We start from the raw sequence: 70,974 nt of genomic DNA, 5'->3' as shown, positions 1-70,974 counted from the left end.
AAATCTCATGAAATTGATCAAAACCCAATAAACACTCGGAGAAGATGAAAAATATTCAATTTCTCTCGTTTCGAACCTCACAACTTGCATAAAGAAAGTTCCAAAGTTGTGCAGTGACCTTCGACCCAATCATCCCGTGGAATAAAGTTTTGATATCGTTTCCCGCGTTTTTAACCCGTAGACGCTCCCTTTGAGGTCACACACTCGCCACACTAGTGCAAATTTCCTTCAAATTGCTTCAGTTTGCTTGCAAATTAATTAACGATTCCTTAGTAACCGATTACGATGATTGAAAATATAGAAAAATCAAGTTTTATTATTGAAAAATGGCGAAATTGAAGAAAGGAATTTCGAAGTTCTAGACAACTGAAAAGAATATGAAAAGAGTGAAATACGAGTTCTGACACCCTGTATGAGGTATAAATATATAAAACAAAAGAAAGAGCGGTTAGGGGTAGGGGGGGGGGGGGGGAGGAGAACGTAGTAAAGCAGTTCGTATTAAATTCGCGGCGACATTCCGGTCTCGAACCAAATGTGGTCGCGAGCACTCATCTCCCGATCGGTCTCTATATTTCTTTATACCCGCGATCGATCGAGTTCCCTGCTCCCCCCTTCTCCGTTTCTCTCTCGCAGGCAGAATTCTGCAGGGTTCGGCTTCACAAAATCAATTATCGAGTGCGTTTATCCCTTATTGGGAAGCGACGAATGTTTCTACGGATGAGTTTTTCGTGCGGGTCAATCGGTGGTCGATGAAAGATGCGGATTTTCACGAATTTCCGCAATCGCCTTTGAATTATCATGAACTATTCGTATTCCCATAAGTTTAATTTTATTTTTAAATGCGCGAGCAAAATCATTTCTCGCATTGAAACATTTCTCGTGAGAGAAAACTTTTCTTCGGACACTAAAGTTTAAAGTGTGGCGAGTAAGGAAGAATGGGAAATGCACAAAGAGCGTGAAAGGACGCGAGGAGAGAAAAGCCCGTCCATTTTGCCTGATTCATTGCTCAGTAAAATGTCCCTTTATTTTCTCAAGTCTCCTCGGCGGTCCGGGAAAACTGCGGGGGTGAGTCCTTGTGTTTCCAGGGTGCGATCGCATCCACTCTTAGACCCCGAAGCACAATGAATAATGCGCTCTCGAGTTCAAAGGTTAACCTACATGTTCGTTATGCTCGTCGGCACAATGAGGAGAAGAAAACTTGAAGAAGATCCGAAGAACTTCCGGCCGGGGTTTTTGCTCATCTGGCAGTGAGGATTTTCCAAACATTTGAGAATTTGCGTCGGCCTCTTGAAAAAAATCCTCTCCCGAGGGACCGTATTTTTCGGATACCAAAAAGCGGTTTTACAACCAGCGATTTGTCACGATGCGGACGCGTGCGTCGAAGAGGTCCTCGAATATACCGAACTTTCGATTCAAATTCAACCGCCTTTTTTTCCCCGCAATTCCTGAGTAACCAAAAATTTCGCACTAAAAATGTAAACGCGTTGACGCGGAATGACAGACGAATTAATGGCGGAGAAGCGAGTGAAAATTCCTCGAGAAAGCGGGCGCGCGTTGAAGCATTGACTCCGAAAAATCGGCGCGAATCACCGGGAAAAGAGGGAGCAGGACGGCGAGAAAAAATGCGATCGGATTGTCTGGCGCGTGCGAGACCGCGCAAAACTCGAAGATCGCGATTCCGACGGAGGGAAGGAAGAGGAAGGAGAGAAACTTGTGTCCGCAGTTCACGAGACAGTTCCCACCCTTGAGACGTTAAGACCCGCGCGAGCTCTCGTCTTCTCTCATGACCAAATACAGCGTCTGGACCCTCCGCGAAAAAGAGACGAACGATCGCTCATCTTTATCCGCAGCAAAAGCCAAAAACACTTTTTCCCTCTCTTTCTATATTCCGTTTCAATTCTCGTTGCTCTCCTTTCACACTTTTTCTTTCCCTTTTCGACCCTCCGATTCCTCATTTTCTTATACTTATCCATTTGTCTATTTTATACTTTTTCAACCTCTTCTTGTTCCCTCTTAACGCACTTTTGTTACGTAAAGCTTATGGGAGTAAATAAACGTCAGGAATAATACGGGAGCGGAGAAGAAAATTGCAAAATACCCGAACGATATTTTCGAGGCACAAAAGTTATTAAGTACAATTATGTGCGATTTTCTACATCCACATAATACGAGGAAAAGTAAATCGTTCGTGAAAGTCTTCGATTTATCGACTTCTCCTGCTTTCTCACTATTACTTTACGAATTCGAAATGATCGCTAATACTTTTTTCGTCCGGTCGTTCCTCGAGTTTTACGACGCTCCGAGTGTTTCGAAATACTCTTTTTTTTTATTTTTTATTCTTTTATCTGCTTTCCAAGTTTATACGCAACATTGATAGGAGGTAATGAAGCAAATTATTTCTGTGAAGAGATAACGATTCGATCGATTCAATTTTTTAGTCAAACTTTCGATTTTTTTACCATCGTTTTATCGGATTATATTTGGATTCGATGAAATGAAGAATTTTTTACGAAAAAATTTTGAAAATCGAAGCGAAGTTCGGGAGAGAGGCTCTTTTCTTCTGTGGAACCAACTTCGCTGTAACACCTCCGAAATAATTTTTCTAGCTCTGCAAATGCAGTAGACGCTTTTCCTTTCTATTCACGAACTCCACGACTCGAGCAATTCTCTGTGCCGTCATTTTTACCTCAAACTTCGAAGAAACTTTACACAACTTTACACTTTCTGTTGCACCGATGCATTAAGCATTTTTTCACTCCAGTCAAAGTTACTGAGTTTCTTTGAAAAAGTTTGCTTACGAGGAATTCCTTTTCTCTACGGCCAGCGACCTCTGGACTGAGACTTCGGTCTGACCAGTTTTACAATTTACCAGATCATTAAGGCGAGCAATCCTTTTAGAATTTTCGAAAAATCGATTTTTTTTTTTACATTTTTCGAAAGTACGGTAGCCAAAGAATATACTGACCGAAGAAAAACTCAAAATATTGGATTTTCGCGGAGCAATCGCATATATAATGAGAAGTCACTACTATTAATAGTTTTCACACGTTGAAACTTTAAACACGGGATTTAAAAAAAAAAAAAAACAAAAAATCGTAGCTCAAAAAGTTATCGACCGATCTGGATGAAATTTTGGGAAACATCTACCTAAATTGCAAAAGACAGCAGATAAATAAATCACTTTTTTGGGGCCAAATCTGTCGAAAAAATGGTCGAAAATTTGATCTTTTACGTGAAAAGGCTGCCAAATATTCAATTTTGCACTTTCTCGTAGTTTTTGAGGTACATTCTTCCCCTTAACATGTCAGTAAACGAATGACACTTGTTAAATAATTTTCAGATAAACAGGAAAAGTGTGACAACTGGAGCAGTTTTCGATGTCGCGGAAAACAGGCGTCCGAAGACCCTTAATAACGCTGCTATTTTGATCGTTATAACAAACTCGTGTCCAACTTTGAGAATGATCAGATTGTTCTATCCCATGACGCTGAAGTTTCCAACGTTGAAGTCCAACGAAATGATCGAAAAAACTCTCCAATAATTCCAGTAATTCTCCTATTTTGTTCCCTGCCAAATTTGCGATTCGTAGTTTTTCAAGCTGCACCAACGATTCGTGAAATAAAAAATTGGTGAATTACAAACGTTTTTTTCGTTCATTTCGTTGGACTCCAACGTTGGAAACTTCAGCGTCGTTTCTATCCCTTGTAAAAAAAAATCCTCAAAAAATAGCTATTTTTTACAAAGGGATTCGTCGGCTCAAGAGCCTTTGAAAATCGATGGAAATTTAATAAAATCCAATTCGAAAATCTCCGCTGCGAATCGGAGAAAAGGTTCTTTCAATATTCAAAATCGCATTGTGCGCCATCAGTTTTTTATATTGAGTTTTGTTTTGCGAGGCAGGAGCGAGTCCTCCGTTCCCGGAATGTCTGCAGCAGATTCTCCATACAATGTAAGAGGTCGGGAGCGACGTAGAGGATAAAAAAGCGAGTTTAAGTGATTCCTTAAGCGGCGAGGGTTCGTAGATTTTAAATGTGACTCGGGGCCGCTTCGAATTTGGGGAGAAAATCGTAAAATTTATCTTATCGAAGATAGAACAGGAGGTGGCTAATTTTGTATTTTTCATTCATCTTTTTTTCAATTAATTCCATCGAGCGAGGCCTTGAGGGGCCGCCACAGCGAGGATTATAAAAGCGTAACGAGTATTCTCCTCGCTCATACAGCGAATCCAGGATAAAAATTCCTTTCTGGCACTGCCAACGTATAAGAGAAATAATAAAAAAAAAAAAAAAAAAAAAAAAAAACGTCCGTAATATAATCATGATAATAATAATAATAAAAATATACGCGTGCACGAGACTTCGTGATAATGTGAGCACATTTTTATACGTAGCATAATTTCTGCCATCCTTTTTCCCCCTCCCTCTCGTTGGCTCTTTCGCTTTCGTGCATACGCACCGAGACCGTGCTTAATTCGAAGCAATCTTTAAGAGCTTTCGTACACAATCGGCCTGACCATTCTGCATCCTCTTCTATATACGTATATTTAATATACACGCACATATATATAGCCTCGTTCCAATTAATGAGAGAGCTGTCTACCTGTCTCGTTTAAAAATGCCTCGAGCCACGAACAAAATTCGCGTATAAATATATTTTTTTATTCTTTTTTTCGAGAGAAAGTTAAGCTCGAGAAACAAAACGGAGCCTAGATTTTTTCATTCGAAAGCTTTTCTTTGGTTGCAGCTCTGATCGTTGAGGCGCGATGATTCACCGTTCGGCTAACGCGCATCGGTCATATTAGAAATGCGATTATTTTTCGAAAGTATTCGCAAAAGTAAATCGCTCGTTTCGAGGAGACTGCGTTGGGTAGAAAGGAAATTCGAGATATTCCCGAGAACGAAGTACGTTACATCCTCGAAAATTGGTCGCGCCATCGTAAAAATAAAAAATGTACGAAATCTCGGGCCGCCCGAATACGGTCCCGCTCCTCGGCTTTTTCTCGCTTCGATCCCAATTGTCATCGCCTTCGTACGCGCAGCCGAACGCATAACGATCGGATAATTGGGGGAAAAAATTGGTGATTCGACCATCGCCGGCCCTCACCAGCAGCAGCCCCCTTCGATCCTTCATTTGTTTATTTATTTTCAAAATTATTCGCGAAGAAAGCAACAGTTCTTTTTGTTTCGTGCGCCAGATTTTACGAGTACGTCGTGAAACGAAACGTCGCCGCCCGCCTGAAACACTGACGCGTTGCATCATTCGATGCACTCGCTCAGCCTTCTTTGTTTTCGCATTATTTTCATCAATGGTCACGAAACTTTGAGAAATCGAGTTGAAAATTCAAATTTTCTTTTACTATAATGTTATTTCTAAAAGTTCACAACGAATCTCTTGTATTAAAGAGATTTCGTGAAATAAATATATATTTCGCGGATATTGCCGAGTGCAGAAGATTGCGGTGATTGTTGAAGAAAGTAATCGAATGAAAATAAGTTCGAAGCGGTCGAGGGCGCAAAAACCAAGCGAAATCGTACCGCGTGACCTTTTTCTCAGGGAGCCGAAAAATTGGCCCAACTTTAGTATTGTACCGGAGATATTTACGCGCGCGAGATAATAAAAATCTTACAAATTTATTGCCTCGTACAAATGTGCCACGCTTGAGTCGGGAAAAAAACGAATAAAACTCGCCTCGTCTTTCTACGATTACGGTGCGCGTTATTGCCCGAGCGTACACATGTTTACTCGCCTTTTCTCCCGGTCCATTCATCTCGACCGACTTACACGAGCCTCCGGAGACATTACCAACAAGGGGCGTCGATTGGCAAAAAAAGTACGAAAAATTTCGACTGACGGTCGACCTGCTGCATCAATTTTGCAACCACTTGCGTTTTTACCAAAAATATAAAATAATCAAAGAAGTATTTTTGCAAGAGAGTCTTCCCAAATTCGAATGTCAACGCTTTTCGTTGTATTTATCGTTTCACGATCATTTCGGATCCTCTTACTTCGAGGTGTACGTACTAAAATTATAATTTTCTCAATAATCTTCCAACGAGTTTGATCGACCTTCGACGTCAATTAATCCTCCAAACTATCAAGATCGACTTTGACTTTTGTTATCGTACACGGAGAAACTTTTATACGAATATTTCGGATGAATTTGCTAGAAAAATTTACTATCTTTTGTAGCAGCGCTGTTGGATGTCATCATTCTATTACATTTCACCAAAGTCCATAGTAATTTTGATGCTCTCAAATTTTACTATGTACGACAGGCAAAATTTAGGTTTGCGACATTCTTACATCGAACCTTGTATCGATATCCGAATGTCGCTCGTGTCTTTGACGAAATGTTTAAAAAATGGTGAATTGGACTGGACAAATTGCTTGAAATTTTACTATGTGCCACCGGTTAATTCTCATGTTTATACTCGCAACGCCTCATATAATTGATGGGCGCATGAATTTTTGCTATGTGGTTGAGCAAAATTCAGTGCGGTAAAAGGGAAAAAACGTAACTATGCAATTTTTCGTATAGCACAGAGAAACGACTGCTATGTTATCTCCTAAATTTTCATCAAATCATTTCATTATTTACTATGAACTGTGGTAATGGTTCCCCAAACTTTTGCACTATTTGACACACTCTGTAGCGATTATTATTATAAGTAATATCGATGTGGTCCGACGTTACTATAAAAACATAGTAATTTTTGCTATAAAAGTCTCTCCGTGTAGAATCGTCGGTGGTTTAAGAGCAGAGGTCATGGGTCACAGGCTGATAGTGACGCAACGAATGGCATTTCTGCGTGAGGATTTGTGAAATGTCATCGAGGAAATATTGGTTCCAAAAGTATCTGAAAATTCGGACAGCTCCGGTTCTCGTTGATCCGAAGGCGATTGAAAACTCGACTCCACTTTCAGTTGGATTAACGAAAACGTTTTTGAGTCCTGGTCGTCGAAGCATCGAGCAAATTCGAGCGAGATACATCGCCGAGGACGTAATTCAATGATTTTTTATTGAACCGAGTCCAATCGAGGTCGGTGCGAGACGATCGAGTAATTCGTTAAAAAAAGGGCATCGTAGTGGGAAAAGTTGCTCGCTCGCAGAGAGCACAGCGAAAGAAAACTTCCTCGGAGACCTCGCGAAGCGTGTCCTCGTCATGAGACACGCACCATTCCGACTGAGGTGAATTTAACCGCGATAGAAACCGGGAGAAAGAAGCTTGTGCTTTTTCACTGTAAATAACCAACGGCCAGAACCGTTGAACGCTCGAGTGGACTTAAATACGAGAGAACGTAAAGTTCCTCAGCCGAAACCTTCTCCCCTGCATGACCGTTGCCCTTGTGCCTCCGTCTCGTAAGAGACACTCGAGCACTGATTCTTATCCGCTACTACTGAGCGCAACGTTTATTCCCCCGAGGAACTCGTTCGAACGGAGGGAAACCGCTATTCGGAACATCTTCGAAATCCAGTTCGATCGTCCTTTCGCGATTCATGAATTCTCATTTCTGTGTGTTCAACTGCGCGAGGTGGAGTCAGGGGTGGGAAGAAAATGTTGAAATAACTCAAAATTCGAACAGCTAAAATCTCGAGTTTATTAACTTCGATTGATAATATGGAGACAGATGAATTCGAGCGGAGCTTTGAATGCCGAAAATAAAGTAGAAACTTCAAAGTTCAGAGCAGGTTTACATGGAAAATAGAATGTAACAATCGCCCATAGAACGACGACTGAAATATCGATTTTTCGAAAATTCGACTACCACTCTTTCGATTCATAAATTACTACAATCGGCAATACTGTGAATATTTGACATTTCGCAAATATAATAACGAAAGACCAATTATTACTGAGGTTGAAATACTGAAACACAATAAAAAGTCGAACTGTCAAAATGACGAAACGCTGGAAAGGAGCTCAAAATCTCACTCACTCGGACCAGTGATCCCCAATTTCGACCATCGTCGTATTTTGATTTTCGCCTTCCGAGCCATCGCTATTCCGCATATCCAAGTTTTATAGACTCGAAAAATTTACTTTAGATTTTTTGCTACTCTATATTCTGGTCTGTCTATATAAAACGACTAGTCTCCACATTCGAAAATTCGAAAATATGAACTTTTGACATATTCGTGTGGTCTGTAAAAATAGCATTCCGAACGCAAACTATGGAAATATATATTTTCGAGTAAATACGAATTCAAAGAAGGAACATTCGATTAAGGAGGGCGGTTACATTCGCCAAAATGATGAGAAATTTATCAAATTTGGTGATAATGTTCTTCAACATCAAGTGCGAAGTCACAATTTTTTTCAAAATTTTCTTCTGCTTAGTTATCGAGTTATTACGCATTAAAGCAGATTTCTTATACACGTGAACTTGAGTGATCAACTACTCGATAACTCTACAGAAGAAAAATCTTAAAAAATTTGTATTCTCAAATTTGGCACTAAACAATATGTTCACCAAATTTTATAAAATTCTTATCATTTTGAAATTTTTAACGTATTCAACATGGTTTAGCATGGCAACGTAGTATCGTCGCTGTCCACCCCCCTTAACACGCTGCTAAAGAGTCGATCAGGCGTGAGAATTTCTGATCGACTGTTTAGTTTCTTTGAGCTCCTGTCTCGAGCTCCTCGAGGACCGAAGATCGGCAAAATCTGGTGCCCCGGAGGTCGGTACGCGTTTTGCGTTGGTTCGAGCGAATCTCGTCGCTTGTGCTCGTACGCTTGGTTATGACTACGAAGGGAAGTAGGCTACGAAGATCGCACGCGACGTTTACCTTAACCAGAGTTGATGCACATCCGGTCAGGGGTCTTTTCCCGAGTTCCGTGCGTGTTTATACACGCGCTCTGTATGACGGAAGGGACGGAGGGGGCGGGGGAATAAAAACGAGACTGAATCCTCCGTGCATCGCCACGCTGTCGTTCGTACTACGTGCCACGCAGCAATACTACGAGTAGTAATACTCGCGTAGTACGAGACACACGCCATTGGTGCACTCTTCTCGCCCCTCCCCCATCCTCTCTCTTTTTCTCGCGCAATAAATATCGCAGGCAATTTCTCATGCAACAACTCAGTCTGGCGTAAAGTCTGCGGTGACTGATTTGAGTTCAAATTTCCCTGAGGCCACCAACAACGCTCGTCGGAGGCTAACGGAAAGGGGAACGGCAAGAAAAAGCTCGCACGAGAACCTGCGACGCCAGTAAAACGTGTCTTTTCATAAAATAATATGGAACGGGAAAAAAGTCGATTTTGGATTTAAAACTGGGCCAAAAGGACTCGCGACGAATTTTTTCAATAGTTTCAGTCATTTTCTGTCGGAATTTGGTAACGGTGTTATTGGGCTATGAAAAAACGGTGCTGCCTCTACTGTCCCGATGCAGGATGCATTTTTTCGGCTAGATTTCTTTCGAATAGATTTTGGTGGGAGAGGATGACTCGCCGACGATCCTTGGCCCGTGACGAGCTCGATCGGCAGTTCATTTTTCTTTCTTTTTGGATTCTAAATGGAATTGAGCGAGAATGATACGCGAGATTAGGAACGATAAATCAGATTAAGATTCGGCGATTCCGAGAGCCCCGAGAGATACGACGACCTCGATTTCTCGTACGAACGATCGAAAGCTCGTGAGCAAAGTGATTTTTTGTAATTCATCGTTCCTGAATAAAGACGGAGAGTTTATCGAGCACGGAGACTCGCTTGACCGGATCGCTCGATGAAATATCATTTTGAAAAATGCTGAGAAAGCTTTGATCGCGGAAATTAGAGGTTAGGATCGCCGCCGATTATTTCGTTGATGTTGGCATCACGATCCGTCAGCGAATATTAATATTTAATATTCTACGACGTAAATAATGCGCCGCAGTTGGATTTGCCCTTCTGCGTACCCTTGTCTATTGTCTGAAAGTTGTGAAACTTGGACGGATCCTCACTGCGTTTCTCAATCATTCGCGCGCTGTATACCGAGAACGGTGCCGCCCTCTACAACTATTTTTTCCGTCCCGTCCTTTTCCTCGTCTCTTTGTATAAAAAAAGAGAAAAAACCCGAGAGATGCTTCGACCACCGAGGTACAACGATTTTTCATTCCAACCGAGTAAACTTTTTTTCTTCGCCTCTTCGCAACAACACCGTGTTTCCTCGAAATTTCAAATTATTCACTGGTTCGCCATCTTTGTAATGATATACTTTTGGAAAGAAGGACGCTCGCGGTTGTGGCAGCCGGTTGACGAATACATTCGTTTGTCGAAGCTTCTGCAGTGTCGTAGAAACAATTGGGGCACGATTTCACGTAATCATCGAAAGTCTGGTTTGAAAATGAACGGTTTATTGTTTCAGACGCGTCGCCTCGGGTGTGCGGTCTCCCCGCGAGAAAAAATGCCGTTAAAGCACAGATTTCCAAGCGAAAAAGGTACGTCAATATATTTTTACGGATTTTTCGTATTTCCATGGAAATTATCACGAGATTTAAAAAGGGGGAGTGTGCAACATAAAAGCTCGAAACGAGGTGTAAAAAGTATGAAAAATAAAAGAAGCACTTTCGTAATATCCAGAGCGAAAGAGAAACGAGAACGAGCCTAAGGTCAAAATCCGGTAAGTCGTTCGATATGAGTTTGAGTATAAAATGTGTGCGGCGGCGAAAAGGTTGGATGGTTACGTCGAGTGTCGAAAACGAGAGACAGAGGGAGAGAGAAAGCGTTTGTAACGTAACGTCGAATAAAGAACGCGAGGAACAGAGAGAGCGATGCGTAGACCGGCCGACTCACAATTCCGAGTGGAACAGAGCTCTGGGAGCTCCGCGTGCGACAGAAAAAGACTTTTGATCTGCGAGAGGGGTTCTTCTCGAACGAAGAGATATCCGAGTCACACGAGGCAAGAGTCGTTTCTTTTGGCCCCCTCCCTCGATCGAGGAGAAGTTGTTGGGTGGGGAACCGGCGCCCCGAAGCTGGGGTGGCACGAGAGACGGGACAAACTATAGCATAATTTGCCGGCATTCTCACACACAGCGAGAGCGAGCGGCGTGTAGAACAGCCGGCGAGGGGTATCACGTGGCAACATTTGCCCTGGCGCCGATCGGAGCTGGTGGGAGACGGGACCTTTTGGTGGGAAAAGCGGTAATCGTGGTGGGGAAACCGGCGGCGAAGAAGAACGGAACGTCACGGGGCAAGTCTTTCGTTCTTCGTTCCATGCTTGCTCGACCGCTCGACACTTGGTGAATCGTGAACGACGAGTGAACGACGGCATTCTGACCTGGTAAGCCGCCAGTGTCGGATCGTGAGAAAGTGAAAAGGTTCTCCCTGCTTCCCACAGCGAGAATCTCGGAAACGGACTTTAAATCTCACACTACACACACACACACACACACACTTACACTTACACACACACACGCACACTTACACTCGTTCACTCGTTCCACACACGTACAGGCAGAAGCACGGTTTTTAAAAATATCCCTCGAAACACGAACTCGCTGTGTATTTGAATTTTGAAAAAAAAATAACAACAGTAACAAGACAAACATTAATACGTTGATAACTTATACGAGGAACAGTTTAAAATTCGATTAATTTTTTTGTACTACGTAATCGAATTGATTAGCCGGGCAACCTGTTATTGTACGAGAACGTTCAATAATCGTAAATAATAAGAAGATATATATATCTCTGATCATCGCAACGCTCCAAAGGATCCAAAATTAATTACGCTTATTTATTACTATTATAAATAAATCGGATGATGAATCCAAGATACGTGAAACAAAGAATAAACAAGGGAAATATATTTAATACGCTCGAAAAAATCTGTAATTTATTTTAGTGTCTAGTAACTCTTTTTTTTTCTGCAATTCTTTTAAATCTCGATCTAAACGGGCTCGAAGATTCTCGTCGAAACGAAAAGAAAAAAAAAAGAGAAATAATAAGAAACTGAGACAAGGGAGCTGCGGACACGAGCGTGAAGGAAAAAAAGTGTTTGTGAACAACGTGAGTCAAAAATTGTCTCGCTCTCGCTCTGGCTTGCTCGCTCGTTCGAAAATATTTATCATCTGTACACTATCCGATGCAAAGCGAGAGTACAAATACCGAGAAATATATAGGCAAAAAAGTCTACGGGAGGTCGACGACCACATTGTTCTCTCTCCCCAGTGTTGTTTTTGTTTCCATCTACGAATTTCGTTCGAATTGGTGAGAGAAAAAGGAAGAAAAACAAGTGCCTGGGTGCGCGATCTCGTGATTTCGACCTTGAAAGTGTTTCAATATGTACGTTTCCGGTCAGTGAACTGGACTGGATAACAATTGTTATTTCAATCGATTCGGAAACCCGGTGAGTGCTACATTTGTGAATTCTTCGCTTCGTTTTCTCTTCTTTGCGTTCGTACTCGCAGCCACGTGCTGCGGACGAGACAGACGGAAGACGACGCCTCAAGCGCTCCACCAAACTGCCACTTCCGGCGTTTGAACCTTATCACGTTCCTTTTAAACGTTTTCCAACAAACAAGTAACACACATCCGATTCAATTTCTTCGTAAGTTCGACTATTCAAAATAATCAATAAAAATGGATCTTTTGTGCTGCGAAACTACGCAAAACAACGAGTGTCGAGCTTACTCTGATCCTGCTTTACTCAACGACGAAAGGGTCTTACAAAATTTACTTAAAACCGAGGAAAGATACGCACCGAGCAGCTCGTACTTTGAGTGCGTTCAAAGAGATATTTCGCCGCTCATGCGCAAAATCGTCGCCGAATGGATGTTGGAGGTGAGTTTCGTTCGCTCGGTTTTTTACCTTCTCTCTCTCTCTGTGCCCGGCCGGCCACGATTTCCGGTCCACGTGTCCGTTGACTGTCTTTTATTCTTTCTTTCATTCGACAAACTTTTTCTCTCTCTCTCTCTCTCTCTCTTGTCCTCTTTCTCTATACACACACCAACGAGACATCGCGATTTAAATTTGCTCCTTCTTCCCTCTTCACCGCCGCTGCTCTTCTCCCAATTTAGTTCTCGCCCATCTAAAATTAGAAAAATTGCTTTCTCGCCATTTAAACTGTGAAAATCACCAATCTAAATTTCGTCTCGAGACGTATCTAAAAAAAACTTTGGAAAACAACGATGCGCCTCATGCTTCTTTTGTACATTCATTTCAAAAATTCAACCGAGAGAAAAAAACCTTGATCAAATTCTTTTTTTAAAAACAAAAATCCAAATTCCTCAAGCATCGTTCGTTTGATGAACGTTTCACCCATATATCGGGGCTTGGCACCATTAACTTTCCTCAAATCCAAGTATTTTATCGGATAGAAAATATTTTTTAAACATTTATATTTCCAAGTAAATATCCTTCGGTCGCGACAATGTAGCGACGAGCTGTCGCTATTGAAAATACTCGGAAAGGGTGGTAAAGCGACCTGTTGCTTCGAGTATTCGTCGAATTCCGCAGAATCACAAGAATCGTACTCAACAAAACTACGCTTCAAAATAATTTATCAAACCTTATCTACTTCTTGGGTTGACAAAACATTCGGCGTATTTATTCTTCGATAAAAAAATATTAATATTTCAAGGCTGACATTATTAATGGACTAATAAAGAAAAAATTATTGATAAACGAAAAGTGCTGGAAAAAACAAATTGACTCGAGGCTCTGAAAAAAAAAGAAAAACAAAAACTAAACATGAAAGTAGTAAACATAACTAAAATGCTGAGAATTTCGTAACGTATTTTAATGGGCCCGTCAAAGATTGAGAGATAAGCCATTTTATTGTTCTTTTTTTCGGGAGTAGCCGTTGCTCGGTGAATTGTTGATAAACATGCGACGCCGTCGTTCGTCGTCCACAAAATTTCTGGAAGCAGCGAACTTTAAAAGGATAAAGGACAAAATACGAAGAAAACGATTGTAGCATCAATCCTTTTGTGTGTGTGTGTGTGTGTGTTTTTTTGCATCGTTTTTTTTTCGTGGACGATTCCCCAGAATATACACACGAGCCAAGCGTTGTACGGAAAGTGTGAGTGTCTTTTGACGCGCACCATATAAATCGAGGAAGTTTGCGCCGAGTCAGCAAAGTCCCCGAGGCTTCGTAATCGCGAGTCAAAAATTCTTTATACTCTCGCTTGAGGTCGCAACGTGACTCGTGCAATGTAGTAACCACTTTTTTTTTTCTTTTATTTCATCCTGCCTCGAGAATATTCGTGTAATCGAGTACTACATTGTCCGAAGTATTTGGAAACTTTCTCACCGTATGTGAATGTATACTTACGATGGGGAGAGAAAAAAACGAGTGTACCGGGTGTCCTGGAAAGGCGCCGAACAATAACCGGCCGGCGAGCCGGGTCTGGAGCGACGAGAGCCTTTCTCGAGTCGAGTTTCGCGCAGCGCACGACTTTCATTCCTTTCAATTATTTAACCTCCCAAAAATATCGCGCCTCTCGCCTCTCAATCGTCAAATAATCATTAGAAAATTACTCGAATCACGATAATTTATTTCCTCCATGACCCTGAACTTCGCAACATCGAAATCCAACCAAACGACTTGAAAAAAACGTTGCAAACTTCAGCGTCGTCTTCTCTCGACGTAAAATGTGACAAATGTGAAAAAAAAATCGAGTCGAAAGAGGCCATCGAAATTCGTCGATATGAATTATTCAATCGATCATATTTATGAATAATAACTCGCGATTAAAACACAAAAGTGAAGATAGAATGAGAGAGAGAGAGAGGGAGCGAGCCTGCCAAGTCTAAGTGGCGGCACAAAACACTCAGGCATTGCTAATTGGCGACTGGCGTATGTATTTTTCGAAGAGATAATTGCCAGGGGTGTGAGAGATGATGCGAATGGACAAGAGGAAAATATATACGTGTATATGCTTTCGTATATGCATATGAAGTGCAGAAGTGAAGCAAGATGGGTCTGTTGGTCACGCTCATTAACCACCCCTTCATTATTTCGAGATGCCCTAGACACGGTGCCTCGTAATTTTACAAATATATAGCTCCGCACGAACGTTGCTTTTTTTACAACGCTTTTAAAACCACAAATATTTGTTTTTCACTTTTTCGATACTTGGAATAATTATTGGTCAGTTTTAATTCGATGACTCGTGCACGGGACGAGCGCAGGCCCCGCATCTGTCCTTAAAAACCTTCACTCGAGTATAGCCACCCCCGCGACTTCGCTCTCGTTGTATCGCCTCGTCATTCCCTCAATATTCGTTCCATCTTCTAACTATTTTAATGACGATCCTCAAATTGCGTTATCGTTGTTTCGATTTTTGGGAGTTGAGGAAATAACGGGGGTGCGCGCGCCCCGAGTGAAGCGTGCTTGACTTACGACGCTGAAGTTTCCAACGTTGGAGTCCAACGAAATGAGCGAAAAAAACTTTTGCAATTGACCGATTTTTTATTTCACGAATCGTTGGCGCACTTGAAAAACTGCGAATCGCAAATTTGGCAGGGAACAAAATAGGAGAATTACTGGAATTATTGGAGAGTTTTTTTCGATCATTTCGTTGGACTCCAACGTTGGAAACTTCAGCGTCATGCTTGACCAGATGTGAGAACAAAAGAGGAGCGTGAATTGTGCAACGATTCGTGGTTTCGGTGGATAAAAAATTGTCTAATTCTCGTTCAACGTTCAACACGTGAAAAATCTTGCGAGAGTTTTGATATTTCCTATGGAGACTGTACTTGAAAGGGATCTTGGGGAAAATGAGGGTCGCATGGTCGAACGTCGTTTCGGCAAGCCCGTCAGACCCAAGGTCACAAGCCCTCTCGCGGTCCTTTACGACGAAGCCTTAAAATATGTATGCCCGGTATATTGTCCGGTTAAAGCTCAAATTAGCCTGGTCAACAATCCTTGTGACGAGGAGCGGTTTATTAGCCGGAAAAAAAAAGATAAAAAACGGTGTACCACGGGGGGGAAAAAATGCGTTGGAAAGAGGCAGAAACGGTTAAGCGAGGAGCTCGCTTCGCATCGGCCACGTGTTTCGCTTCTCGGCATTCGAAATTACATATTTTCGCACGTACTCTTATTTTCTGGACACCAGCACCAGCAGGGGCAGCGAAAAAGCGACTTTTTCCTTCGCTCTTATTCAAATTGTGGCAATAAATGGCAGCTGTTGAAAATTTTAACGACGCTGCCAATCTTGGAGAAAATTTTCTTGAGACTCGAACGTGCGAAGGTGCTTTCGAAGAATTTTTAATTTATTGGCTTATTCTCCTTATTTATGAAGCCAGTTGATTCCAGTTTCATGTTTTTGCTCTCCAATTTATTCAGCCTTTTTAAAGTTCATTGAATTCTTTCCTTATCCGTTAAGTGAATAAACCGTTTTGATGCTTTTTCAGGTCTGCGAGGAACAAAAATGCCAGGACGAAGTGTTCCCGCTGTCGATGAACTATCTCGACCGATTTTTATCCATCTGCCCCATAAGGAAGTCTCAGCTGCAACTGCTCGGTACGGCCTGTCTCCTTCTCGCGTCGAAACTCCGCGAGCCCGGTCCGCTCACAGCCGAAATGCTAGTTTTCTACACCGACAATTCAATCACCCTCGACGATCTTTGGGTAAGTTTGGCGGCACACACTTTTTCCCCCCGTTTTCGTGTCAAAATCATGCCGGACCCGAGCACTCATTGTTGTTCTCATTAATGGAAACTTTCGCATCGAATTTATGCAGGATTGTCAACGAAAAGCAAACAAATTATTCCTTCTGACGTTTCGTTTTCGGGGCTCGAAGAAAAAAAAGTCATTCGTATTGTTCTTTATTTTCAGTCGCACGATCGCGACGCCCGCGAGTCGAACGATACGTTGACCCCGCGAAATACCATCGGCCCCAGGCTCCTCGTGAAATTCTAATAGCGATACAACGACGCAGTTGTTTCTTTCCTCCGCTCGTTCCGAGTTTGAGTGTTACGTCATGAAATTTGCCGGGAAAAAATGTGTCTCGCATTCCCGTGGATCGTTCGCGTCGAATAATGAACGCCTGCGAGGAGTTTCATAGAGAAAAAAAACACCGAGGATAAACAATCGTAACAAAACAGCCGCCCGCGGTAGAAATTAAATATTGAAAGAATTGAAAAAAGCTGTGGAAGCTGCACATAAAAAGAGAGAGTCTCGTGACAAACAAACGGTTGACGATAGCGACCAGAGCGTCGGAGTTTGAGCAGATAACGCTGCTGATATCGGGGCTGTATATCTTCGTGTGCGTTTTATTATTTAATACGATCGTACGTGCGTAAAAAAACGCTCGAGCTAAATAGCCGACGGTGAAAGGAAGAGAAATATTTTCTCGATTGTTCAACTCCGCGGCGATTGAGAACGGAGCTGAACGAGCGAAAAAACCGGGCTGAAAAATGGCGAGGAATGACGAGGACGTCGAGGGTAATGAAAATCCGCGGAGCGGCGTGCCGCAGGGCGCAAAAAATCCCGCAACACCTGCCAAATTTGTCGATTTACTTATCGGAAAACGGAAGTGAGAATAAATTAAGGGAAACGCGCGCCGCTGCACCGTTTTTTGCAACGTTCTCCAACACCTTCCGGTGGCACTTGTCAACGTTCGTGCAAAGTGCAAGGTGTGCTTGCGCCGAGTCTCGCACTTCTCGCTGGATACATGCGCCCTCGATGCGTGCGCGTCTGTCCGGCGCGTTCAAACTCACCCCCTGCGCGAAGGCTCGAAGGGAGAAGAGAGGAAATAACGCGGAGGTGAAATCCCTCGACGAGATGAGAGAGGCGATAGGGCTTGTCGGGTTTTATGGCGCCCTCGTTCCAGGGCGCGCAACAAGAATGGGGAGTTGGCTCGCTCGAGCCAACTTTCCAAACATCCCTTCCAACACCCTTGAAACGCCTGCTGTGCCAAAATTCCGACGGTACCTTTCGACGAATACCTTTCGAGCGCAATTACCGTTGTCAGAATAAAAACAACGCTGAAGTTTCCAACGTTAGAGTCCAACGAAATGAACGAAAAAAACGTTTCTAATTCACCAATTTTTTATTTCACGAATCGTTGGTGCAGCTTGAAAAACTACGAATCGCAAATTTGGCAGGGAACAAAATAGGAGAATTACCGGAATTATTGGAGAGTTTTTTTCGATCATTTCGTTGGACTCCAACGTTGGAAACTTCAGCGTCATGAATAAAACTCGGCCAGGTGCACGCGAAAATTTGCTGTCTCCAAGCAGTCTTACGAATTTTCGTCGAAACCAATCTGAAATCGTGGCGTATTCGAACGTTCTCATTTTCTTCATCGCGCCGCAGAAACAATTCGAAATAAAACAATAATTGGTCAATTAATAAAATCTCTGACTGCTGTGACGATCGGTCTCCTCGGACTGCCAGTCCCCACGAATAAAATACCACTCCCGAGACTTCTATTTCTCCATTAATTTGCTTTGGGTAAATAAAGCCAGCATCGACAGTAATGATGATAGGATAATGAAGAAAAGAGTGATCCTCCGGCCCGCAGTGATCGACTCACAGGAGCGGCGACGAGCGAGGAATCGAGAGAGCAGGTGATAGCCAGGTGGTGTCCACGAAACGAAAGGTGTTTCTTCCTCTCTCCCTCTCCAGTCCTTTCTGCGTCTATGTCGAGCACCGGGCCCGTGCTCAACTCGGCCAGCTGCTCCTGCATCTCTTCTCCTTAATAGCGAGCGATGTTCCTCGTTCTCTTTCCTACATAATGCAACAACCCTCCCGTTTTTTCTCTCTAAAGCGAAGAAAACATCGAGGAGAAATAACATAATCTCGGTCCAAAAGCGAAGAAGGGGGTCGCGAGTTGAACGAAGAAAGGGAATTGAGGTGTGCGCGCATTTTACTTTAGGCTCACCAAAAAGATTCTCGTAACACCCACCCTCCAGTCGCATTTCCGTCATTGTTGTTGACTTTTTTTGTTTATTTACACACGGGAGGATCACTTTTATCGCAACAGCTGGTGGAAGCCTTTCATTTCGTTTCGTCGTTTTCACCTCCACTTGGCAGCCCACTTTTAAGGGAAAAAAAACTTTTCAAATTATACCTTCCTCGGGCGCGACATTATTTCAATCGATCAATTTTAACGAATCGGTTATTCATCCGATAGTGTCGTTTTATCACTCTCACATTATCCGCGTATCGCGACGTTAATTTGCCGTTTGAATCTTCGTGCATCTGCAATCCGGCGCGCGCCGTACTCATTTACAGAAAAATAAATGAGGCAGAGGGAAGAGGGTGAAAAGAGAAGAGAAACGGCAAAAAGCCACATCTCGTGTCGCGCTCCTCTCATTCTCGCTTTCCACCTGCTCCCTGCTCCTTCCTTCTTCTCCACACCAGCACCTTTAGCCTCTCCATTCGCTGACTTTTTGCCCAACTTATTCTTGCTCCTTCGAGTGTTTTACTCCTCTCGTTATTTCTTTCATTCAAGGTGTTAAGGAGTTGAAACCTTTGGCATTATTAAAACATGACAGAAACGTTTAAAAAACAAGTTTTTCACAATTCCATCAATATTTTCTCACCCCTCCTTCATATTTTATTGCAAGTCCCTACTGTCAGTTGCGTGCATCGGAAAATGTAGTCTGCGGTTTCGAAAAGCGCGCGGTTGCAACGTTGCCATCGTGAAAGTAACCCAACAATCACCATTTTTCGATAAAAAAATCTTTCATTGCGAACTTTATAAGTATTGAATGGATTTTACGAAGCTGTAAACATATTCTTGAGATATTTTTCGTCCTTGGTTGCAAATTTCGTACACAAAGACGGGAAAAGCACTGAAACTCGTACGAGACCGGTGTTCATTTGAACAAAGCGAGCCTTAAAATTTTGACGCGACATTTTTTCATTATTCCCGTATTGAAATTTTTAAATCGATCTTTGTTAATTCGATTACCAGATGAACTTATCGGAGTGACAACGAGAAATTTATTATTTACGAAAAGAAATGTAAAAATAAGGTGAGCACTGAATTCCTGAGAGGAAAAATCTCTCATTGCCTCCCGAAATCGTCTTCAGTCTCGTGGCCCACATCGAGTGAAGCACGAGCCACCTGTTCGTGCTTTTGAAAGCATTTAAAAAAATGTTGAAGCTCGATGATACAGGTGCATTAAACTTGCTCATCGGACTTTTTGTTGCGAGTCATCGAGTCCCATAATTACGCGCGTACACCTACGTGCATGCACGCTTCGTTGTTGTATCGTATCCGCCGAACTCGTTCACCAGGAACATATGGTGACCGGAATACGCCACTTTTCGAGGAATATCAAATCGAAAATTGAAGAAAAGGCAACAGACGTCAGGAGAATCGACATCCGAATGAAACTCGATGCAATTTCGGGACTCGTTGCTCCAGCATTTTCGGATCAACAAAAAATGGCGAAAAAACACTCGAAAGTTGTTTTTTAAACGGTGCTTCTGTCCTCCGGGACCGTTGTACATTAAATTTGTAAAACTGGATATTAGATTGGAGACGTCAAGAGCCGACTCAGCCGCAGGCGAGCAGAGCCTTGGCCGATGTATTTCGCATAGAAACTTTTTCGTCGAGGCCACGAGGAAATGAATTCATGTAGGCACACACGGGGGGTGCCCCAGATGTGCCGCGAATGCCGCGAATCGGCTGCTGAAACAACGAGTGCGTACAGATCGAGGATAAAAAAACATGTAAAATTGGGATTTTTTTGGCAGGAGGCAGAAACGAGAAGCATCTGCGAGCATTTTTTTTCATCGGCTCGAGGATTTTCAGGCAGATTCCCGTAGACATGAGCCCGATTGTCGGGACACTCGGTATATTTGCTCGGAGGAATAGGTTTCGCAAAAAAAAAATCGAAAAAAGTGAGACCACGGTCGCACGCATACTTGTGAAATGCGGGACCTGCGACGTGGCATTCATGCCACGTCGCAGCCTTAATTAAATACACTTTGATTCGACAAAAAACGACATAAAAATGCAAATCGAACAGGCTCGAGCGTTTGACGAACATCCGAATTTCTTCTTTTGGCCGAACACGAGTAAAGAGAAAAATGGAAAATGTGCACAGAAATGAAACGAGTCATTTCTTCATCGATCCAGAAGGCAACGAGATTCTTCGTACTGGCCAAATAATCCGTTGCTATCTATCAAGATTAACCGAGAGTACCGAATCTTCGTATGAGAGTTAGATTTTTCGTGTTGGGCTCCACGAATATATCGATTATCTCAACTCTTGCAGACTTAAACTTTTTTTTTCACATTTGTACGTATACATCTATAAGTATGTACAAACGATATGTTTATAAAGCGAGTTTACCACAGCAGCTGGTTATCCCCAGGGTCGATCGCTGATATCGTAAAGTGCGCTGCCTGAGACCGCCGCCTTAAATTTGGAGCTCACATATGGTCTCGGCGAAATACAAAGTTGCTCGTAGCCCCCATGGAGGATCTACGTGTGCTTTCTGTACAAATACATAAATTTTATAAAAATGGCTGAAGTTATTAAACGTCTGTCGAAATAATCGATTCAATAATTATTGATATTTTTTTAAATCGTTAAACGGAATACTCGGCGCTCTAGTCTACGAATCGTTATTTCCAGACTTTGATGACTCTTGCCGAAACTGCGGAGTAATATATATAACAGAGCTGAAAAAATTCACTTGTGCACGTATGCGTGTGCGTGAGTATTAGATTCGGTGACGCTAGTGGGGGCGGTGACCGAGCGAAGGCCATCGACGAGTACTCTTCTAGCTCCAATACGAACTCTAGATTTTAATACATCACTATGAAAAGTTATTCAACGTATCATCTCAAAAATACTGAATTCAGGCGCTACGTTTTCGCTGCTTTTTTTTTTTTTTTTCTAGTACGCTCTTCTCCACAATCATATTTCATTTGACGTTTACACAGATTCGAAACGTGGCGAGCCTCCTAATTTCTAACTGAGGATTACCGGTTTTATGGGCGAGTTTTTGTGACGAATTTACGAGAGTACTTTCGTCCGAATGACCGAACGCGGATGTGACGTCAAAACTCGCCGAATTCGTGACTCCAGAAACTTCTGTCCCCAGTTTCTCATTCGATTCTTCTTCTTGATTCTCCTTCATTGGTTTTATCTCGATATTTTCGAGGGTGTTTGCTACCACCCATTTCCTGCTGCAGGACTGGAAAGTTCGGACGAACTTTAGGTTAAATTTTCTGACCTCGCACGTTTTCTCGTCACATCTCAATGACAGATGGTCTCGCTTTTTTTCCTCGCTGCTTCCTTCGCCCCGCTCGCTCTCTCATTTTTTTCGAAGAAGGAATAAGAACATGGGCATACAAACTCGGAGCGGAATTCTTGGAAGGATCCCCGGGCTCAGGGGTGACGAATCGCCAGGACTTTTCGGCCGTTTCGTACAATGTTGCTGGAATTTTTCTGAATCCGCATATTCTCAAAATCCTTAGATCAAATATTGCACATTTTACTCTCCTCGATTACTTTATTTGTCAGACCGCGATGAAAAGCAAACAGAATTTACTCAAGCACTCAAGTTTTTTCTCCCGGAAGTTGCTGCCTCCTTGTGCACTTTTCGATTCTACTTTTTTCTGGAGATTATCTTCCGAAAAAAGGCAGCTTCGGTCTCAAGAGACGAGAGCCCCGTCTCCCTTTCCTTCTCCGTCTCTTTTGCTGACGAAAGCGCCGAAGCGCGATCCCCGATGTTTCCAGAAAGGTGAATTCTTCGAGGAACATTCTCTCGCTAAGAAATTTAGCGTTAGTCGCTCGGCGGGTGTACACTCGGCCAGCAAAAGAGCAAACAAGAATTCTACATCGAAATATGTGTGTAATAGTCGAAGAGAGGCTTTCGCAGATCAAAAACACGGGGGCGTCGGATTTTTGCACAGCTTCTCATCTCCGCTTACCTTCTTCTTTTTTCATCCTTTCTTTTATCCTTTTTCGTCCGATGCATCGTCTTTCATCCTCGTATTTTTATATTCGGCCATTCATGCGGAGTGAGCCTTAATTTGTGACAATTCGAATCCCTTTTTTCCCCCATTTTTTCATACTCGAACATTTTTTCCTGAAAATTCATTTTCCTCGGAGGCTTGACAAGGTAATAAATTTTGAAAAATTTTTATTACGAAAACTTCTGTACCTACGGGGACTGCGCCAAAGCTCGAGGAACTCGCACTGGCTGGACCGAGAAACCATGATTTTCGTTTTTGTTGCCAACTATGCAGCTCGCTCTCAGAATCCCCGAATATACAGCCACTCATTTTTTTTCTCTTTCTCCGTCCTTTTTCATCGCGTGGTACCTCGCTTCGGGTCGGAATGGTAAACACCTTGCTCCCAGGCGCCGTCCTACAGACCTTTTTCTACCTTCCCCCCGAACATTCTTCTTTCGTCGCTGCGCTAGCAAAAATCTCTATTTTCTAGCGAGGAAACTTTGCATTCGATTATTTAAAATTTCTTCGTAATTATTCTCAAGTTGCCTCGCTCATCCGATGAAAATGAAATAAGAAAATGGTTTTTCCCATGTGCCAAGATACCCTGCCAAAACAATTTTCTCTTATTTTTAACTTCAAGATACACATTCGAGCTCAATTAGCTCGTGGACACTTTGGCACGTCCGTAGGTACAACTTTGTAGTAATTTGTGTACGGCATAGTGCGTAGAGGAGGAAAAGGAGTAAGGGGAGGAGGAAGGAAAATGGAGGGAAAAAATGAAAAATGAACGACGGCCTGTTGAATGAAACAAAGAACGTGCTGCGGAGTGGAACATTTGGGCTTCGTCATGCTCTCTCGGTACTCTACGATCACTCTCGTATTGCATATCGCACCCTCGAACGCCACGCTACGTTGGCTACGCACGCGAGTTTCTTATTGCTATTTTTTCTTCGTACGTGGAAGAAAAAAATTGGATTAAAATCGCGATCGGTTTTGCGATCCAATTTGAGCTGAATTTCCAATTTAAGGATTAAATAATTTTCGAAATATTCGTACGAAAATTCGGCAGCGGCGAAATAAATGCGATCGGAATGTGAATAAATGAAGAGGATGTTCGCAGTTCGATCATTCATAAGAAAAGCCATTAATTTTTCTCAGTACCCGGACTCAATCTTTGTTCTCCGTATTTAATATTTTTCTCGCTGTTTTTCTTTGCAGAGGTGGGAACAGCTCGTCGTGTCGAAGCTCAAATGGGAATTGTCGGCAGTCACACCGGGTGACTTTGTTCTTCACATACTCACGCGTCTTCCGGTTGATCCGCGGACATGGGATTCCCTGATGGTCAGAAGACACGCCCAGACCTTCATAGCCCTCAGTGCGAGAGGTGAGTCTCGAAAACTTTGGCTCGATCAACATTCATTTTGGCATGGAAAATTAATCGTACTTGAATTTCATACTTCTGACCTCATTTCATTAACGACATATTCGTCGCGAATTTCGGCTTCTTCAAAAACATCTTTTCAGTGTTATTTTAGCCTAATTTTTTGACCTTGTTTGAGTGCTCGTTTTTCAATTTCTTCTTTGTTTTTCAATGTTTGATAAGAATCGATTTACGCTTACCTCCCGATGATGTATAAACGCTTCGGGCACGTCGCGACGATCGTGCGAATGCAGTCTGGCCAAGAATTAAAGGGCACGAAAGAGCGAGCGAGAGAAGGAAATACGCGCTCGGTCTTAAATACCTGGACGTCTGCGGTGTCCATGGCCACCGACGTTTCTCCCCGCTGCATTTCTTCCCTTTCTTCCTCTTTGCCCGTACTTTTATACGTTCATATATATCGCTATTGAAATCGGCCATTTTATAAACTTCACTCGGTCTTTCTCGATGGTTGTTATTACAGCCGCAAGCTCGCAAAAACGTCGCCCTCGCAAAGACGACACGAGGAGACGTTTCGCTCATCCGTTCGAGCCATTTAAGACACGCGTTGCAATCTCAACATCATCGAGATGATTGTTGTTTCTCACGCGCCAAACTAGGCATTATCCGATCTTTATTTTTAACAATTTTCAAACATTTCCCCGCTTTATTGATTTATTAAAACGGTGCAAAAGGCTTTATGGAAAAAAAACTGTCGAAACGGAGATTCCATCACTAGTAATCGATATTTCATCATTTTATTTACCGTTTATTTATAGTTTCATTTCTTCGATTAATTAATTTTCGTTTTTTTTTTCGCAGAATACAAATTTTCAATGTACACACCGAGCATGATCGCAGCGGCGAGCGTAGCCGCCGCGTTACACGGTCTCGATTGGACGGGGAAGAGCGGCTACGGACTTTCCGGTCTTCTGGATGAGCTCACTCGCATCACAGCTATTGAACAGGTTCGTCCAAGTCGATTTTCCAAGCAGCAAAGATTTTTCTTGCAGATAATTCTTTCGTCTCATTTGTTTCAATTGGAATAATCGTCCTAAAGGTTTATTGAATACTGTCATTTTGGGAAATAGTAACAGTAGATATCATTTTAAAGTGAAGCTTGCGTTATAGTTTGAATTTTTTCGAGTAGAAAGAGAACTGAATCTTTTTGATATCCTTCTTCGAGCACCCTCTCTTTTTCCCATCCTTTCTCTCGGATTCGCATCCGCAGGAAATGCCCCGAACCCCATCCTGGTACGTCCTCTCTGACTTTAAGCAAAAACCATATGATTGAATGGAAGAAAGAAAGAAAGAGAGAGAAAGATGAGAGCAGCAGGTGCCTGGCACATGTTTTCGCAAGAAAATCCTCGCCATTGCCAACGGTATATTCTCAAATAATATCTATACAAGAGGAGAGATGAGCCCAGATGAGTGTCAACGGAAGAGAAGAAGAAGAAAGAGAGAGAGAGAGAGAAGGGGATCTGGGCATAAATAAACTGCATGAATGGCTTTGCATGGGGTTCATGGCCTCTATAAACGCAATATCTGCGTGTCCTCCAACCCATCTGTCTCCCGAGACACCAAGGAATTCTCACTCTCTTTCTTTCTGTGTCCTCTAAATCTAACGACACCCACCATCTCCATTCATAACTTGGAGTCTCCAGAATCGTTCTCTCGCTCCATTCTAGTTCGTTATGAAATTTGGTCTCCTGACCTTCAGGTCATGAAATGATGGATCCAAATTTTTAGCTTCTCATTGTTTGTTTATTATCTTGTTAATTTGGGATGTTCATCTGTTTCTTCTGTTAGAATAAAATATTGAACGGTTGTGTTTTTTTCGTATGTACAGGACTATCTGCAAGGGTGCTTGGAACAAATCGAGGAGATGGTGTCACAGGCGCGTGGGATCAGTAGTCATCATCATCAATACCATCATCATCAGGGTGGCACGACGTCAACGTTGACGTCATCAACGAGTACCTCGACAACGTCGATGATGGGTAACCCCGGAGTACACCAGAGGCCACTGGGGGAACAGAGCACGAGCCAGGAGAAGATAATGGAACACGAGAAAGCCGGAACACCGACTGATGTTAGAGATGTTCATTTCTAAACCTGGCTCGTTATTTCAAATAACTATGAGAGATTAGATGCACAACGGGGAATAAAAATAAATAAAATAAGATGAAGAAAAAGGAAAGTCTTGAAAAGTAACGATGATTATAGACTTACTTCCGTTTTCACGTACGAAAATTTTTCGAGGCTCGCCCGCGAAGCGCCGAGAAACTTAGAGAAATGGGGCAATGCACACCCTCTGGCAAGAAAAAATAAGAATTGTTATTGGAATAAGGAAAAATTCACGTGTCGACAAACAAAAAAAAAATATCGACAGAATGATCAGGAGGAAAACGAACAGAAACTACGAAAAATTAAACACGAGGGAGAACGGGAAAAGGGTGTGCATTTTTTCGGGAAGGGGGGGGGGAAGGCAATGCAATACGCTTTAACGCATTATCGTCTAAGTATAACCTTAAATTTTAATTGACGGATACTATTAATGTTTATGAAAGCGAGAAAAAAAGGAAAAAAAAAACATGAGGAAGAAGAGAAAAAACAATACGATAAAAATATAGTCATATCGAGTCATTTAGCGTCTGTACATACGTAAAAAGTTGAAAATGCAAAACAAACGAAAACAGCAATCGGACATTTTTCGATATATAACCTGCGATTCGTGTTTTGACATGAAAAATTTTTATCTACTCAAAGCAATCTACGAAAACACAAAAATTCAGACGAGAAAAAATATTCCCAGCTCGCGAAGTTCGACGCTTTGTATATTCCATTGAGGTTCCTGCAGCGATCAGTCTTAAGCCCGACCGAGTGTGTCACGTGGCTTGTGTGTGCGTGAGTAAATGTGTGCTTGTGTATGTATGCTTAAATCTGTACACGTGTGCGTGCGTGCGTGTGTATGTGTGTATGTGTGTATGTGTGCGCGCGCGTGCATGTACATGAGTACTAACGGAAATATGAGATGATGGAGCATGCTAAACGTAAGCTCAAAGAGGGACAGAAAAAAGAATGATTAGAAAATGTTGAAGAAAAACATCTTTTTGAGCTATGTTTTTTGAATAATGATGGAGGAGCTCTAAAGAAGGAGACAAATAATAGTTTCTCCATTCTTTTTACCTATTATGTTTATATAATATATTTTTTTGAAAAATGAAAGCCGAAGGATAGAAAAACTGAAAAGGAAGAAAAAAAGAAAAAAATTAGAGCGGCGAAAGGCGCTTCGTTGGATATTTCTCTTTTTTATGTCCGTGTTGTAAATATCATATAGGGTTTAAGAGCCGTTTGTACGAATAAGATTTACTCGTTTTTAAGATTATTTTATTATCATTATTATTATTACTATTATTATTATTATCATTATTATCATTATTATTATCATTCATATTATTATAGTGTTTAAAAGGGATTGCACATTTTGAAGTCCAAAAATAGAGTTCACACATTTGTATGTTTTTTTCCGATTTGAATATATATTCAAATTTTATTTATACAAGTAATATTGTTGAAATTTCGGCTGAGCCTTTGAGAGACCGCTCGAAAATTTTCCGACGAATTTCCGATACTCTAGTGGTGCGTTGGAGAAAAAAATTTCTTTTTTGCGCTTCAAAATGTTCGACTTCTCTCTACGAGTTTCGTTGGTTGTATAATTGTTTCCGAAAAATGGTACTTCTATATAACTCAAAAAATAATAAAAAGCAAAATAAAATTTTTACAGATTGTTCGCGTTGCCGAAGATTTTCTTTAATAGTAGTTTTCAATAACGATTCGGCGATTAAACATGTTCAATTTTCATTGGATAACGTTTAATTGTTTCTCTGTTTATTAATTTTCTCATTATTTGGAAACCACAATATGATCATTCGAACCTCGAGATCTTTAGAGCTCTCACGCTCCTTCGATGCTTGTTGAGAAAGAAAAAAAAAATTAGCGATCTATTGTTTGTCATTGGCGAGATCTAAGAGCAGAGTTTGTTGGGCGAAAAGTATGAAAAAAATTTCCGGATTCCCCCGAAAAAATTAAAACTGGATAGTCAAAAATGGTTTGTACTTAAGGCGGAAAAGAGGGCGCGTGAAACAGATAGAGAAGAAGAAAAAGAGAATATATTGTACGATGAAGGAAGAAGAAATGTAAGGGGTTGAAAAACAAAACTCAGTGCTGCAGCGGATCAGTTACTTTAGAAAAATCATAACCAAATTGTAGTACATCCGAGGGGCGGTCTTTTCTTCTTTCAATCGGACAGCAAATCGTTTAGATATTGTTATTGTTTAACAATAATATCAAATACGAAATTGCTGTAAAAATTAACTGCCAATAGAGTCGTATTTCCGATAAATATATATATATATATAAATATACATTTGTGTATATATTATCCTCATTATTCCATAGATTGGCATAGCTGCGAGTGAAAACGGGAAAAAGAAAAAAAAAAAATACAAATTGTAAAGCGCAGGACACCTGCTGTAGAACGTAATTTTTGATACGACAGAAGTGAGTGTGAGCACATTCTAGCGTTCGTTTTTGTTCCGATTCTTTTTTACAATTATTTTTTTGCGAAAAGAGAACAAACATATAAAGAGAAATAACCGCACATACCTTAAACACGAGGACCTCCGGGTACGCGATCGATGAGCAAAGACGACGAAGATACCGAGATTTTTGCAACATGATTATTCTTTTTATGTCCATCTTTTTAAGTGTTCCATTACTTTTTTTAAATTGTATCGTTAAATCTCTTTCCGCATAAATATTTTTTCAACGAGCTTCCTTCTTCCGGCATTTTCGATTTTGCTTCTCGATTTTCATCTGCTCGATCAAGGTCCACATAGTTCCGATGCCCGAGTGTCTCGCGTCCATTACTAAACATTTCACGCGACACCCGACCGTTTCATAATTTTTGCCGCCCTTTTTCATTTTTGTTTTTTTTTTTTTTTTATGAATGAAATAAACTTTACCCTGAGATGAAAAATTAGGCCTGAGAGATATAGAGAAAAAGATTACTTTTAAATCCGGTATACAAGTCGCGCGTATGTGAAATTTCATTGAATGCAATAAAAGATAACCGCTGATATACCTCAGAGATCGTTCACACACTTTCACACTGATACATGCAAATATCGTTACACAAAACACACACGAGTTCATCGATTCCCAAATCGACTACTTTTTTTAGCCTTAGAATCACTTAGACGATTACTTTTAATTTTAGTTTACTCGTAATTGATTAAAAAGAAAAAGAATTTTTTTTTTTTTTAATTATGTAATTTTGCAACTTGTAATTTGTAAATGCCTCTCGCAACATCTTTGTACATAACTTGTGCGTGGCGACTCGCACACAGTGGATTGAAAATAAAGTATTGGTATTTTATACGATCAACACTTGTGTATTTTTGAATCTCTTTTTATACATTCGACTATGCGTGTTCCTTTACCCCCCGTTCATTCGTTGACTGATTCAACATTTTTTTGGAGATACGTTAGTTTCTGGATTTTTACTTTCATATCACATTTTGACATTGGTGAATAACAAAAAAAATTGAATTGAAAAAAAAGTTATACTCTGTTCATATTCGAAGTTTTTTTTTGGTAAAACGAAAGTTTGTGAAAAGAATAATCCACATTACTTATTTCACTTCATATATTTTTTCATATTGTTCTACTGTACAATAATTGCCTATGAGTATTCATATATACATAATATAATCTATTAGTCATTCATTTTGTAAAAGATTCTACGTATCATGTCAAGTTTATAGATCTTCATTTCATTATTCCTTACCTAATCTTTGTTTATTCGAATTTTGCCTTCTTTTTTCATTTATATACAATCTATGGATGTAGAATATAGATTGGCGGTGGGATCGGATGAAAACGTCACGGTGTGGGCGATTGAGTAAAGTTACGTCGATAAAAACATTTTTTTTCATCTTCAAAAGGAATGCGATTCTTTTCGAACCGTATAAGTGTACCGAGCGCATTATTGTTCCATCATTCGACTTGATTTTTTTCAACTACAAGGGATTAAACGCAGGATTTTCGTTATTTTATCATGTAAATTGAAGGATCGGAGCTTTTCTTGAAAAAATTGATTTTTTTGGCCACGTCGGTTACGAATCATGTTTCATATAATTGTTTTCATTACGAGTAAAAAGTGAGTGTGGAAAAATTTATCAAGAATCTAAAACTACATCGAATCTTTTTATTTTCTCTTTAAAAGTTACGAAACGAGTTTTGAGTGAGTTGGAACGATTTTTTTTCATGAAGAATTCTCCTTCCTAACGTGAAAAAATGAATTCTTTTCATATTATTGCTGGAGTTTGTTCCGGATGTACAACAATTAATTGGACAAAGTACGATTTGTATGTTTTTTTTACCACTCTGTTCGCGCAAATCGACTCACTGTGTTTCCCAAAGTTGAGAAAAATTTCTAATTGCGCAATTGCCTAGTTCCTAAATTTTTATTTTTAATTACACTGGACAACTACACAGGGTTTGAATTCTTTTTTCCCCATTCAAACGACAATTTCCAACGAGATTTACATCTCGCTGCGGCACTTCACTCGCACGCGGAGATTGCAGTTCGAAACATTCTTCGTCACGATTTATTTACCAGCTTATTAGCTTTACAGATAACGATGTATTATTACGTCAATATACAAATTTTTCCCTCAATGATATTAAAATCAAAGAAATAAAGTTATTCATCTGTAATCGTTAATAATTATCTCTGCGTGAACAACTTCGATAATGGTCAAGAGCATTCCAATTATTCAAAATGGATGAACCGACTCATTTCGTATTTGGCGGATTGAAAGGAACGTTTTTCGCAATGGAGAAAATGACTTTTGCTATCGCGCAGTACATTCTCATAACGTAGAACGGAAATCACAGAATAATAATAATATTCATAGAGTTGTAAAAATTTCTCAAGAATCACAATAAAAAAGAGGAATCTGTTCGTAATCTCACGTCGAACCGCGCTACGTATATAAAATTCACGTTATCCTAACTAATATATACACTAACAGAACTTAAAACATCTTTCAGTAGGACTATTTGTCATGTCGAGATTCCGTAGATCACAATTGGAACAATGAAAGTAAATGAAAAATACAAAATAACCAATTAAATTAACGAGTATTACAGTTAGAGTTGTGGGAAATATAAATATCTTTGGTACACGATTTAACGTTTCTTAAAGCCTACGTTCGTTATGTTTTCATCCTTTTTTTCTCATTTCTATCCTTAATTCTTGTTTCTTAGTATGAATTAACGTGGCAAGATCGGTCGGATAGAAGCCAAATGTTACGCCTTTTTTCCCTTTCACTGTTCTCTCATTCTCTGTTTTCATAACGTTGAATGGTTTTTTGGTTTTCTTCTTTCACAAACATGCACAGAAACTTTGTCGCGAACACGAGAGTTCAATTTTTGAACAAAGATGGGAAGGCTTCGCATTCTTTCGCAGAAAGCCACCTTCACTTCGTATGTTACGATCATCGCATAGTTGGAGAAGACTTTTTCAAGTAGAATTTGAGTCGAGTTTTTTAAAATGCGACAAATACTCCGACGAGTCTTTGGCACTTCGACAAAGTCTTGAAAGAAAAGGCGATAAGTGCTCGAATATATTTTGTTTGTACGGATTTTGGATAGATGCTTGTGAAGTTGCTTTCTTTTCCTTCCTCTCGATAATGCAAAGTTCCATCTTTGTTTGCAGCTGCTCGTGTATTGGTCACTCAAATATTGGCGGAATGTTAAATTCGACCTCAGCATATACTGGAAATTCCGTGAGTCAAACTTTTTTCCAGAACGATGTGAAATTCGCTGAGTGGCTCGAGTATGTGAATAAGGAAATTGAGTAATCCAGGGTTTCGCAGGAATGAGGCTTCCTCGTACATTTCACTTGTCGAACGTGCGTCGCTCATGGGTCTCAACATTGGATGAAGGAGTTGTTCCCTGAAAAATAATTAGATTTTTCAAAGTTGTTTCATCGATTTTTAAACATTCATTCGACTCGAATAGACCTCGATGTTTACCTCGCTGCCAAGCAAATAAAAAGCTGGAATTTTCCGTCTTTGCCCAGTGTCTGGCTGAAGGTATTTATTTGATCGATCAGATGGCAATAACACCGAAGTATTGTAAATCTCTGATTACTTTCGGCGTGGGTTCTCCGATCTCTGCTCAGTCGTTGAGAATATCCGTCCATTTCTTCAAGCAGCGACATTTCGAAATTTTCCTTTACTCGGACTACAACACGGAAGAAATTATGGTTACTATCCGCCTCGTGTCATTCGCACTTGATGAGCGTAAGATTTTTTTCGTTGCAAGTAAAAAGAACTTACGAAAGAAATCCCAGACATAAAAGTTTCGACCAAATATCCTCTGGTTCTTGAAACCGTACAGAAATGTTTGTTCTAGCGAGGGCACCAGACCTCCTTCGCCACACAAAAGGGCTGTTAACGAACCATCCAATGGTTCTCTTCTGTAGTGGAATTTCACGATTGCGTTTACCGCCTCACCTAATGCAAAATATGAAACGAATATATTAGTTGAAAATATTAAAGGGAGAAAAAAAATCTCTTCTTCAACAGTTATTTTCCATTCAGAAGCTAATTTTTCTCCATGGTGCAAAATAATTTTATGAGTTCTCGTTAAAATCGTTTCTAGCGCCTGCATCGTTTGGCCAAATTACGAATCCAATGAATTTTTTTCCGCTTCAATTTTCCATCATATTATTACATATCTTGAAAGTTTTTTTTTTTTTTTTTTTCATTTTCTTTACCAAGCATATGCTGCAGCTCGACTTGAGACAACGTTGGTTTCCTGGGTATACTCGGTGATCTACATCGGGGAGGAGTGGAGCAAGTTTCGAGTAATTCTTCGCTATCGATGCTTCGAGGGACCAGAGCACCGACGAGCAATCTTTCGGTGGAACTGTCGTCAATTCCACGTCCAAGCCATCGGCCACAGGGAAATTTGAAAGTATGACCCGTCACTTCGTTTCTTACGACGACGTGTTCGACCATCCATTTCGGTGAAATTCCTGTGTTGTCGTGTCCTATTCGGAGGGTCGACAAGACTCCCAAATTTTTGTGCTGCGAACGGGACGATTTGTTGTTGGAACTTTGATGATCAAAATCGAGGAAGACATTGAGGAGGGTCGTTAAATTTTTTTGAATGAAAAAATTAAACTTACGTGAAATACGAATTCCAGAGCGCTCTTAGGAATAGGCACAGGATTCGTTTCACACAACGTGCCGGAAATGGCGACCCAACTATTGGCTGATGTTGTTGCGGCGCTGGCTTTTCTACTGGGGAAAATAATGACGCGATAGGGCAGTTTCGTCGTCGGATAATTGTTCGTGAAGCAAAAATAATCGACGGCGTTCAGAGTCAATAAATGATATAAAAATTGTTCTTTCTCCTCCTCGCAACGGAGGAACGCCGATCGTTTGTACTGGCTCCTGGAACAAAAAACATTCGTTTTGAAAAAACCTCATTCGTTGCTGGATCATCGAATCCATTTCAAAAGTTTTAAAAACTCATTTCATTTTACAATTCACTTTTTCTCATTACCTCAGTAGAGTATTGTCGGACAAGAGTGTTTTCAGATGACGAGATAATAATTTTTTCTCCAAAGCCAATCGAACCCACGCTCTCGCGTACCCAATGTGAGTCTTGATTTCAGTCATCGCTTGAATATTTCGTATATCGAAGGTGAGAGAATCGGGTAACGGTCTGAGATGTTCAGGACCAATCGATTTTCGTTCGCCCATCGATCTCTGACGCTCGTTGCCTCGAGTCGGTGAAACGTCAGTCTCGAGGGCCAGGTTGGACAAATCTTTCATAATTGAACGGTATATGCAAATGATTATTCAATTCGTCGTGAATTTATGTACATTCAGAAAACTTCATGCTTCAAAAATCGTAGTCCAAGTTGTTCTCTAAAAATCTCAAAAGTCCGAATTTTTGATATTTCACATTCATGGAAACTGGGGGCAGACATGCGAGGGTGGGTTTCATAGGATTCAACATGGCTTTCGTGCAATCGCAGTAACATGCGGAGTTGGAACATTTTAAAAAAGTACATAAGAGAAACCATGCACAAAAATGCAAACATGTTTTGGGTAAAAAATGGAAAAAAATCATAAACGAAACAAAATTCGGCAAGCCAATGCAACAGGCTTACCGTTAAAGTTGTCCTTGATATAAGAAGCTATTTCATAAATGTTTCGGATCTTAATGGTCGCGATTAAACGATCCGAGAATCCGTGACATTTGTTAGACGATGGTTTTTTTGCTATTGAAACATAAAATTAGATAAAAACATGAAGAAATGAAGAAAAAATAATGAAAGGACGAAATCAAAGTTTCTACAATTCGTGCCAGGAAGCGGAGTTTTTCAAATTAATTCAAGGACCTGTCTCATTGAACGAAGCTTGAGCGAAGAGACTAGAAAAAAAATTGAAGTCGAGTTCGACAACTTGAAGTTTTGCTTCAAAATTTTTCAGCCAAGCCCTTCAATTAATTTTTCAATGATATTTTTATAGTAAAGAGTGCTGGGTCTACTGTTGACACGGCTTTTTGTGCGAAATGGTGAACGCCAGGTGAAAAAAAAATGTGCTGACAACGAGTGAATGAGAAGTGCAACGCTAGCAGAAAAAACAGTGAAAATTTTTACTCGATCGAGAATAACGAACGTACAATCAAGCCGCTTTCGGAGAACGCACCAAGCTAGGGCTGCATATCCAAAAATATTAATAGCACGATTAATAAGAGAGCGTAGAATTGATTAATCGCTGACTGTTCGTTAATTCTCAGCTTATTAATTGCGTTGAAAATTTCCATAGTCCAGGATTACTGTCGCCGAGACCAGAAGCCTATTTACAATCATTGTTAGCTATTTCATTACAGGATCGAATAATCGCAGTCAATTAAATATGAGTTTGTCAGATGGAAAACATATTCTACATGATTCGAGAAATCCTTCTCTGCGAAGGATTAATTCGAAATGGCAGTAGTAATTCTAGGATTTCGTGATCTGACAGAATTGTCAATGATTTCATTATTATTTTGGGGCCTGAAAAGAAAACTGAATAAAACTAAAGTTATCGAATTGGGTAGGAGGCTGCGAAACGTACCGGGTGATAAGAAATTGGGATCGATTGATTTCGCAGAATCGTTGCACTCTTCCAATTCTTGGTACATCGTGAGATGCGACCAGAGAGCACTTTTTCCTTGTTTGTTTTGGAGCCCGTGGCTCCATACACGTTCGAGCAAATCGCACAGACTCGCGACCAAAGTATTTTCTTCGACATCCGAAAGAGATTCAGTCCCGTGGCCCAGAGCCACCGCTTCAGATCCCATTTTTTCGACGAGCATTCTTTTTGTCTTGGATTTGCAATCCTATAAAAATCATTCAAATTGGTATTGGTCTCGGTAAATAATTTATTTAACCGATGGAAAAATCGGTTTGGGGGTTTTCGAGGCTTCCTAACCTTGAGCAGTTTTTCCACAAAGGTCCAATTAGCCTGGGCTATGAGGGCAGGACTCATGTCAGCGGAGAGTTTTGTTTGCGGCCTTGGAGATTGAGTTTCTTGCGGCGTTGGCGGTTTTCCATTCGCCTCAAGTGATTTCATCTTGTATTTCCACTGCGTTTGTCCTTTCCGGCTACTGTAAACGATGAAAATGTATATTTTAGTAGGATTCATTTACCTTACAATTTAGCCATTTTTCCAAGAATTTTTTTCGTGATCAAACACCCGATATCAATTGTTTCTTACCGTAGCAGACTTTGGGTACAGCAGAAATAAAAAATACATTTTCACGTTAGTTACAAAAAATTACTATCGTTTTTGATGGGATTCGATTTTTGAAAAAGTTGAAAGAAAGGTATACCTCTGGACCGGTTCCTTGTTCATTGCGACGTTGTCTAGCAAAGGAAAACTTCGGAAATACGCGGCTCGATGAGGAACTATCTCCGTTGGAGGATTAGCCTCAAAATCCACGTTGTTTAATTTATTTTCCAATACTTTTTGTGACTCGACCACGTTGTTTGATACTTCGTAACGAGTCGACCGAATTATCCCCTCACCAACCTTTTTTCTGTTGGAAAAACCGATTTTTTCACACCACGTAGTCTTACTTTACATATATCTTATTAATTTTATATTTAATCGTTGATAAAGGTTGAGAAATATTGACGAACTTTATTTGAGCGATTCTGTGGTCGAAAATTTTGATGTTGGAATCCAGTTCGCTCCAGGAGGACATGACTTTGTTGTCGACGAGAGAGGCGAACATTTGAGTCTCGAGGAATCTCGATAAAAAGGGCAAATGTTGAGCTGGCTGATCGGAGAGGAATGTTGCCTTATCGAATACGTGCATGCTGTCACGATTGTTTAACCATTCGTCTTTGTCCTGTAATAGGGTTAAAAAAAATTGTTAAAAAATCACTCGCTGGATGGTCAATCGATCGGCTTAGTTAAATATTTTTTTTTTAATTTTTACCTGGCTTGGATGAATGACAAAATGATCGTATCCGGAAAAAAGTTGAACGAAACGATTCAGAAAAATTTCTCGTACAGCATTGTTGAACACAAGAGTTTCCTGATACTCTTCTTGGGTCGTGAGAATTCTGTCTTTCGTTAAATTTTCAACCGAGTCGATGTCGTCAAAGCTGATACCTAGAAAAAGATGACAGCCAAGATGATCGAAAGTTTGTTAATTCGTTTCTTTTCAAGCTCGAATATTCCACGGACGATTATAGTGCGAAGATTACCTGTTTTTTTGACAATGTCGACGATTCTTTGGAGAGCATCGGATTGCGGGATCGTTTCCGGTCTGTCCCAGTCGAGGACGTCGTGCAACGAGTGTTTTCTTCGTCCGAGATGAAATCCCGAGCCGGGTAGCGTTAAACTAGTCGACATTATATCGCCGTTGAAATAATTTATGACCATATTGTCAGTCCTGCGGAATGAATCGTCTTTTGATCGTCCCATGGGCCAAAATAGTTGAGAATTTATGCCTGATTAGCGAATTTCAACTCACTTCTCGTTTTGTGGAATTTTGTACTTGTTTAAGAGACTTCGTAGCTCAGCAATGAACTGCATTTTGTGAGGGAACACCGGCAATTCCTCGGGAAATTGGCTGCTTTGTTTGTCAATGTCAACGTAGCAGAGATTCGCCTGTAATAAAAGTATGAAAAATTGTTGGACCACGCTCACGCGAAGAAAGAATTCGAAAAATCAAACGGAACGAGGCTTGAGCAAGAAAAAATGGCGGAGACTCACTTCGCTGGCGATTTTCAAGTTTCCGCCTTCGCTGTTCGCATGCAGCCCCATTATAAAAGGCACCGGTGCGTCGAGGAAGTGATGGAGGCTCGCGGGTAAAATGGGTACGTAAACGTGTTGCCACGAGAATGGGAATAATAGCGCGGTTATGGACTCGGCGACGACCATCAATTTGTGAAAGTCCGTGCTCCTCAACAATACTTGATTCTCAAGTAAAACACAGGTGAACAATTGTATGACGGTCTCGACCCCTAGCCAGGCGAACATGTCTTTGAGGGGGTAATCCAACATGGGCAGTTCCGACGATGGATTTGGATGAATAATTACAAGTTCGAGCGGCTGCTTCGCTGGCTCGTCGTTCGGCACGAAAAATTTTAATGATTTACCGGGCAGCGGTACTGGTACGTTGTACAATAAATTGTACACGTATGATTCGAGGCTGAGACCAGGTCCTGGATGTCTAGGAACACATCTGAAAAATTTTTAAATCATTAGAAAAATGAAATTGAATTATGAATCATGATATTATGATAATCGTAGAGACAATGTTGGAATAGGTAAAAAAAAATCAATGATTAAGCAAAGTAGATGAAACTGACTTGTAAAGATTGGTGAGGAACGTTTTCGCTGCGTGGAGGTAAGGCTGTTGGCATAGTAGCGATATCGATTTGGTAACGAATAATTTGTCTTTGGTGGAATCGTAATAAGCCAAAGCTGCGCCGGGTGAATGTGCCGATAATTTGAAGTGTCTGGGCAACGATCTCGTGCTGTGGCCGTCTTGTCCTCTCCGGGGACTGTAAAAAACGTAAAGTTCAAAATATTCGTTAATAAATGAGAAGAGGAATTTGTAGTTTGGGCAAAGAGGTGGGCCTGGATGATGGACTTACGCGGGTGGTGTACCATTTTGGCCGCTGCTCAATTCCGTTATGAACATCGCTTGGAGAGTCTGCATAGCCGCGCATATTTTACGATTGCGACATTCTTCGTAAAAAACCAAACTGAAACCGTACGTGCGATGTCCATCTTCTTTGGTCAGTACGAACGAGTGAAAAGAGGGCTCGACCGAGTGTTTTTGCGTTCGAAATCGCAGCCCGCTCGGCAAGCAAAGCTGTTGGATAGCTCGATTGTTCAGAACAAATCGAATAATACGGTAGGCTCGTTTAGCGGGTGTCGCGGAAGTGAAGTCGCAGGTTTACAGGGCGAATAAACGGCGCGGTTGTCGAGATAAAAGTCCTTTGAACTTTTTCAAAGGATTCAATCAAAGGACCCAGACCGCTAAGGACTTTTTTCCTCGAAACCTTGCGATTTAAGCATGCCTCTCGACATCAGATGTCACTTATCGGACAGCCGGTTCATTGAAAAATAATAATAAAATCATTGGGAGATTGTTACTTACCATACAGACGGCGTGTTCGTCGAACGGATTCCAGGGCACCGAGTCCGGATAATGCCCGAGTACTTTGCTCTTGTAAGCTCGGTCCAGTGGTGTACATTGCAACGAGTCACCTGCAGGCAAAATATTTAAGAGTGAGACGAAGTTTAGGCTGAGAATATAAATAAGACGGAGAAGCGGGAGATTAAGTGGCGGGAGGAAAAGAGTTAAGAATCGCGTTGCAACGTTTGCAAAGTCGTTACCGAGGCCCCCGTGTGTGCGGTATCTCGAAAAGCTCGCGACCTCAATGAGACCGCCTCGTGGTACTTGGCAACTCTCCAATCTTCAAGAGCCTCCACGAGTGTACCTCCTTAATCATGTATAGTTTGTCAGAACACTGAGCAATGTAGTGGGAGAGCGAGAGAGCATGTGGAAAAAAAAGAAAATAAAATACGCGCGAGTACCCTTATCCGTGTGTCGAGTTAATCGTTCGCTGTTGAAGAGTCTGGCTACAGAGTCTTGAGACGTCCGACACCGAAGATCCGCATCCACCGCCTGCGAGACTGATCCTGATAATAGAATATCGAATTTTTTTCTTTTCTTTTCTTTTTTTTCGTATACCGACGAGCAACGAGAAACAATGGATTTCCTAGCTCGACGCTTTGCCGAAGGCAAAATGAACTTTTGAATAGGAGGATAAATGACCTTGGCAACTGAGAGAAAGCAGGCCAAAGTTGGAAGAATAGAGGAAGTCTGAAGCGAAAGATTTGCAAGGTTGAATTAGTAGGGCACGCTGGGTAGACTGCCAGGGATGCGATCATCGAGCTAATTGGTGCGAATTGCACATTTTTTTATTTTTCTCCTCGCCCCTGATACTAGGAGGAAGTTCAAGGTTTCATGTTGCACGTGCATCGTGCGGAAAGACGAAAAGAAAAATTCTCAGCGATTTTTTTTTTTCATCAGCAGTGATAATCCGCCAAAAAAACAGACTCTGAAAACGACGCTGAAGTTGCAACGTTGGAGTCCAACGAAATGAACGAAAAAAACACTCGTAATTCACCAATTTTTTATTTCACGAAGCAACGAAATTGGAGAATTACTGGAATTGTTGGAGGATTTTTTAACATCGTTTCGTCGGACTTCAACGTTGCAAACTTCAGCGTCATATTCCAAGAAGTCGCGCAGAGAATTGATTCTATCCCTAAATAATTAAGATCTCAATTATTGTTGAATGAAATATCGTTGAAGATTCTTCTCTTGAGGAAATGCTCATGTGTCTTGAGCAGCTTCATGATTTTTGGAACGTTCCTAGCCTCCGATATCCTGGCACCGAGTGTCTGATTTGATTAAACAGAGCTGGCCAGAGTGAAGCAGCTAAAAAAGGTTTGCAAGATTGATTGTAATCCAGTCTGCTACGCCGAAGGTCTCTAAGAAGTACGAAAGGTAAAGAAAAAATATCTAGTTTTTTATTCACGAACGAGAGATTCCTCGTCCACCCTGATCTTTCGTTTTGCGTGAAAAATTTCTTTCACTCAAGCATGATGAATTATTTCCAGTCCAATTCTTTATTCGATCTTTTGGCACGGTTTTCTCAGTTCCCGGAGTATGCGCCCCGGGGTAATACGGGTCGGGTCAATTCAAAAGTACTTCTACAGAGAATGCAGTTCATTTTGAAAACGTTTGAAAGCAAAAATCCTGAGATTCGTTCGGTTCAGTAACGTCGATCGATGCAGCCAAATTATTCGTGAAATCAACTCGTGACTTTAATTACAACTCGCAGTTGAACCAGAGAGTCTCTGAATGCTCGCTCGCAGAGGTCAATTTCCTCTTGATAATTGAGTCCTCCAGACCCCGAGGCCATTACGTCGTATAATGCCACTGTACGGGCTTTGCGAATCGAGTCAAGCTGTGATAACAATTTTCTCACTAAACGTACTACCGTTTCGTTCCAATTGTACTGTATTACAATAAAAGAAAATCGCGAAATAAATTAGTTTCCATTGATCGATTAAAAACTGTTTTTCCCCGTATGAAAAAGTGATTTGTCGATCTTCCAAAACGAAGAGCCATTTTAAATCTGATTTTCATAGTTTTCAAACACTTTTAAACAATCGTGCAAGAAAACTGACCCAAATTACCCTCATCTGCCTCGAACTAAGGTAACGCACGATGAATGCAAAGCTAATTTCGGCTTCTTCTCTCTTTTTTCAATGCAAATTACTCCATTCAACGAGTTTAATTGAGCGTTGACAATTGCGATCAAGTTACTCGGAGGCTCTCATATGTGTACGTATACAAGTACAATAAAACACGTTATAATCGTGACGATACTGACATAACATTATACTACTAAAAAGTCTGAAGCAGTGGGAACAAAATGCGAAGCACGACAACAAGGAATCTGATAAAATTACGCCGAGGGGTCGTGCTTTTGAAACAGATTTATCGTGACAGCACTTCCGAGACTGGTCATGAACTCTCCAGAGAACTTTTTGTCATTTCCTCTTTCTTTTCGGTGCTCCAAAAGTCGGATAATCTCGAAAGCCAACGGGATAAAATGATATTTGGGAATTTCGTGGGCGTCAAGACGATCTCAACGAAGTAACGGATGAAAACGTCTCATTGGAATCGTACTGACACGAGACTCTATCGGATTGGTAAGATTCGATTGGCACGCGGAGGTTTTGCGTGTTGGATGTATCTGGCGATATTTCGGTTAAAAAGTAAGCCGCTTTCGGAGTTTTCGTAGAGCAAACGAGCCGGAATAATTGACGAAAGAGTCGGTAAAATGGAGCAGTGTCTCCGGAACTTTGTGCGAAAGTTTGGAGTTCACTCGCCGCTTCGAAGTAACGACGTTCGAGAGTCAAGCGATTTATTTCAAGAAAATTGACATCATTGCATTACCGGTAATACGGTTTTCTCTACGGTGTATTAAATTTACGGTTGAAATGAAATTCGGTACGGTAGAGTTACTCGTTTTGACAGGAGGGCGACGCGTATGAAAATGATCGATTTGAGTGTTCGATCACTCCTCTCCCACACGACTCGTCTCGTCACATAATTTCATCATCTCTTGAACGACAAGATTGCGAGAGTGTTCCGGCAAGGAGTGGTTCGATCCTTCGTTGTCCAGAAGTATATCGTTACGTTTTTTTCCACGTCGCGGAGGCACGGCCAGGACTACGACGCTGAAGTTTGCAACGTTGGAGTCCGACGAATCTAACGAAAATAACATTTGTAATTCACCAATTTTTTATTTCACGAATCATTGGTGTAGACTGAAAAACTAGGAATTGTAAATTCGGCAGGGAACGAAATCGGAGAATCACTGGAATTATTGGAGGGTTTTTTTTCCATCATTTCGTTGGACTCGAACGTTGCAAACTTCAGTGTCATCCAGAACCCGAGCCAGTCGATTCAATACGTGATTCGATCGAATTCGAGTTTTCAGGATTTCTGTGAGACGCCAAGAGCCCGTTAAATTCGTCGCGACCTAAACGAGAAAATGGCAGTGTAGGTTTGCGAATTATTTCGAAAGGAGAGTTCGAAGGGTCAAACTCGAGTTGTACCGAACCCTCAATAATTATGTTTTCGCGTAGTTTACAGGGGTTTCGTAGATACTCGTACTTAATTATGAATCACGCTGTACGATATATGCATGCTCGCCGTGTACGGGAGAGTAACAAGCGCGGGGCGTGCGAGGGTATTGATTTGGGGATTGCACACGCACCGAGAGACCGGAGGACAACTCACACATTTTCCATACCAAATGTCCAAACGTTCGGAACGTTTATTTTTTCCACGTTTTTGCACGCGATTTCGCGTACGCTCCCGCCACAGCAATTACGGACAATAATATCGAGGATGGAAGGCGCGACTTTGATCGTGGTAAGCGCTGTGCGCTGCTAACGCATCTGAAGCTCGCCCCATAAAGAATTCTTTCTCTTTAAACGTACCGACGAAAGTGAGCGTATTCGGGTACCTCGCGTACGTTATACGGGTTGCAGTTGAGTGACTCAGACTTACAAGTCTCTTCCTTCTAAGCCTTTCTCGTACATGTGCAAACGTTTCTGTAACACGGTAGCCGGCCCACTTATAAGGTGTCCCAAAAGTCGTATCGAAAATTTTCAGATCTTCCAAATTGGAGCTCTCAGTCAATTTAATTGTGAAATTTATCGGTGGAACTGATCGATCGCAGGAAAAAATGACTTGAATCATGGTTTCGGTTTGGAGGGTAATTTTTGGTGGTTTTTCGGACACCCGCGACATGCGCAAGCTCTTTTTCTCTCTCCTTTCGTAATTTTCTCTCGACTGCCCTTTTCTTTCATGCTGGCGCGATGTCGTCATCTGTGGAGCCCCGCGTAAAAAGAGGGTCGAATTCTCTCTCCCTTAAGTGGGCGCTTTCGAAGGGCGGATGTGGTGTCGTTGAGAAGGGAATTTAGTGCATCGATACGTCTGGTGTACACGCAGCATCAGTTTCGTCAACCACCGAAGCTAGTCAAATTTCAATCACATTCAAATTTATTCAATTGCGATTGAATTCATGCTCGGTAATTCGTTTGAACTAAAATTTAGTAAGTACATGAATGCAAACAACGACTGAATTTGCAATGGAATTTCGGACGATCGGGCTGGCCGGTGCGAACTACGTCGGATGGGTACACCGATAAACGAGTAAAAATAAAATCAAACGATAGCGAAGATTGAAAACGATCCCTCGTTCTTTTCGGTTGGCAAAGTATCGAAACCCCGGAGAAGCCACTGGGGAGTTTTCAACCCTCTCCGGCTCGCATTCGTTTAAACTCGAAGGGAGACGACCCACGGAAATGACGGCGTCAATGCAACGGAAATGGAGTAAGAGAGAGAAAGAGGCTAAAGAAAAAGAAGCAAAAAAACGCGGCTAAGGGATGCTGGCCACTGGGGATTTTGTTTCGGGTCCTCGAGGCACGTGTTTTTTCTTTTTTCTTCTTCCTTTCCATCGGTCGCTCGAATTGTTCAGGCGTGACATGGAAAAAATCGATGCACATGAGCACCGCCGGAAATCCAAATTCTCACGATTCAGACACGATAAATAAAATTATCGTGCCCGCTCAACGAAAGGTAATAATTATCGACACGAATTATTCACGAAAATCGTCTTCGTTCTTGGCCCCTCTACTATTCGTTTTTCTTCCCTCCATTTTTCAATAGAGTTTCGACAGAGCCCTCTGTAATAAAAGACTTTTCGTCGAGGTACGTGTTTTTTTTCCGTTATTTCGTATATTTCCATATTTTCGATGGGAATATTCGGGGGTTATCTGGACCGAGATTCTGTGACCCGCTGTTTGTCCGTTCTTATCGCTTTATCGCATGTTATTTTTTATCTCGTTTCTTTACTCCGTTGTTATTTTTCTCTCGTTTTTTTCGAGCCGAACGAAGTTTCGTATATTCACGAGACGTTCTTTGACTATTGGCCTCTACACTGATACGTATGCATATATGCATCGCCTGATGCTTGAGATCGTGGCATATTAAGCGTCCTTTGTACACTACACTGGTGCCCATTGTTCCAATATTCCGATGAACTGGAGCGATTATTCTCCGCATTTCTAACGGGACTCTCATAGGATTAAACGTTCATTCGAGCCCGATCTTAAATACTGTAAATCAAAAAGAAAATGGAAAAAACAATTTCGTTATAAATTTAGGTAATTTTTGAATTTCGTAAGAGAAAAAATGCTCCGAAAAATGACGAACGGTGAGCAGTTTCGATTTTTGACATAATTTATGACAATAAAAAGAGTTTTTTAGTGCCATGTCATGCAATACTAATAAATGAGGCTACAGCTCTTTCGTGAATCGGAAAAATATCGCCTGTCGTCTTCGCGAGAATATCAACATTGTATAAGTTCGCGCGAAATATTCCCAGCGTTTAAAATAGAAACGGGAGTTGTAGACAATGCCGAAAAGATTTCCCGCACTTTCGAGGCCTCGGATCGTTCATATTCGCATCGTAGGTAAATCACAAAGAGTTCGAGAGTGTTCGAAACGGAGCATGTTAATTACGGTGAAAGACACTCGTTTCTAATAAGCTTAATTGCAGCTGCTATTCGTCTACGCCACACCCTGACGCGTTCTTTTATTTATCTCGCTCCCCCTTTTTTTTCTTGCCATGTTTTTTTTTTTTTGAAAAAAAGAAAGAAAAAAAGAAAAAATCCGCTTCATTCACATCTGTTCCGGCTGGAAAGAGCTTGTCTACTTTTATTAAGCGCATTCACGGCGATCGCAACGAATGGAATTGCTTTTTTTTTCATCATCCTCTCTGGAATTACCGAGATTACGGAAAAAAGTCTGACGAAACGCGATCAAAATATGAAGAGTTCGAAACTCGGGAAAGATATTGCAAAAAATGATTTTGAACGATTTTAAATAAATGTTGTTAGAAGCATTGAGAAAAAGGACGCTGAAGTTTGCAACGTTGGAGTTGAACGAAACGAACGAAATTGGAGAATACTGGAATTATTGAAGTTTTTAAATATCATTTCGTTGGAGTCAAACGTTGCAAACTTCAGCGTCATGAAAAAAATGACAGCAAGAATCTTCGTCAGTCCGGTGTTTCGACGATGCAACTAAATAGCTAGAAATTGTTTCGCAAAAGAGCCTCGTATCGATCGAAGAGTAATAATAAATGCAAATAACCGATAAGCTTATAATCAAAATATTGGAGAATCTATTTAGACGGGAATACACGAAGGAAAAAAATATCTGTCGGTTGAGAAGGCAGTTTTAGGGGGGGGGGGGGGCCGCAAAGAAAATCGTAGAGCAGCATGCAGCTGCTCTACCGAGTATTTGGTCTCGTATCTTTAGAACTTTTTCCTCCTGTTTTCGGTCTTGAACGTCACGTTCAGTAAACGTGTTTCATTCCTTTGTGAGAGTGAGCTTTTGTGCGTCAAAAGAGAGCAAGAGAGAGAGAGAGGAATAGACGACGAGGAAGAGAAGAACAAGGGGTGGTTTCTTCATCAACTTAAAGCGGAGTTTATTTTTCGCAATAAAGCAAAAAAAAAAAACGAGAAAAATGGAAAAACAACAATGTAAGGCTCTGTGATCCAAACGAGTTATTTTTAGATTTTCAGTGGGTGAACACTGAACGCCGCCTCGTTGCTGCAATTTCTGTGCGCACCGAATACTCTGCAAGATGCAAATTGAGAGATGCTCCAAAAGAAATGTCGTCTTGACTGAAAAGCTCTTGACTCATAAATTTAAAATTTTTACGATTTGCACATTAACTTCGACAAATGTAGAAACAAAGAAAAAGTCTACTGCACAAATTGAGATAACTGCGAGCACCGGAAAGCAGAATATTAACAGCGAATATGAACCAACAAAAACTGAAGCGTTCAAATGCCTTTAAATTTCGATCAATTATCATCGATGTGATTGAATCGCAGTTGATGAAGCTGAAGTTTGCAACGTCGTAGTCCAACGAAATGGATGAAAAAAAAAAAAACATTTGTAATTCACCAATTATTTATTTCACGAATTATTAGTGTAGACTGAAAAACACTACAAATTAAAAATTCGGGAGGGAACGAAATTGGAGCCGAACGTTGAAAACTTCAGCGTCATCGCAGTTGTTACTAATGTTCTTAAATATTCTGTTTCCGGCGAGAAACGTGACCCTGATCGGTTCGTCCCGGTCCGAGCACCATCAGATTTTCTCAGGAAGATCTGTTGCTCGCTGTGCATATTGTTGAAATTTTTTTCTCGATGGTCCTCCGGGTACGTTCCTCTCTCTTGCTCTCTTTGTGCCTCCCACTCAATAAAAACCCTGACCTGACAAAGAGAGCACGGCGTGTGCTCTTAGATAAAAGATTTTTTTTCGTTGAAGACGACTAAAGAAAAGAGCCTCTCTTTGTCGAAAATCAGCAACGAGTTCACGGCAGTTCTTTGAAAACTCTGACAAACTTTTAGTATCATTTATACAATTTTATGCATCTTCGTTGATCGCGATTTTTCGAAACAATTTTTTTGGGATGTTTTTCAACGGTTTTGTCTACCGATTTATTTATTTTTTGACCTCGCAACGATTTCACAAATTTTTCAATGGAAAAAATGTATTTATCTGTTCGATGATATTCTGTTTTTTTTTTCGGTAAGCTTATACCACGAGCACTAGAACGCTTGGCCTGCTCGAGATGAGAAGTTGCACGCGGAGCATTCTTTCAATTAAGTGTTCATTTAAACCCGTGGACGAGAGCTCGAAGGGCACGAGAATTTTTATCATCCGTTTACTATTACGCATGATTTTATTTTCGAATACGCTCAAGCTGAGAGCGTCGGTGCGGAGGGACGAATGTACTGTTTTTCCTGGGTTTCTGACTGAAAAAATTCTTGCCATTTCGTGAAAGACTTTTTTGATTTTCTCTTTTTATCAAGTCAAAATAAAGATGAATTCCAATCAATCTTGATAGAAAAATAACGAAAATTTATTTTATTTTTATTCAATATTTTTTTCAATCTCCGAATTTGAATTTCAAGAAAAATATTAACAGGAGTTTCGTCTACGTTTATCATAATTTTCTCATAATTAATGAGAATCGAAGAATTGTGATTGTTTGAACTCCCCAAAATATGAATGATCGTACTCGATTTCGAAGCTCGTTATTTCACAAGAACTTTTGGCGGGCTCTTTTGAAAATGCTCCGATCATGTGGCGAGTGAGTCACGAATAATAATTGTAATTGCAAGAATATTCAAAAGTACTTGGCGCGTATCGGTAATTCAAGAGAAAGGAATGGAGTTTTTGTGTAGCGAAATTAAGTGGAATTGGTGAAGATAAAAGAAGGATTTTGGGGCAATGAGTGACGCGATACATAAAAGATAGCACACGCGTGCGTACTGTGTCGAAAGAACCTCCGTTTCCGAAATTATGCAACGAGAGTAATTTCATTGTTCGTTAAAAATTCAGGGAATTGAATTAAATCAAGGAAAATTATAGAAAAATCAATAAGAGAATTGTACGATAAGCTGAACGTTGTATCCTCACCGAAATATTTATCAGGCTCGAGTCCCGAATCCTTGTCGAGGCCACAAATGACAAAATAATCCGCGAATCTGGTTGGATGTTGGTCCGGACCACGGATTATTCCGATCCCTCCGTTCATCGTTTATTTTCTTTTCCTTTCACTCTTACCCCCAATTTTATTTTCGCCTTATTGCCTGCCACCACAAATACACGAGTATTATCACACCGTAGACCCATACATCTGCGCACTCGCACGCACACACTCACGTAAACAAATTGCACGTAAAGCTCATCTTAACAACTGTCATTTCTCGGCGAGGGAGAAAGAGCGCAACAACAGCTGATGTTGACGCGAACGGGACGAACCTCACTCTGAGAATAATTGATCTGTACTGGGTTAACTATGAAGTTAGTTACGGAACTCTGAACGTCTGAACCATTGATCATGCATTCGAACGAGAAAGGTTTCCGAAGCTTTTATAACAAACGCCCTAGCGGCTGTTTTCCGAATTACAGCAATGCCGTCGTCGGTAATTTGGTAGGGACTAGATTGGCCGAAAATGGTCGCTATTTCCGGTCGGCCAAAGTCACTAGCCGAAAAAAATGGGGTAATAGTTGTAGAAACAAGGCACAGATGTCGCAATAAGCTTTTTCGTCGATAATTCAGAAATTACAGCCTCGGCGGCAGGGGTTCTTAATGAATTGGACAAAAATTCGTTCAATTGACTCGACTCATCAGCTGACAAATCAGAAAGAACGGTACGCATATCTAAACTGTCGGGCGTCTCGTTTTCCTCAAACTGGTATTCCATTCCGGGAAGTCCCGTAAAACCCCAAATTCGTCGATGATGATCTATGACCAACTCCAAACTATCTAATGAGTCTAATCCTAGTAATAGCGGAACGGGAAGAGTAAAAAAATACCGACGTTCCCCAATTTCCCAATAACGTCTCAAAAATTCCGAAAAGTTCTCCAATATAATAATTGTTCGATCTCTTATTCAAATAAAGAAAAACTCCAGATAAATCAAATAATTCAATCGTTTCTTCTCTTCTTTTTCATTAAATTGCTATCTATATAATTTATTTTGACATTTCCTCATAAAACAACATTATTATCAAATGACTAAAAGAAACTAATTTAAGAATGTTACATCCAAAAGAATTACTTAATATCGTGAACTAAAGTTATCAACCGCGAATCAATGGAAATTATTAATCTAAACGATCCAAAAAAGAAATAATTTTAATCGGGGAAATCGGGAAAATTGACCTAAGGAGGAAGATCTTCCCGAACAGCCATTTCAATGATTCACAGATTTTCGAAAATAAATTAAGCAGAATAAATGTACCAGTATACTCAAAAAAATATAAATTTCAGAATAAAAGAAAATCAGGAAGTGTTCAAAGACTTACCAAAAATAATAAAATTTTCTTTCTCAAGAGTAAGATTACTTTTCTCCTTATCTCTCTCCTCTTTGGCTTCAACCAGCGTAGCTAACCCGGGAAAATCGGGAGACTATAAATTTTTGCATCTCAGCAACCTAGCTGAAGCGTTCGATGGATAGGAAGAGAAAAAAATTATTGTCCAATATAAAACAAACAAGAAATAAATCTCAAAGAGTTTGCCGTATTTTCTGTCGAAATCTAAAATCAAAACGGAAGAAACAAAAATGGTCAAAAAGACGACACTTAACAAAAAGGAAAAGATAACACAAAGCATAAGGATATGAAAAAGAGGAAAAAAAACAAAAATAAATTTTCACTCAATACTTGATTCAAGAAAGAAATATAATCACAAGTAATTCTAATAATAATTCGTTTGTTGTCGACTGACGAATTCTCGGCCAGTATACGAAACGACCACGTAAAATTTCGAAGTCGATATATAAATCAATAATTCTCTTCCAAAAATTTTATTTCGAGCGAATATTATTTCGGGTAAAATCTAATCCCAATGATAAAATTTTAAGGCTCTTATAAGTGTCATATAGGCTTCCAAAATTCTCGACAAACACGCGAACACGTAAACACATCCAGCGAGCGAGAGCGAAAAGAGAGAGAAAAAAAACATAAACACAAGCGCGAGACTACACCGCGCGTTCCCATCCTCGCAAATAGACGACAATCGAAGTGAACGAGAAAGAAAAAAAAACTTCCAAATCACTCACATTTTCATCGTATATTCTCACTAAATTTCGAAGTAATAAATTCTGTAAATTATTCTCAAAATAAACCAAAGCCTCGCAAAAGAAATTTTTCACCGACTGCCCCACGTTGGGCGCCAAAATTTCTTTTCCCTACTTGGAAGTAGGGAATAAGAGAGAACTGCCGAACAAAAGAAAAAAAAACTTTCACACCACTCAAATTCTCATCGGATATTCAAACGAAATATTATAATTCAAAAATCTGTGAATCATTGAAATGGCTGTTCGGGAAGATCTTTCTCCTTGGGTCAATTTTCCCGATTTCCCCGATTAAAATTATTTCTTTTTTGGATCGTTTAGATTAATAATTTCCATTGATTCGCGGTTGATAACTTTAGTTCACGGTATCAAGTAATTCTTTTGGATGCAACATTCTTAAATTATAGTTTCTTTTAGTCATTTGATAATGTTGTTTTATGAGGAAATGTCAAAATAAATTAGATAGCAATTTAATGGAAAAGAAGAGAAGGAACGAATGAATTATTTGACTTATCTGAAGTTTTTCTTTATTTGAATAAGAGATCGAACAATTATTATATTGGAGAACTTTTCGGAATTTTTGAGACGTCATTGGTATTTTTTTTGGGACGTCGGAATTGTTGAGACGTTATTGGGAAATTGGGGAACGTCGGTATTTTTTTTGAGACGTCGGAATTTTTGAAGAAAGTACTTTAACGATTTAGTTAATAAAATTTATGGCTATAAATAGTTTAAGAATATAATTTTTGGTGATCTTGAAGTTAGATTACTTGTGGCGCGAACGATCGCTGCCTAATAATTATGATTCGTTGAATATTCTTTTATTTTTATGTAATTTTGGTTATCGATCTATTATTGTGTTTATTCATTGGCATTTTCGACAATCACTGGTGAGTTAAGGAAATATTATCGTTAGAATTTACAGTCGGACGTGAATTACTCTTCCCTGCTATTGTCCCGGTTTGATTATTTACGATTTCGATTATTCGGAGAATCTGGGCAGAAATAAAGATGGCTCAACGGGAGGGGATTTATTCGGTGCGCTCTTTGGACGAACTTTCGGATGAAAATATTCGTACTGAGCTTGCGAGACGGCATGTTTCCGCTGAAGGAAATCGGGAGGAAATATTGGGCCGGTTACGTTATGTCATACGGAGACCGTTTAGTCCCGAATACGACGACACTGAATTGACCCAATGGCATGCTCGCAATGCACTAGATCTTGCGATGGATTCCCGACTTCGCTCCAATAGATCGAACCATAGTTTAGAAGCCCCTAGTACAACTTCTCATTACCGGGTTAGTTTTGTTTATCCACCTGTAGAAACGAGTGTTGAGTCACATCCGGCAAATAATTTCATTGCAATTTCTATGCCAGTCGATAAAGTGAATAGTAGTATAATTGATTCGGGAGTAGGGACCGCAAGGCCTAACATCTCGACAGTCCATCTTTCGGATAGAAGACTCTTTATTCCCGAACTGTCTTTCGTAACGTTAACTTGGCCGTACTCTGATTTCTTGATTTTCGTTCTTTATATTACTGATCGTTTACCTGCGCACACGCTCTAATGATTTATTGTAAAGAGAAAGGGACGCAGGGTTACCTCTAGGTTACCTCTAGGGTTACCTATTTCGTATGCTATCTCTTTGACGATCGTCGACGGACTTGAGAACAAATCTTTGTTTCGCGTTCATTTAGTGGGCTGAAGCTTCTCGTGATTACCGTATTACCTCGCTTTTTCTCTTCCCTGCTGTTCGCTCGCGCGGGTGGCGCTCTCGCGTGCTTAATTTTTCTATGAGGGGTTCCCGGGGATTTTCCTGTCAGCGTATCGGGGACTGGGCTCCGAACAACCAAGCACAGTCCGGTGGGCGGTCAGAGGATCACGCTGATTTTATTGGCCAATTTGAACGCCTCCCGTGACCTCTTCGCCGAAACAACCGAGAGTCGTCCCGTCCACCGTCGTCAGCTCGGACACTACAGTCCGTTAAAACCGGCGCCTCGTCCAGTGGGGATTAGGATTATCCACCGGGAGTTGGGGTGTAATCTTTACCTGGTGGTGTTCAGTGGACCCGTAGGGATGCCACGAGTCGCGAGGGAGGTCTCCCCCTGGCTCTCCGGTAACGTCAGCCGAGTCCCCGAGAGGAAAAGTGTCCGGGCCTCGACAAAACCACCGAACGCGGGCGGGAACATTGCCCGCGGGGCCTTCATTTAATACCTGGCGTTAGCCACCACCGAGCGCGTGAAGGTTTAACTCTCACACGTGCTCGATTTTCATATTTGCCGTAGGAAGCGCGGTGCGTGAGCAACAATTAGTTCGTTCGTGAGGCGCGAGAACGTGGCCCGTGGCGTGTGACCAGGCGGAGAGGGGGAAGTGCCGAAACTGCGCGTCGGCCGACGTACTGGTGAGTCTTCATTTGAACTGCGCGGCGGACGGTGCCTACTACCTAGCAGTACCTATTGGGATCTCTCGGTAAGCCCGGTCCTCATTTTTCTCTTCATACCTGCCCTTGTGTCTCCAGTTCCTTCTGTTTATCGTGTAGCTTTTGGGGGATGAGTCCCCGTAATTTACTTGTAGATTTCGTCTGATGAGAGATCGTGGGAGGGAATTGTCGGTCTCACGACCAGCGATCGTCCCGACTCTTTCTCCATCGTCTATTTATTATTTCTGGAATGGAACACGAGGGCAGGAGCAATATTGTCTGGCCCTAATGCCGATGACGTTTATTAATCTTTCTAGTTCGCCTCAAGTCTCTCGCCGTCGCGTTATTTTATCTCGCTGTATTACCTGGCATCTCGCGCGCGTGCTACCGCCCTGTATATATCTCTCTCTCTTGTATTGCCCAATGTTCCAACATCGAAAAATTGTAACTGTGCTGGATACTACTTATATTGCCTACTAGTTTTTCTAAGGCAAATAAACGCTTATCATCATCATCATCATCATCATCATCATCATCATCATCATCATCATCATCATATCTTGTTATCGCGCTACGGAACGTACGGCGTTTAGTCCCGGCTTTGTTTATCATGTTTTGCGTTAGCGCTTCTTCGTCTCGCGTATTATTATCTGTTTGTGATCGAACTAACCGTATCGCTTTCCAGTATTGTGCTCTCGCATCGAACAAAGTCTATATTATCTTTCCGCCTGATTACCTTGCCGTTTGCGTTATATCTTACCTGCGCTTACCTACAACCCTTGCTGCCGATTGCCTGCTACCTGCGCTTTACCTGCGGCATTCGCCTCCGGTGATCGTTACCTGCGCTTTATCATTTAGTTCCGAACCACTTCTTGCATTTGCTACCCCTGTTCTCTTGTAAATTTCTTGTCGGCGATAATCTGTGAATAAAATTGTGAATACCTCACTGAATCATTTAACTTGTGTCGGCTACCTTCTTTCGTGTCGTGGATTGTTGCTTTCAACCCAAGTACCCTCCCCTCTACCTTTAGTACCTTAGTTTCGAGCTGAGTAGTCGGGCCGTTCTCAGTCACACGGGGAATCACGGGATCGTGTGAGATCTTCTAATTCGGGTGGGCGAAATTAAGTCGATTTTAATCGTCGGTACCCTCGTACCTGGCGCTGTGCCCACCCGGGGCTGTGTGGACCCGTGATTTTCCTCCCCGTGAGCTGAGAAAGGATGAGACAACCTTCCCGAGGAAAATGTCCCGTTACAACACGTACACAAACACGTAAATTGAGTCACGAAAAATTGTAAGCAAGGATTCCACACCAAAGGAAACAGCCAGAAATTTTAAAGGGAGTTAAAATGCTGAAAGGTAGTTCTCCCCTCAATAAGAGAAGGAATATTGTGCCTGGGTGGTAAAAAAATAGAAAATATATAAAAATACTGGAATATCAAATGTTTACACTAGTGAAAAATACATTGCGGAATCGATCGATACACTATATAAGGTCAATATTGATAGCATTTTGGAGGAAATTCGAGACTCAATAAAAGTTATGAAAACAACCAGTTTTGTCGTAAGAGATTGCAAAAAGTGGTCACAACGCAATCAGATATCGATGTCTTTATTAGCTACATTCAATAAAACCGATTTTTGCGAATTTGTGGTTTATGCAACCTTGATAAATTCACAGGTTACTCGTATAAGCAATAATTGCAACCAGGTATTTTAGTGTGCCTTTTTAATTTACCGAATCGTCAGAATTACTAAAATATTTTGTTTTATTTTTCTCTCCCATAAGAGTATTGATTAGATTCTTTTTTGCATTATTGATATAGAATAGAAGATAAAATCTTATATATCGCGAATGAATGTATAAAAAATTTTTTTTTTATTCAAAAGCGGTTCTTTTCAACGTAGAGCGGTTCAAAATCCATCAACCCAGTTCGAAGGAAGCTTGGATCAGCGACGTATCATAATTCGACCCACCTTAATACTTTTTGTACGCAACGAAACTGTGAACTCGTCTTCTATATATACTTCGTAGCTGGTTTCGTTGTGCGATGACCGCGTAAGAAAAACGCGACTAAGCTATCGATTGTGAAATGTTGCTCCTAATTATAATTATTGCAACGCTTACGTTGCCGACTGACGGGAAACGATTTTACATCACCAGTTCGGGAGAGTGTACAGACTGCCAGTGGTCCGACGATCGGAAGTACCAGTGGTGCAAAACTGACACGTGGGATTACTGCTCTACATCACCAGGATATTCTTCGGAAAACAAAAAGTGTAAATTCGATCATGTTTGTGACAAACACGGATACGGGTACATGTGGTGTTACCTGGAAGAAGGTGGCTGGGATTACTGTTCCCAAATCGAAGATACAACGGCAAAGCAATTTACTTACACAGGAAAAGAATGCCAAAGCTATTGCGATATTAAATATAATAATTATAAGTGTCGCACCACGAATCAGACGTACGAGTACTGCTCGCTTATTGATGCGCTTACTTCGGATGGGAAAGCATGCCGGCACGAATCAAACAACGATGAAACCTACTGCAGCTTTCACTCGTCTACATACGAGTGGTGTAGAGTTTCCGGAGGATCCTGGGGTTATTGTTCTAAAGTAGAATTTGACGATAATCTTCTCAAAACGGGTGTTGGGACCCGGCGAAAAAGAGCTGGAACGTCGACGTGCGAGCATTTAGGTGCGACATTCGAAATCCTCCGCCAAACCGAGCAGTACCTGGCGAACAGAAACCGTCTTGTAACTACTATTTTCCGTGAAAATCACGACTCATCAATTGTCCAGCGTGCCACAGGCACTTGGTTGACCGATGCCCGAACAGTTTTATATAGATGGCACGCGCGTTTAAGCTCCGATCGTCGATTGCATTCCACGACTGAGCAAAGTAACGGGCGAATTCGTCTGGATAGACAAGGAGTATTTTCCAACAGTGACGGAAATTTTATCAACTTCCAGCTGCAAATCAATGATGAACCTATACGACCGTCTACAGTTGCTCAAGTGAATATTGCGTCGAACCTTCAAGGGTATGATCTACGAGGATATAGGCGTATCTTAGTGACCGGTCTTCATCACAGTTTGAACACCGGAGGCAGGGTTTGGATTTACCAACAGCGTCTGGGTCCTCGCAACGAAGCACAGTGCCCTCGGCTATAGTAGCTTTTCATTTGAGCTACAGGATTGCACACGATATATGATCCAATGGAAATACAAGGTTTTTCGCATGTCACGTGTGCTTTATTATTTTCATACTTATGATGAGATATCATACTCATTTTCATACATGAGATGGTATGACATGCATGATTGAAGTGGACGCGAATGTGGAATTTAAATTTAGATGAGCTCGAATCGATAACAGAAATCCATTTACTTCCTCCAAATAATTATAGTTTCGGATAGCGTAAACTGCAGAAAGCAGACTTCACGAAATAAGTCGTTGAATAAATGAGAATTTTGAAAAGTTGTATATCGTCAAATACTTTTAGACCAGTTTGTTATGGCCGAGCCGTTTATTTATAAATTACTGGTTAGATAGTTTAAAGTATATTAATTAATTGTCATAAATGTATTTTATCGATTAATTGTATAATTTCGAAACGTTCAGTACGAATCGCTTCCTCTTGTGAAACCGAATTCCTCATACTATACGAAACCTTTTTTAGTCAATTGCAAAACGTATTTCACAGATTCTCAGATTTTCGAGTTCCTTCATCTCTAAGAAATGTAAGCGAAATGCACAATTCATTGCGAGAACCCGGAACGACACTCACTCACTTTTAGACACACTTTTATATTTTTGCATACGCATTTGCTCAACAGTCTAAATTCTTACGCTGCAATTTCCTAATATTGGAAGCATCGATAGAGAATTTACAACAAAAATTCGTTAGTCTTTCGCTAATCTTTGGTCTAAGCGGAGCTCCTCAGGTATTATTACCTCGAGTCCGAGTCTTGTTCCAGGTTCTTACAAGATAGTTAATAGTTACGTATCTTCGAATCTTCGCGATCAAGCATCACTGCTCGAGGGCTAGTGAGGCACTGCGGTGCAGCGTTCCTTTACTTCTTGAAGGCAAATAAGAACTCATTAATCAATTATTCACATACCCAAACCTTAAAAGTACTAATAAGAAAAATCCAGAAATCAAACATTATTTCGATATTTTATATTCTTAAATCATCGAGTGTACTACGCGATTTGTGCACGTGGATGTGCCGACTACACTGTCTTCGAGGAGACCCGCAACGCTCAGCATCAGTACGCCTCAAATTACGCGTAGAACATCGACCCCTAAGTCCAAAACTGTATCACCTTTTATTTCATTTATGTTATATGATTCTAAACAAGAGGAAGTAGACTGCGATCTTATTCGACTGTAATCTAAATTTCCAATTCTGATTCCTCAATAAACAAGTTAACTCGTTACTTTTACCTGATGTTTCTGTGTCTTGACCTACATCAATATCCCTGAAATTCCATATTGTATATTAGCAACTGTAATAGGTGCGCCTAGCGCTTTAATAGCTATTCCGAACATCTACTATTTTTATCTCTTCTCCTTTTTACTCAATTATTTATTTGTTCATCTGAGAGATTAGTAACTTTAATATTTGTTATTCGTTATTTTCCTCTCAGCCCGCGCGTTCTCACGTTCGGGCGTAACAAGTTCAAAAATCCTAATATCCTCATAAAAGTTTCAAATGATTAAAAAAATTGTAGGAAGATCTCACGCTTAGCGAGACTGACGAGTTCGAGAGCTTTAGAGCCGCACGCGAGCGATCGCACACTTACATCTCTACCAGAAACATCCACCAGACCAAAATTCATTTCTACCCAAATAAACAAGTCCCGCAACATTTCTACCACAATCAAACACTACCCCGTAACAACTCTACCAAATAACGGTAATGCATGAATATAATTCATTTTAGAAATTTTCACCACGTAACATCTCTACCAGAAAACATTTCTACCACATAAAATTTCTTCCTTTACATCACTACCTCACTTTCGTTGAAAAAGTGGGGTTTTCCAGGTCAACAACAAATTTGAGCCAATGGCTCAAATTTTCATGGTTTAATATGGTGGTTATCTTTTTATAAAATTTTATAGTAAAAAAAATTTGTATAAAAATAAAAAAAATCTAACGATTGCGTAGAATTCGTTTTTACCGACGGTAAATATAACAGCTAATTTACCATAGTAGTGTTTATTCCGTCTGAGGACGACACATGTGTTATTCTCAAATGTATGATCCATGCATGAAAACGTAAGTTCCTATTATATGGACCAGTCTCACCCAGAAAATGACAGCAAGCTCATATTTGTTTCAGCGTGGTGTGAAAGCGTCGAACAATTAATTCATTGTTGAGATTAATCTTTCGGGCTATAAAATCAATTTCTTCAGCTCCAAAATGTCCGTAAATTGAGGAATAAACGGTAAGTTTTTATGAAACAATAAAAAAAATTAAGACGGTATCCAGTGAATCATTTGCTGCTCCAAAGTGATAAAACATTCCGTGGAAAATAATCGTTAAATTAATCAAATTCAATGTTCAATTGTTTCTTCGTTATGCTCCGAGAATATAAAGATGAACACGTTGTTTTCTTGTTTCCTTCTCAACAATTTATCTTTTATGTGAATATAAGACATTGAGCGAAATTCAATCGGAATTGAGCTGTCATTACTGCAGTTCAAAGTCGTTTTTATTGCACTATGCAATTTTCATTGTCAACTTTTCCAGGTGAGTTTGGAAAATATTCGGAAAACTCACCCCTTTTCGAAATATTTTCACGATCTATTTTAATCTTTTAAAAAATATTTTTTAAGCAGAGAATCAGTTTTAATCCATGTTCATCCATTGTTACATTGTTGCACTTGTTACATTTTGCAGTATAGATTCAAACTGTTTTCTTCATTGTTAATAGTTTTTTGGTATTTGAATTTAAAATTCTTATCTGGCATTCGTTATAGTTCATAATAATGCTAAGCAGTTTTTGCATTTCTGCTCATTAATTTTGCTTTCATATAATTTATTAATTTTTGGTATCGGGGTGATAACTTGATTTTAATTAAAATGTGTTAATGTTAAGCGGATAAAGTGGCTTCCGCAATGTCTTCGGTTCAGCGTGCGTTTGCTCATAAGTTGAGCAAACAACACGCTGCCGATGTTAGAAGACAAATAGCAACGTCGACGTCCTACTCGAGAGATTTGTCAAAAAGTGGAAGCAGCGTTTCTGGATTTTCTTCTACTGTAAGTTTCTGATATTGTTGTTTAGTATAAATTCACAAAGATGGATCTATCAAAAAAACGAAAATTTTGATACTTTAATTTTTATTCAATGGATGGTTTTGTATTGATGTTAATTCTTTTAAAAAAACATCCAGATGTCACTCTGCGAAGTACTAGAGCCAGTGGATTATGAGGATTTCTTGGTTCAACATCAAACAGTCCTGGACAGAGATCCCCTTCGGCCGATACTGGATTTCCCACCCGGAGATGTGGAGTTAAGAGTCGTGAAGCGTAAAATCAGAACGGAGGAACCTGTTGTTCCTTTGGAATCTTTGTGAGTTGATTTACTTGCTGCCTTTTATATTTGAAGCAATATCAATGGATGAACGATTACTTACAATATTTCAAATTGATAAATATCAAATAAAAGAAACATTTTTTGTTTCATATCATTTCAGAGACACTGTATCGCCCTACGTGAAGAGGTGCATCGAGAGTTTCACGTCTGATTGGACAGTGATATACAGAAGGTACAAAGGTCGAGCATCACCGATTGGTAGAGAGAAACTATTGCAGGAGACTCCGAGGCAGGATTTTGAGGTGGATCAAGAAGAAACGAACGGTTGTGGTTCTCCGAATGAAGAAGAGGATTCGTCGAACGTGGGAGAGACGCCACGTGGTTCCTGGGCGAGTTTGGATCTGCGCCATTCTCAGCATGACCCTCTGCTACCAGGACTATTAGAACGTGTGTGTCCCGAAACGATTGATCAGATGAACGAACAAAAACGTTTGGAGGATCGTCAAGAAGCGCTCTTTCCACTTTACGCGCCGCCCACATCGCCCGACGACGAATGGCAAGAAATAAGCATTGCACCCGAGCCGGCTGAGCCTTTCGCTCACCGTATTCTCGTCAAATGTTTGCAGTTAAAACTCGAGCTCGAAGTCGAGCCTATTTTTGCTTGTCTCGCTCTTTACGATGCGCGGGAGAAGAAAAAAGTCTCGGAAAATTTTTACGTTGACATGAATTCTGAAAGCCTCAAACGCATGCTCGAAACTCACATCGCCTATAGCGACACCAGTACTCTCGCTCGAAGCTGCGTTCTCAGCATCTCCAAACCTAGCCCCGATCTTTTCCTCGTTGTCAGACTGGAAAAAGTCCTGCAGGGTGACATTTCCGAATGCGCCGAACCTTATCTCCGCGACGATAAGAACAGGGATAAGGTTATTTTTTTTCTTTTACAAATATACTTCAATTCTTGTTCTTTGAATTATTTTCGAATTTACCAACTTTCCGATTCGAGGTTTTTTAGAACTCTATTTTTGTCTTGAACACTCAAATGATTGATAAAAAAAATTCTGATTAAACGAAATTTGTGGTTTCAATTTTAGGTGAAAGCCGCAGCAACGATGGCGTGCGAGCGTTTGGGACGTTATCGAATGCCTTTGGCCTGGACGGCTATTCATTTGTCCGGAGTAATTGGTGGGGGTGGTGCAGGCGGTGATACAGATAGTACGGGAAGCGCGGGTTCGTTGGATCGCAAATCGGGAAGTTTGGAGCAATGGCGTAAGAAGGTGGTGGAGCAACCGACGCGGCGAGGATCGTTGGAACGTCGTAGTTCGGACAAGAGGAGAAGTTGGTCACCGGACGATTTTGCCAACTGTTTGGACAGTTTTCGTCCGATAACGCTCACGGTATCGAGTTTTTTCAAGCAGGAGAGTGAGCGATTGCGAGATGAGGACCTCTACAAATTGTTGGTCGAATTGCGTCGTCCTGGTTCGAATCTCAAGCGCTTGAAATGTTTGCCGGGGATTTTGAAATTGGATCTGAGTCCAAGACCGGAGGAATTACCGAGATGTTTGGATCCAGATCTTCGACGGTTGTCGCCTTATCCTGATGAGAAAAACCGTCCGGTCAAAGAAATACTTGAATTCCCCAGTGACGTACTGTCGCCCGATCTTACCTATCGAAATTTATTGTACGTTTATCCGAAGGAAGCGAATTTCAGCTCGCGAACCGGTTCCGCCCGCAACATCGCTGTCAGAATACAATTGATGGGTGGTGAACAGGAGGCCGATGCACTCACTGCCATTTTCGGTAGATCATCGTGCCCGGAAATGACACACGAGTACTTTACTTCCGTATCATATCACAATAAAAATCCAAATTTTTATGACGAAGTAAAGATACGAATGCCCGCGGATTTAAGTGCCAAACATCATCTGCTCTTTACCTTTTATCACATTAGTTGTCAAAAAAAGGTCGAACAACCTAATGTCGAGACTGCTGTCGCTTACACGGTGAGAATTCGAAATTCGAAATTTAACGTTTTCGTTTAATACCAAATTTTCTTAAAAAGTTTTTCATTCGCAATTGAATTTGAATTCCAGTGGCTTCCGCTTTTACGTGACGGACACCTGCAATCTGGTGAATTCAATTTACCGGCTATGCTCGACCCTCCGCCTGCAAATTATTCGTATATCGCACCGGACGTTCTTTTGCCAGGTACAAGATGGGTAGACGCTCACAGAGGCGTTTTCACGGTAATTCTTGAACCGGTATCAAGTGTTCATGCTCAGGACAAATATATTGACAGGTAAACCGAAATCTAATTTACTCCCATGTCAAATGCTTCTTTGTGTTTTTCGTTTCAATACGATGGTTCTTTCCCAAAATACAGGTTTTTGTCGCTCTGCGGATCTCTGGAGACAGGTCAAGTACCGCCGAGGATTGGGGAGGCTGGAATGGAATCTGAGCTTAAATCGGTTCTTCTCGAGCTTGCGAGAGCTTCGCACTCCGCGCTAGTTCGTTCCCTGCCACAGCTGTTCGATCAGTTGATTTCTCTGCTTGTGAAACCGCCGACTTTGCCTTCACAGCCGTTAAACGTCGCTGCCACGGTATTCGAAGCATTGGGGTTGCTCGTACGGAACATAACGAATTTGCCGGATGGACAGCTGGACGGTCACGGGCGGCACGCTCTTTTGGCAACTTACACGGCTTATCAGTGTTCATTACCGAACATGACACGAGCGAATCCTCCTCCGGTGGTGACGAGAGCTCAGAGCAATCCGGATTTACCAGTGGAGGATCTCGAGATGGAAATGCATTCTCGGGGATTGGATAGAACCGCTTCGATGCGCCAAGAATCTCCCTCTATCAGTGGTCAATCCGGAAGACGAATATTGCACGAAGAAATCGCTTTGCACTGGGTCGTTTCGACAGGGCAAGCCCGAGAGCTCGCGATAAATCATTCCTGGTTTTTCCTTGAACTAATCGTTCGTTCGATGGTTGTTCATCTCACGGAAACCGGAAGTCTCGAAGCTCCTAGAAAATCGCGTTTTTCGCCACAATTCAGCGACGACATAGCGACTCTCGTAGCCGCTTTAACGTTAGAAGTTACGAACCGTTGTGGCAAGGATCCTCGAACAGCTTCCAATTTAATTTACAGCCTGGGAAATTTCCTCTCGGATTTATTGTCCGTGATGGATCGCGGATTTGTCTTGTCTTTGATCCGGGCCAGTTGCTGTTCGCTCTCGGACGCTTCGATTCACATCCACGACTCGGCAGGGCTGTTCGCTCTGAAGCTCGATCTTGTACGTACCGTATGCTCCCACGAGCATTACGTGGCGATTAATTTGCCCTTTGGGACTGGTTATACCTCAGGATCGGCACCAGCTTCCCCGAGCCCTTCCACAGGAAGTTCCGGAAGTCTCATTTCGACTCTTGTACCTGGTGAACGCGGACGTTTCTCCGAATTGAGCCCGGAATTTCGGCAGCAACATTTCCTCGCTGGTCTCGTTCTCAGCGATCTTTCCAATACTCTCGAAATTCCCAACCCAATGCTCCAAAACAAAGCGATTGGCACCGTACGCTATTTGATGGGTTCTCACGATATTGATCCACGGTATGCCGAACAATCGGCAAAGGCTCGAGTCGCTGCTCTTTATTTGCCGCTCTTGAATATTCTTATCGACGCTCTTCCTCAACTTTATCATTGGGACTCCAAGGACAAAAGCGTGTATCACGAGGAAACGGCTTCTATAACACAATCCGTTGCTCTGGCGATCGCCGGTGGTGCCACTTCTGCCGCGGCGGATCATGCTGCCGGCACTCAATGTCGAGTTTCTCTCAGCTCCGAAGCTACCAGACATCTTTTGATGTGTTTCCTATGGGTTCTTAAAAGTCTCGAAAGATCTGCTCTCGCGCAATGGTGCGGAGAATTAAGCGCCAGACGCGTTCTCAGCCTCCTCCAAGTTCTCAACATCGCTACCGCTGCTTTTGAGTACAAGGGTAAAAAAGCGTTGAAGAGATTGCCTCCTCAAGCTACTGCTACCAGCGATATCAAATCTCGACTCGAAGACGTTATTCTTGGTCAAGGAAGCGCTCGCAGCGAAATGATGTTAAGGCGTAAAGAAAGAATTACTGGCGATAAATTACGCTGGCGAAAAGATCAAATGCCGTATCGGTGAGTAACCGATGTCTAAAAATCCATCAATTTTTCTTCATTCGTTCTTCTAGTTGTACAAATTTTTGAAAAAATTCAATCGAAATAACTTCATCATTCGTTCATTGGTTACTAATTTTTATTGACATTCTGAACGAACAAATCTCGTTGTTGATGGCTTTGAAAATGAATTTTCCATCAATAGTGCTAACGAACAACCTGAGGGTCGAGCCGTCGAGCAGGACGCCCACATCGAGGGTGCTTTGGCAGCCGAAGCTTCGTTAGTTGTTTTGGACAGTTTAGAATCCGTCGTACAGGCCGATGGCGGTGGAGGTGAGAAAAAAATTGAGATGCAAACTATTTCTCGATGGCATTTTCGTCTGTAGAATAGGAAATTGAGTTTTTTTTTGCATTTTTCAGGCGCCGTTGTAGGGGCCGTGCTGAAAGTCCTGCTGCGTGCTCTGGCAAGGAATCAGAGTACATCAGTTCTCCAACACATGTTCAATACTCAGCGAGCTCTTGTATTCAAATATCACAGCGCCCTTTTCGACGAGGAGAGCGAAAGATGCGGAGATTTGTGTTTGACACTTTTGACCAGATGCAGTTCACCTTTGAGTGCGATTCGGAGTCACGCAGCGGCTAGTCTGTATTTGCTGATGAGGCAAAATTTCGAAATTGGGAACGTGCGTTGATTTTTTTTTCATTTTTGTTTATTCTTTTTACTATCAAAAAAACTTTTCAATCAGTGCTGTCAAATATATTCGAATAATGTCGACGTTACATTGATGGCGTTGTAAATACTTATGTAGAATTTCGCGAGGGTAAAGATGCAAGTAACGACTTCCCTCTCCGCTCTGGTCGGTCGTGGTAGAGCCCCCAGCGAAGGGGCGCTGCGTCGAGCTCTGAAAACTGTTCTCGTCTACGCCGAGAGAGACACCGAACTTGCGGATACCAGTTTTCCGGAACAAGTCAAAGATCTTCTTTTTAATCTTCATATGATTCTTTCGGATACCGTTAAGATGAAAGAATTTCAGGAAGATCCAGAGATGTTGCTCGATCTTATGTATAGGTATGCACGAAGCAAGCTCTTTCATCAATAACGCAGAACAAAGTTATATTCACAAATTCCCCTTCCTAATGAAAGGATTATTTTTTAATATTTATAATTTCAGAATTGCGAAAGGGTACCAAGGCTCTCCGGATTTGCGTTTGACATGGCTCGCGAATATGGCGCAACAACACATGGAAAGAAAGAATCACACAGAGGCTGCGATGTGCTTGGTACACAGTGCAGCGCTCGTTGCCGAATATCTTCATCTTTTGGAGCCCGGCGGAGGCGGAAGGCCCATCGGAGCGGTAGCCTTGAGTCCCGTTAGTCCAAACGCACTGGAGGAAAGTGCCGTCGGCGATGACGTTCTCGCCAGACGCGAGGAAGGCCTTTGTCTCGGTCCAGATTTTTCCGAAAGTGGATTGGCCGGTCTGCTTGAACACGCTGCTAGTTCTTTTCATGCCGCTGGCATGTACGAAGCTATTCCAGATGTTTATCGCGTTTTACTACCGATCGCTGAATGTGCTCACGATTATAAAAAATTGGCCAACATTCATGGGTAAGAGTGCTCTCGTTTCTGGGAATTTTTTTTTCTTCCTGCCGAAACTTTCATCCGATTTTGTTTGATTTGAATCTTCAGAAAGCTGCACGAAGCTTATACGCGCGTAGAACAACTAGCTGGAAAGCGCGTTTTCGGCACTTACTTCCGGGTTGGTTTCTACGGCTCTCGCTTCGGCGATCTAGCTGGCGAAGAATTTGTCTACAAAGAGCCAACTTTAACGAAATTGCCAGAGATTTTTTCACGCCTTGAGAATTTCTATGCCGAAAGATTTGGTGCTGACAATGTCGTCATCATAAAGGATTCTAATCCTGTTGATCTGAGCAAACTAGAGACTGACAAAGCTTACGTCCAGATTACTTACGTTGAGCCATATTTCGAACCCCATGAGTTGCGACATCGGCCCACTGTTTTCCATCGTAATTTCAATATCAGTAAGTATTAACTTTCTGATTATTTTCGGATGCAGATTTACTTTTCTATTTTCTAGGCATCCATGAAAATACCAATAAATAAGAGTCCATTAGAATGAAATTTTCCTTTGAGACGAAATTGATAAAAATTGAAAATTGCATCGAAACATTGCACAAAAAAAACCCCATCCTTGTAAGAGAGAATGCGTAATTTTTTTTCGTTTTTCAGAACGTTTCGTGTACGCGACTCCGTTCACACCAGGTGGAAAAGCTCACGGTGAGCTTCGCGAGCAATGCAAGCGTAAAACGATACTTACGGTCGCGACGCATTTTCCATACTTGAAGACGCGAATCCGAGTGGTGGCGCGCAAGCAAATAGTTCTAAGTCCGATTGAAGTAGCGATCGAGGACATTCAGAAAAAGACTGCGGAAGTGGCAGCGGCGACGATGCAAGAGCCACCAGATCCGAAGATGTTGCAAATGGTTCTTCAAGGTTGTATCGGAACGACGGTGAATCAAGGGCCAGCAGAGGTCGCGGTAGTATTTTTGTCTGGGGTTCGAGAGCAGAATGCTCAGCCCTCGAGACTTCAGCACAAGTTGCGTTTGTGTTTTAAGGACTTTTCTAAGAAATGTCTCGATGCTTTGAGGCGTAACAAAAATTTGATCGGCCCCGATCAGCGTGATTATCAACGGGAGCTTGAGAGAAATTATCAGAGATTGACGGAACGTCTTGCGCCTTTGATTGTGTGGCGATAAAAAAAATCTCGTGAGAAGAAAGTCGAGAAACTAAGATCTTAGGGTATAGGAAAAAACAGGAGGAATAAAGAAATCCTTCAAAAGAGGAAAAAAACATCACTGGACATCGTCCGGTGACAATTACCAAAGATTTTCACTATTCGTTGTATCTCGAACAAAGAAACAAACACATACGTCGTCAGGACGTTTGAAACGCTCATTTTTATTTCCCTCGAGTATTTTGTCCGCGAGAAAAACACGAGTCACAAATATCTTTTGTTAAGTTGATATTTTTTTTTGCGACATGAAATTACTACAGAGGACGCGAAGGTGTCAAAAAATTAGTCGTTTCTCTCTAAATTATTTTCCTGAGTGACTCTCCTGAGTACTACGTAATTGATTTATTATTATAAATGTTCGAACAATTTTATATCCGAACAATATCGATACTAACTAAAAATAATAAGAATAATCAATCAATCAAACAATTGGAGAGCTGAGATATATTCGAAGAGTGGCGGTAGCAGCTCGTAATATATACACAAAAATATATATATATATATATGCGCCTAGAGCCTCAAATATTTATATACGCTGCGTATTTGTATTTCGACTTTATTAATAATAATCATCTTTTACTCTTTATCTTTGAAAAGTCTTTATTCCGTAACACTCAGCCATTTTCGTATGCGGAGAAAATGAAAGTTTTTTCTACAGAAAATATCAGTCTAATTGAAAAGAAAACGTAATTGAATTTCGGCGATGTTATGGTACAAGCGGATTTTCGCAATGCAGAAAATCAAACTAAAGCTTTTCTAATGTGATTATTTATTTATTTGTGAACAGAATATTCACGATGCAACCTCATTTAAGAGCATTATATACAGTAGTTCACCAAAATGTGACAACAATACGAACTCTATCTAATTAGGTTAATGCTCTCAAGATTCTCGAACGTGCATTTACGAGAAAGCTTTCTCTCTCCCTCTCTCTCTCTCTCAGACGAAATTTCAACTGTTGGCGGTAAACCTTCAAGTGCTCTAATACAATCGCTTTCTCTCTCTTACCCCGCATCTCTTCGCTCTCTGCTTTTGACTCACGGTAAAAAGCTTTGTATTTTTTGTCCTGTCTTCGTCGCCTTTCTCATTCTGCAAGCGATTCCTTTTCAGGCTACTATTTGTTTTAGATCCATAAGCACTTGTTTATCGAAAATTTATTCCTAAAATTTATAAACATGAACGTACACCCGTGTACACGACTGTTCATTTTTATACGTATCTTTTGTTTTTTTTGTTTTTTTGTTTTTTTTTTTTTTTTTTTTATATACAATCGTGGATATGTGCGATGAAACGTTCAAGCTGTACGGGATAACCGAGAAAAGGCAAAGAATTGTGAATCGAGACATCTCGAGGAAATGCCAAGTTTTATTGCCACCCAACGTGATCCGATTTAAAGATTGCTCGAGTTTCTTTCTTTCTCCCTCTTCTTTACTCTTTGTTCTCGTTGTTTCGCCTCTCGTCTTCGAACTCTACGAATCTCAGTGTTCCACAGTTGCACCGAGAGTGCCTCGTTATTCGAGTTATTTTTTTTTCTCTATTCCTCTCTGTCTCCCCCCCCGCATCTTTTCTCTCATTTCCCATTGCACATGCTCTGTCGTGACTTTAAATCTCACGATTTTCTTTATTTTTTTTCAACTCCCTTTTTTAACCTTCTCTTTATTCTTGCGCCTTTTCTTCGTTGTATTTCATTATTCAACACCATTTTTTCACTCGTTTGTTTTTTTCCTTCAAATTCTCAGGAAATCTCGGTATAACAATCAACTTGAGACGTATCGTCAAATTGCAACCGAGAATAAAGACATCGCTTCCCTCGTCCTACAGCCCCGAACATAACAAGGCTTCGTTGCACTCTTTTTCGTTCCTCTTCCGCTTTTTCCTTTTTTTCCCCTCAGTACCTGATGAAAAAGTCTCCACGAATGATTGCTTTTTCCCCCCTCGAAAACTGATGAGACTTTACGAATCCTATACTGGCTCAACGAGATTACTTAACTTTTCTTTTTTACCTCGTCCATTCCTCTTCGTTCTCTCTCTCTCTCTCTCGCTCTTTCTCCTCCTCCATCTTTCACTCTTTTAAGATCACCAATCCGACACAATAAAATTTTCTACAATTTTGCTGGATACTTGTTTAAGAACTGCAGTTGTAACATTTTATCCGAAACGCGAGGATTTCTCTCGATATTTTTTTATAATTTTTCATCTTTACCGTCTCAATGTCTTCTATACAAAATTTCATGCAGTCGCAAAGTCCGGAACTCACGATCAGAAGTTTTTATTCAATTATTTTTTCATGGTGCGATAGCCGATATAATCGATAATCGAAAATTTTTGATGGTTTTTTAAAATTCTCGGTTAGCCATTTGATAAGAATGAGGAAAGAATTCTTCATGAAACGTCACATTTCCAGCAGAGTACGCCGAAGCATCAACGCATTTAAAAGTGAATTGACGAAAAAAAGAATTGAGAAAGTTCACTCGGGAATTGATTCAAGAGCTTGAAAGAGCCGGAAGTGTTAGAAAAGTAGGTGTAAATCCGTAAGATAATAAAGGTTTGTCGAATAACTCCCATGAGAAATATGGAAATCGATTCTCAACCGATTTGCCCGCATCCATCCGTAACTACGGTTAAATTTCTTTTTTATTATTTTCGTCACTTTTTTCCTTTATATTTTCGAAGCTCCGAGACCTGCGGATTTGCGGAGAGACGCTCATGAAAATTTTCCGCGGATAAAATCCTGCCGGAAATCCTTGGGACGTGAGCAAATCGTCGAGTCCGATAAAGGGGGATCGAAAGATTTTTTCCTCTCGACATCCTCTCTCTTATTCGCCACTTTTTATTTTCCGTTCTAAAACCTTTCGCGTCATAACTTGATGTTTTTTTTTATTTTTTTTTATTTTTTTATTTCTTATTTCCGAAAAAAGGTTATACTTTTTCGGAACCCGTACACGAAAAAGCATTATCCATGAAAGTTTGTGGTGAAATGTCAGAAAAAAAGAGAGCCAACCTGCAGACTGTGTTTATTTTATTGACGGCCCATTTAACTCTCAAATAGACGAGTGATTTTTCGCGCCGTCTCCTTCGATTCTTCTTTACATCGGTATTCCGATTTGGGAACCTCTCTTTTATTCATTCGTGCCCTTCTCCCCTCGTTCCCTGCGTCACTTCTTTACGACGAGGCAAAGCATCGAAAATCCACTCACCGGAGAGTCCCTCCATCCAATGCCTCTTTATCCTCCCTGAAAAATCAGAAGAGAGTCAAACATATACGTCTTACGCGTATATATATGTACACGTAGGGTACTATCAAAATCCTGAGAGTCCTTGCCTCCTGGCTATATAATTCGGGTCACCGAATCTCAAGGATTTCTCATCGCGATTCACTTGCAACACTTATCTGAAAATCCTCTTCCCCAAACGAATTTTAATCAGACGAAATTACCCCAACTCGTTCTCCTGCTTAACATAATTTCCGTTCTATTGTGCCGACTCTAAATTCCGCCACTTTGAATTCAATCGATGATGTTATTATGAGAATAAGAAATAATTGAAGGAGTTATGAAATTTCGATTGGCACGAGCTTCATTGGCTTTCCTTCGATCGACGAAGAAATATAAACTTGGTGCCTAGAAAAAAAAGAAGGAAAATAACGGAGGAATGAAAGGGCGAGCCGAAAAAAGCTCTCACCATAAGATGTGCGATGAAGGAGCAATGAGAGTACGACCCTCGATGCGGTGGATCGTTTCGTAAACTGGTGCAGCACCGTTTTATTGGAGCCTCATCTCGACATTTCGAAATTTATTGCAAAGTAATCTTGAGAAAAAACGTCATTTTCCTCGATGCCGTACAGGGTTACGAGATATCTTGGCACGAAGCGGGACAAGACACGAAACGCGGTGGCTTTTCTCAAGAGTAAGAAAAGATAGAGGGAGCTATGAAGAGAGAATTCGAGAATAGGAGTGACAGTATGTTGATCGTAAAGTCAAATCCCTTTGGGTGTACGATATCCTCGTGGTATATATGAGGGATTGTCGAGTTACGATCAGGCGCGTGTGACACGCGTGTTTCTCTCATTTGGCACGTGTCCCAAAGTGACGTCACTCGTGGGAGGCTCCATACCGTTTTAAAGTGAGAAGGAAACGAGAGAAAACCAATTATATATACAGTATAATATACTATGTACTTGTACGTCCTGGTACATTACCCGCAACCTACAGTTGCACAAACGACCGATCCAGGCAAAATACAAGCTACGTGAATTTCGGCGAACATGAGCCCATATATAGTTATATACGATATGATATCGCATATATATTCATACATATATGTATACATGCCACTTATATGGGTTTAAGCGCACTGGGAATATCAAGAAGGTGAAGTAAATGGTATTACGGACGTACTCTACGGCATAAATGGTGAATAGTACAGGGAGAGAGGAAGAGAGAAAGAGAGAACGTTCGGTAGGGCGCGGCTGAATAGTCATGAGACCGGTGGCTTCTCTCCTTCTCAGACTAGGCTCTCGATGGGAATTCCCTTAGCGTGCAAAGCTTCGCACGTGGGATCCCATGTACAAAGGCTTTTCCATGTTAAATCGAATGAAAATGCTCCTGTAGATCATCGTATCAGCAATCCACGTGCGTATACGCTTAACATTTCAAGCGTATACAGTTACGGTCTATGGGGATTTTCATGTTTGGAACGCGGGCCATTTGATTCGGCTTTATCGCGTTGTTCGTACGACGATAACACGTAGTTCCGTGCAATACTAACATCCGAGTGTACCGGTGCGCTCTACTTATGGCGCACGAGCGAGGAATGGGAAAAAGGTAAGTAGAAACGGCGTGTGTG

The 70,974-nt window shown here is 41.1% G+C and overlaps 3 protein-coding genes across 8 annotated transcripts; 2 read left to right on the top strand and 1 right to left on the bottom strand.

Moving 5' to 3' along the window:
* The first annotated feature begins 11,196 nt into the window (after positions 1–11,196).
* CycD (cyclin D) lies at positions 11,197–29,722 on the top strand. Its single transcript, XM_043412276.1, has 5 exons — positions 11,197–12,766; positions 16,343–16,558; positions 24,075–24,240; positions 25,096–25,241; positions 26,123–29,722. The coding sequence occupies exons 1-5, from the start codon at positions 12,566–12,568 to the stop codon at positions 26,384–26,386; spliced, it is 993 nt and encodes a 330-aa protein (XP_043268211.1). The 5' UTR covers positions 11,197–12,565; the 3' UTR covers positions 26,387–29,722.
* Positions 29,723–29,965: 243 nt separating this feature from the next.
* Positions 29,966–48,387, bottom strand: pns (pinstripe). 4 transcript variants are annotated; one of them, XM_043412266.1, is made up of 21 exons: positions 48,278–48,387; positions 48,032–48,204; positions 39,031–39,140; positions 38,522–38,742; positions 38,234–38,428; positions 37,635–38,106; positions 37,393–37,529; positions 37,124–37,311; positions 36,853–37,028; positions 36,551–36,762; positions 36,241–36,447; positions 36,126–36,134; positions 35,841–36,015; positions 35,484–35,748; positions 34,532–34,642; positions 33,919–34,183; positions 33,539–33,806; positions 33,125–33,437; positions 32,685–32,861; positions 32,379–32,589; positions 29,966–32,298 (listed from the first exon to the last, which is right to left on the bottom strand). In XM_043412266.1, the coding sequence occupies exons 2-21, from the start codon at positions 48,147–48,149 to the stop codon at positions 32,109–32,111; spliced, it is 4,020 nt and encodes a 1,339-aa protein (XP_043268201.1). In that variant the 5' UTR covers positions 48,150–48,204; positions 48,278–48,387; the 3' UTR covers positions 29,966–32,108. The 4 variants fall into 4 exon arrangements, with proteins under 4 accessions (XP_043268201.1, XP_043268204.1, XP_043268205.1 ...); XM_043412269.1 differs by lacking the exon at positions 34,532–34,642 and adding an exon at positions 35,047–35,082 and having other exon boundaries at positions 48,032–48,381; XM_043412270.1 differs by lacking the exon at positions 34,532–34,642 and having other exon boundaries at positions 48,032–48,381.
* A 9,559-nt stretch (positions 48,388–57,946) lies between these two features.
* Positions 57,947–66,715, top strand: Zir (Zizimin-related). 3 transcript variants are annotated; one of them, XM_043411455.1, is made up of 14 exons: positions 57,947–58,384; positions 58,734–58,894; positions 59,029–59,207; positions 59,332–60,094; positions 60,263–61,171; positions 61,262–61,467; positions 61,552–63,336; positions 63,521–63,648; positions 63,736–63,998; positions 64,125–64,384; positions 64,488–64,922; positions 65,004–65,356; positions 65,565–66,096; positions 66,187–66,715. In XM_043411455.1, the coding sequence occupies exons 1-13, from the start codon at positions 58,357–58,359 to the stop codon at positions 66,089–66,091; spliced, it is 5,997 nt and encodes a 1,998-aa protein (XP_043267390.1). In that variant the 5' UTR covers positions 57,947–58,356; the 3' UTR covers positions 66,092–66,096; positions 66,187–66,715. The 3 variants fall into 3 exon arrangements, with proteins under 3 accessions (XP_043267390.1, XP_043267391.1, XP_043267389.1); XM_043411456.1 differs by having other exon boundaries at positions 57,947–58,079; positions 65,565–66,715; XM_043411454.1 differs by having other exon boundaries at positions 65,565–66,715.
* Positions 66,716–70,974: the final 4,259 nt, after the last annotated feature.

This window comes from Venturia canescens, chromosome 2 (genome assembly GCF_019457755.1).
Source record: "Venturia canescens isolate UGA chromosome 2, ASM1945775v1, whole genome shotgun sequence".
Classification (NCBI taxonomy): Eukaryota; Metazoa; Arthropoda; class Insecta; order Hymenoptera; family Ichneumonidae; genus Venturia; species Venturia canescens.
This window is presented reverse-complemented; position numbering and strand designations above follow the sequence as displayed.

What these genes read in the sequence shown, in the direction of transcription:
- Zir (XM_043411455.1), top strand. Translation starts at nt 58,357, where the DNA reads ATGCAATTTTCATTGTCAACTTTTCCAG. An exon ending in AGACTGCTGTCGCTTACACG is followed by an intron (nt 61,172 to 61,261) that starts GTGAGAATTCGA and finishes TTTGAATTCCAG; the next exon opens with TGGCTTCCGCTTTTACGTGA. An exon ending in ACAGGCCGATGGCGGTGGAG is followed by an intron (nt 63,649 to 63,735) that starts GTGAGAAAAAAA and finishes TGCATTTTTCAG; the next exon opens with GCGCCGTTGTAGGGGCCGTG.
- CycD (XM_043412276.1), top strand. Translation starts at nt 12,566, where the DNA reads ATGGATCTTTTGTGCTGCGAAACTACGCAAAACAACGAGTGTCGAGCT. An exon ending in TCACCCTCGACGATCTTTGG is followed by an intron (nt 16,559 to 24,074) that starts GTAAGTTTGGCG and finishes TTTTCTTTGCAG; the next exon opens with AGGTGGGAACAGCTCGTCGT. An exon ending in CATAGCCCTCAGTGCGAGAG is followed by an intron (nt 24,241 to 25,095) that starts GTGAGTCTCGAA and finishes TTTTTTTCGCAG; the next exon opens with AATACAAATTTTCAATGTAC.
- pns (XM_043412266.1), bottom strand. Translation starts at nt 48,149, where the DNA reads ATGAACGGAGGGATCGGAATAATCCGTGGTCCGGACCAACATCCAACC. An exon ending in CACAGAATCGCTCAAATAAA is followed by an intron (nt 36,448 to 36,550) that starts GTTCGTCAATAT and finishes TTTTTCCAACAG; the next exon opens with AAAAAAGGTTGGTGAGGGGA. An exon ending in TTATGTCTGGGATTTCTTTC is followed by an intron (nt 32,590 to 32,684) that starts GTAAGTTCTTTT and finishes TCCGTGTTGTAG; the next exon opens with TCCGAGTAAAGGAAAATTTC.